At 33.6% G+C, this 72089-nt stretch overlaps 4 protein-coding genes and 2 non-coding genes across 6 annotated transcripts; 4 read left to right on the top strand and 2 right to left on the bottom strand.

Annotated features, from left to right (window-relative positions):
* Positions 1–28546: 28546 nt before the first annotated feature.
* LOC115708862 (uncharacterized) lies at positions 28547–30859 on the top strand. The gene is made up of 6 exons (XM_030636878.2): positions 28547–29135; positions 29228–29325; positions 29412–29483; positions 29594–29718; positions 30329–30401; positions 30510–30859. The coding sequence occupies exons 1-6, from the start codon at positions 28814–28816 to the stop codon at positions 30612–30614; spliced, it is 795 nt and encodes a 264-aa protein (XP_030492738.2). The 5' UTR covers positions 28547–28813; the 3' UTR covers positions 30615–30859.
* Positions 30860–33718: 2859 nt separating this feature from the next.
* Positions 33719–35211, top strand: LOC115711343 (S-adenosylmethionine synthase 3). Its single transcript, XM_030639680.2, has one exon. The coding sequence runs from the start codon at positions 33719–33721 to the stop codon at positions 34889–34891; it is 1173 nt and encodes a 390-aa protein (XP_030495540.1). The 3' UTR covers positions 34892–35211.
* On the bottom strand, positions 33852–36294 carry LOC115711345 (thioredoxin-like 3-3). The gene is made up of 3 exons (XM_030639681.2): positions 35983–36294; positions 35861–35886; positions 33852–35699 (listed from the first exon to the last, which is right to left on the bottom strand). Exons 1-3 carry the CDS (start codon positions 36121–36123, stop codon positions 35480–35482), a joined length of 387 nt encoding a protein of 128 aa, XP_030495541.1. The 5' UTR covers positions 36124–36294; the 3' UTR covers positions 33852–35479.
* A 921-nt stretch (positions 36295–37215) lies between these two features.
* Positions 37216–39332, bottom strand: LOC133035956 (uncharacterized). The gene is made up of 2 exons (XM_061112409.1): positions 37907–39332; positions 37216–37812 (listed from the first exon to the last, which is right to left on the bottom strand). Exons 1-2 carry the CDS (start codon positions 38255–38257, stop codon positions 37216–37218), a joined length of 948 nt encoding a protein of 315 aa, XP_060968392.1. The 5' UTR covers positions 38258–39332.
* Positions 39333–61878: 22546 nt separating this feature from the next.
* LOC133036356 (small nucleolar RNA R71) lies at positions 61879–61985 on the top strand. The gene has a single exon (XR_009687013.1). It is a non-coding gene; the product is annotated as a small nucleolar RNA R71 (small nucleolar RNA).
* Positions 61986–66874: 4889 nt separating this feature from the next.
* LOC115711862 (small nucleolar RNA R71) lies at positions 66875–66981 on the top strand. The gene has a single exon (XR_004010728.2). It is a non-coding gene; the product is annotated as a small nucleolar RNA R71 (small nucleolar RNA).
* The last annotated feature ends 5108 nt before the right edge of the window (positions 66982–72089 follow it).

Genomic DNA, 72089 nt, shown 5'->3' with positions numbered 1-72089 from the left:
GACCATGGGTCTATATAACCGAGCTTCCAATAAGTAGATCAAGAATTTATTACTAAAATTCACTAACTTATTAATTCTTCGTTGAATCCACGCATAGAACTTAGAATTGCACTCTCAGTATATGGAATGCTCTATATGTTCCACCATATAGACACATCATTAGTTATCCATTGTTATAATCATAATTTGATCAATGATCCTCTATATGAATGATCTACACTGTAAAGGGATTAGATTACCGTTACACCCTACAATGTATTTTATCCTTAAAACACTTAACCCCGTATAAATCTAAGTCAAAGTTCAATATTGGTCCCTTCCGATGCATACTCCATGCATCCAACCTGAGCTTTACTTTAACCAATGCTCTGGAAAGAACATAGCATTTCTCCAAATGCAAGTAAACTCTGTTGTAGATTATCATATCAGTAAAACCCTGTGTCTGATAAATCTAGGAAACTTTATTCACATAGTCATGTTTACTTTCCAATATGTTGACAACACAATAAACAGGATCAAGTATGTGAAAAGGATTTCAGATGAATTCATACATTATGTACATATAATCATGAAATAAATCATGTGAACCATGCAACATTAAATATTATTTCTGATCTATATTAATCACTAAATCTGATTATATTGAAATGAGTTTTATTTAGGGCATAAAACCCAACATTGAGAAGGATTTCCTTTCTCCCTTTCGAGAAGAATGTGGAGTTCTTTTTGGTCAGATGAGCCCAAACATGATCAAAAAGGTAATTGAAGGCTTCCTTTTTAGATCTTCCAAAAGATTGAGGAAGCCCCAGGTACTTCTCTATCTCAGCACAAATGGGGACATTAAGAATATTGGTATTGGACGTCTTGATAGTCTCGTCAGTGTTAGGAGAGAAGTAAAGTAAGGATTTGGAAAAGTTGTCCAGATGTCAGACTATAATCATGAAGTAGATCCTTTATGGTTTTGGTCGCAATAGGAGATGCAACACTGAAAAGAAGACTGTCGTCAGAAAAGAAGAGATGAGAGATATGAGGAGCATTACGAGTGATCTTGAAGCCAAGTGCATGCTTTTGGGGAATTTGTCTATTGGTTGCTTCAATAATGAGTGAGGATAAGCCCTCAGAGTAGAGAAGAAATAGATATGGTGATATAGGGTTGCCCTAACGAATATCATGGGTGGGGAGTAGATGCCCGTGGACTTGGTTGTTGGCAGAGAAAGAGAATGAGGTTGAGGATACACAAGACATGATAGGCTTAATGAAATGCTCAGAAAAAGCAAACTTTTCCATCACTTTGCAGAGAAAAGGCCATTCAATGCGATCAAAAGATTTTTCCATATCAAGTTTAAGAGCCATCCAGCCAACCTTACCAAATGATTGACTAACTAGTGAGTGAGTTACCTCCTGACCAATAATGATGTTATTAGAAATTAGTCGGTCAAGTAAGAAAACACTCTGGGAGGGAGAAATGATCTTGGAAAAGATAGGGTTGAGCTGATTCACAAGAGTTCAAGAAATGATTTTATACAAGGTGGTACAGAGGCTTATTGGATCATAATCTAGGAGAGTTTCAGGATGAGACTTCTTCGGAATGAGCACAATAATGGTGTTGTTGATCAAAGCAATGTTTGTTGTGTCGTTCAGGAAACTAAGAGTAGTGCTAGTTATGTCTTCCCCAACAATGTGTCAATTAGATTTATAAAAAGAACCATTAAAGCCATCAATACCCGGAGCCTTATCATTGGCAAATTGAAATGTAGCTTGCTTAACTTTGTCAACCGTGTAGGGGCATTCAAAAGATTATAATCATCCTGGGTGATGGTCAGAGTGATTCTGAAGACAACTTTGTCCATAAGAGAGGGATCTGGAAGTTGGCTAGTAAAAAGCTGAGAGAAGTACTCTTCAACAATGTCCACAGTGGCTTGATTAGTGGAGGCAATAAAGCCGTCAGGATGGACAAGTGAGAAAATCTTATTCATCGAGCATTGAGAAGAAGCCACATGATGAAAGTAGAGCCACATGTGGGATTGCTGTTGCTAGTAGAGATCTTCCTTGTATATAAGGCGGTCAAGAGAACTTTGCAATTGACGACAAGAGCTGAGGCATTGATCATTGGGCTTGGAGTTGCTTTGAGTTAGACGCAGTTGAGTTTGGGTCTCACGGATTTGTCAAGTAATTGGCGGGCCTAAGGTTTTCTTCAGAAATTGAAGATTGAGTTCACACTTAGAGAGCTTGTGAGAGATATTGGCAATCACATTAGTGTACTATTCAGTGGGAACAGAGCACCAGGCAGTACAAATACAATCTTCAAAGCTAGCTTCACTAATCCAAGTTTTGTCAAACTAGAATCGAGAGGGCCGACAACTGTTATTAGCTCGGTGCCCGCCAGGAGAAAGGATTAGTGCACGATGATTAGAACCAAAGGAATCTCCATGTTGGAGATGAGCCTAAGCGAACAATGTGTCCCAAGCGAAGTTTGAGATGCTCTAATCTAAATGCTACTGAGTGTGAGTACGATGGGAATGCTTGATGGTCCAAGTGTAGGGACTTCCATGTCCAAAAATAGGATGAAGAATGAAAGAGTCCAAGAAAGTGTTGGGTTTTATGCTCTAAATAAAACTCTTTATAATTTGATTAGTTATCAATATAAGAAATTTGAAGTGATTGATGTTTGCATGAATTTTACATGCTAATGGTTTAAATATGTTTATTACATTTACACATAGAATCAGTTAAATCCAGATCATATGTTTATTCAAAATTACAGTATCGTCAACACAGTGGAATGGGATTGTGATCATATGAATCAAAAGGCTTGGTCCCTGTTTCATCAGTGTTATTGGATTTACACTAATGTGATAATCAGCAATGATGTGTACTTACACTTGGAGTAAGTGTTATGTTCTTTCCAGGACATTAGTAAAGTATACTAGTTTCGAATGTATGGAGTATACATTGGACTGGACCGATATTGCAACTAAGTTAAGATATTACAAACTTACCGTTATATATATCTTTCCAAGTCAATATCAGTAGTTGATCTTAAGATTAAAAGAATCTAAATCCTTATATGCTTAGGCTCAACTCAGGAGTGTTATTCATGTTCTTTGATTTATTAGTTAAGCCTACTTTTAGGTCAGGGTGATACGTATATTTTGGGAACATATATAAGGAATCTATAGCTTCTACTGGTGTATAGAAATCAAGTGATGATTCCCTTCGAGCTTAACAAATAGAAGTAAATGGATGAGCTCTTGTTTAACTGACTAATTATTAGATCACTAAACACCATTTACAGGTAGCTAAGTGTTTTAAGGGGCAAAATACATTGAGGGGTGAGAACGGTAAAGAAATCCCATCTCGATGTATATCATCTATATAGAGGATCTTTAAATCACAATAAGATTATAACAATGGTTAAATGAGATAGCATATTGATATCGTGGAACATATAATATGCTCTATATAAGTCTAAGAGTGCAATTCGAAGTTCTAAGAGTGGATTCAACGAAGAATTAATAAGTAGGAATTCACTTGGTAAATTTGGTTCACTTATTGGAAGCTCAGCATATAGATCCATGGTCCCCATTCTAGTTGAGAACATTCTGCTTGTAAGACTCATTAATTGATTCGTGATTGATCAATTATAATTCTAAAGTTAGACTATGTCTAATTTGTGAATTTTCACTAAGCAGGGGTGAAATTGTAAAGAAAAGAGATTCTAGGTTTATTTATTTATTAATGGACTTTATATGTCTAGTTAATAATTAAATTAAATGAAAATATTATTTAATAATCTATTTTAGTTATTAAATAATTAGTTTTGGCATTTAAAAGGTTAGAATTAGAAAATTGGCGTTTTTGAGAAAATAGAAATAAAATTTGATAAAACTCCAAAATCAAGTGGGGCCCATAACTACACCTTGGCCGACCACTAATTGTGGAGTTTCAAATTGATTTTTTCATTATTTTAATGTCAAATAATTCCTAACCTAAACCTAGTAGTTGCCTATAAATAAAAAGTGATGGCTCAGTCAAACATACATCTTAACACATGCTTTCATAAGTTTTCTGACAGAAATTTCTCTCTTCAGAAAAACTGAGCCTTCCCTAGTTTCTATACCTGGCCGAAACCCTCTCCTCTTTTCTCTCTTCATAAATTTCGACCCTAATGAAAGAGTAAGTGCCCACACACAGCAAGCAGTAACTCAATCATAGATTGGAAGACTGTGAAGGATCAAACTTGAAGAAGAAGGACATTCGGGCTCAGATTTTGATTATACTCTGCTACAAAAAGGATAAAAGGGTTAGAGATCTGAGTGAAAAGAGACATTAATTTCGGTGCATCAATGTAAGTTTTTCTTAACTTTATATGTGTTTAATTTATCGTTTTAGAAAGTTCATATTTAGGGTGTTTAAACAACATACTGTTGGGTTTTATGCCCTAAATAAAACTCATTTCAATATAATCAGATTTACTTATTAATATAGATCAGAAATAACATTTAATGTTGCACGGTTCACATGATTTATTTCATGATTATATGTACATAATGTATGAATTCATCTGAAACATTTTTCACATACTTGATCCTGTTTATTGTGCTGTCAACACATTGGAAAGTAAACATGACTATGTGAATAAAGTTTCCTAGATTTATCAGACATAGGGTTTTACTGATATGATAATCTACAACAGAGTTTACTTGCATTTGGAGAAGTGCTATGTTCTTTCCAGAGCATTGGTGAAAGTAAAGCTCAGGTTGGATGCATGGAGTATTCATCGGAAGGGACCGGTATTGAACTTTGACTTAGATTTATTAAAGTTACCGTAATATCTATTCAAGTCAATATCGCCTAGTTGATCCTAGATCAAATGTTCTTAATCCTGTTATGATTAGGCTCAATCTTGAAAGGCTATTCGTGTTCTTTGATTTGTTAGTTAAGCCTACTTTTGGGTCAGGGTGATACGTACATTTTGGGAACACGGTAGTGCAATTGAGTGGGAGCGCTAGCATAAACATGGAATCTATAGCTTCTATCTGGCGAATAGTAAGCAAAGGATGATCTCATTTGAGCTTGACCAAACGAACATAAATGGTGGAGTACTCATTTCACATAAGCTGAAATATCATTTATACGGGGTTAAGTGTTTTAAGGATAAAATACATTGTAGGGTGTAACGGTAATCTAATCCCTTTACAGTGTAGATCATTCATATAGAGGATCATTGATCACATTAGGATTATAAAAATGGATAACTAATGATGCGTCTATATGGTGGTACATATAGAGCATTCTATATACTGAGAGTGCAATTCTAAGTTCTATGCGTGGATTCAACGAAGAATTAATAAGTTAGTGAATTTTAGTGCTAAATTCTTGATCTACTTATTGGAAGCTCAGTTATATAGACCCATGGTCCCTGCACTAGTTGAGATAATATTGCTTGTAAGACTCATGTAATTGGTTTTGATTAATCAATTATAATTCTCAAATTAGACTATGTCTATTTGTGAATTTTTCACTAAGTAAGGGCGAAATTGTAAAGAAAGAGTTTTAGGGGCATATTTGTTAATTATGATACTTTGTATGGTTCAATTAATAAATATGATAAATGACAATATTATTTAATAATTATTTATAGTTATTAAATAGTTAGAATTGGCATTTAAATGGTTGAATTAGAAAATTGGCGTTTTTGAGAAAATCAGATGCAGAAAAGATAAAACTGTAAAATTACAAAAAGTGAGGCCCAAATCCACTAAGTAGGGCCGGCCACTTTTATAGGAATTTACCTCTAATATTTTCATTATTTTAATGCCAAATAATTCAAACCTAACCCTAGTGGAATGCTATAAATAGATAGTGAAGGCTTCAGGAAAATTACACTTTTCTTCTGACACTTCTAATTCAGAAAAACTGAGCCTCTCTCTCTCCCTATCTTTAGCTGCCACTTCTTCTCTCTCTTGTTCATTGAAATTTCGAAATTCTTAGTGTGAGAGTAGTGCCCACACACAGCAAGTGATACCTCAATCATAGTGAGGAAGATCGTGAAGAAATACTTTTAGCAAGAAGGCGTTTCAACACTAAAGAATCAGAGAAAGAGATCCAGGGCCGGCCACTTTTATAGGAATTTACCTCTGATATTTTCATTATTTTAATGCTAAATAATTCAAACCTAACCCTAGTGGAATGCTATAAATAGATAGTGAAGGCTTCAGGAAAATTACACTTTTCTTCTGACACTTCTAATTCAGAAAAACTGAGCCTCTCTCTCTCCCTATCTTTAGCTGCTACTTCTTCTCTCTCTTGTTCATTGAAATTTCGAAATTCTTAGTGTGAGAGTAGTGCCCACACACAGCAAGTGATACCTCAATCATAGTGAGGAAGATCGTGAAGAAAGACTTTTAGCAAGAAGGAGTTTCAGCACTAAAGAATCAGAGAAAGAGATCCAGGTTCAGATATTGATAATGCTCTGCTACAGAAAGGAATCAAGGGCTAGATATCTGAACGGAAGGAGTCATTATATTCCGCTGCACCCAATGTAAGGTTTCTCAAACTTTATATGTGTTTATTTCATCATTTTGGAAAGTTCATATTTAGTGTGTTAATCAACATACTTGTGAGTAGATCTAAGATCCTAGTAAAATAAATTCCAACACATACTTGTGAGTAGATCTAAGATCCTGGTAAAATAAATTCCAACAACTGGCCTCAGAGCCATGGTAATTGATTTACTTACATGAAATTTGGACTTTAAAACGATTGTTTGTTATTTGGATGGTTTCATGTTGTATTGAGTGTTATATGATGATTGATTGATGTTTGTGAATTTTCGTGAAAAATAATTGAAATTTTGTTTCTAGAATTATTTTTGTTGGATATTATGGAAAAAATTAAGCAAGTTACTTTTTTACAGAACTCAATTTCGATTTAATTTGAATTAGTTATGATTTTTTGAAGATTCGAAAAAAGATAGGGATCCTGAGCATCACCCAGGCGCGCGCGGATTCAGACAAGCACGACCGTGCATTGCTGTCTGAATTTCCCCTTGCGCGTGCGGATCACTGTCTGATGCCCCATTCCGCGCGCGGGAATCCTGCCAGCTCCCCTGTCCGTCGAGATTTCTCGGCCCTAGCACCCACCTGCGCGCGCGGACAGTATGCGTACAGCTCCCAAAATTTTCGTTTTTTCATGCTTTTTCATGGATTTAAGTTACGATTTTTTGTGTAGTTTTGTATTTATAGTTTTACTATTCCTAATTCAACTCTAATTATCATGATGAATTAATTTAATATTTTTTAAATTTAATTCATGATATTAGTGTAATTTGAATTTGAAATTAGTAAATATCTATCTTTTTACTTAATTATTTATCTTATTTTTAAATTTGGTTATATCTTATCTTATTTTTAAATTTAAGGTCAGATATTAAACTTTTTTAAATTAATTTTTTTTTAAATATTTTGACCTTATTTAAATTTAAAATAAGATAACTATAATCATGTAATTTTAAATAGATGTAAGATATTTTGCTAACTTTTAAATTTTGTTATTTTATTTATTTAAATTAAATTTAAAATCTGAAAAAGATATTTAATTTATCTTTTCTAATTTTTATTTATAAAATAACATTTAATTTTTAAAAGTAGTTAGCAAATTTTGAAATGATATTTAGGTTAGTTGAAACCTAATTTTTCAAAATTGTAGGTTTAATTTTAAATATTTTTTTTTAATTTCGAAATTTAAAATTAATTTTATTTCTTTAATTCTCGAAAAATAAATTAATATTATTATTTATTTTTTTTTCAAAATTAATTATTTATTTTATTTATTTATTTATTTATTTTATTTTTCAAAATTTATTTATTTAAAATTAAATAAATCCTACTTCCAACTATCCAACTAACCTTGTTGCAGGAGTATATGGTTTTAGCTTGTGTGTAAGTTTTCAAAACCTATTATTACTTGATTGCAAATAGCCATGGTTAACTTGTTGACAGATCCAATGATCTGATTTTAACTCATGGCTCCCTTGGTCAAGTTAATACTTTGTAACAGGTAAATTTTGCAATCTTCTTTCATTTGTGTATGACCTAGCAACATGATAGGATCCATCCAAGCGTGTACCTGTGTGAGCCTATATGTTTATTTTATTATAAAGATGCATATAGGTTGTTGCTAAATAAAATGTCACACCATGATAGATTTTATTTAGGTCCATTTAGTTATTGGACCTATTCAATTAATAACAGTTATTTATTTTAAGGTTAAATTCCTCTCTTTTGGGCCTTGTGTGAGAGTTGGGAGCCATAGAAGTGGGTACGACATACTGAACCCAGCACCCCCTCACATGAACTACCCCAATTGTGAAGGCCCATTTGCCTGATTTGAATAACTGTACTAGGTTAATTATATTAGTTTGACCTAATAAAATTGAATTAGCAACATAATTAACTTTTAAAATATATGAAATTTATTTTCATTTTAATATTTTAAAGTTAATTTTAAGAAAAACACTTTTAGTTTTAGATATTATTTCTAGACAAACTATTTGTATTTTTCTTGTATTTAATTAAATATAGAATTTTAACTAACTAGATTCTTTCTGGAACTTATTTAATTCAATATTCCTATTTAAGTTATAAATTAGTTGAATCAACTGATTTATCTTATCTAACTTAAATTTGAATATTTTATTTAAATTTTAAATCAAGTTGAGGAATCCTAGGCATTAGTTATTAAAGATTCTTAAGATATTTTTTTTTAAGTTAATATCTTTTCGAATATTAACTTAAAATGGAATATTTTAGATATTTTTTAGGTTAATATCTTTTCGAATATTAACTTAAAAAGATATCTTCAAATTAAGTGGTTATAACTTAATTTTTGATATTTAATTAAATCTAAATTTGAAATTATTTAAGTTTTAGATTTTTTCTATATAACTTAAATTAGATAGTTTTCAATTTTTTGTTGAAAAGATACTTAGTCAAATAAGATATTTTCTAGATAGTAATTTCTAGACTACTTATTATTTCTAATATTTAAATAGGAAAATATTATACATTGTGAAATTAATTATTTACATAATTAATTTTGGTACAATTTTATTTAAGTATATTTTTCCTAGTATTAAACTAGAAATTAATGATTAAGCCTTCTCTACACTTAATTATTTATTTCTTGAATTTAATAAATTTAATTAACTTGAAAAATTTTAAATATCTAAGTTGATTTTCATCATGATTCTTAAATATTTATTTTTCATGACACTTAATTAAATAGAAAATTATTTTTGGGTTGAAATTTAATTTTTCAACTTAAATTCAAATAATTTTCAAAATATATAGTTTTCTTTATTTTATTAATCAATTTCGAAATTTGCATTTTAATTATGCAATATTTTTGAATTTATCTTGAAAAATATATTGAGTTGTAAATTAATTATTTATTTTAATTAATTCTTGGGCCAACTTAATCAATGATTTTTTCATTTAATTGATTAATTTTAAATAAAGAAATTTAAAATATAGATATTATTAGAAATTGAATTAACTAGTCAAAAGAAAATCTAGAAAGGTGATATTTTTGCTTGAAATATTTCTTTTCCAATTTTTTATTATTTTCGAAAATTGTATAGTTATTATACTTTAATTTTTCGAATACAATAAATATATTCACAAGGAAATTTTTAAGTTGCTAATTAATTTAATTTAATTCAACTTAAATTAATTTCCTTAATATTTATATTTAAGATTATTACTAAGATAGAAATAATTAATTTTATTTCAATCACCATCTAAGTATAATTTTATAAATATTATATTAAATTCTTCTTTTTGAATTTTTAATTCTAAATTTCGAATTTAATGAGTATATTTATTAGAATAATAAAGAAAATACATTTTAAAGAATGAGCTTTATTATTAAGATATTCGATCTCCATTGTTGGTTTTACATCGCGTTTGTTTTACTGAGTAATCCTTCCTAATGGAGGAACGTTCATTAGCAATTTCGCACCGTTTAATCTCGAAAGATAAGTAGTTTGTAAGTGTTTTATATGGTATATATCACCCTAATGGTGGCGACCATATTTGACTTGCAAATTGCGAAACAATGGTAGTAGCTCATAAGATAGAATAGCCTTGACTCTCGCCTAAACGGGACAACGCTGAATTCCAATCTTGATCGAATAAAAGATTGCTAGAATGTTTAACATTTTAGATGAGCTGACAACTCTATTCAATGGATGGTAGCTTTGACTCTCGCCTAAACGGGACACTGATATCAGTTTATTGAAAAACCTTGGAAATTATTTAGGATTGAATTTTTTTTTAAGTATTTTCTCATATCATTCCTACTTGCTATGTGCTTATAATTTCTGAATTGATTTTGTGTTAAACCATTATTAATTTCTATTTGTTGATTTCTATTATTTTGTAGTATCCTGTATTATCAAAATGAATCCCATGTTATCACTGTTGACTGGAAATAAGCTGAATGGATCTAACTTTACTAAGTGCAATGAGAACATTAATATTGCTCTCATAGGAGAAAGTGCCTTGTTTGTTTTAACTGAGCCGTCACCTGAAGTGCCTGGGGACAATGCTTCCAAAGCTGTGAAAGATAAGTATGAGCGTTGGCAGAAAGCAAACGACAAAGCTCTATACTTTATGCTTTCTAGCATGGTTGACACCCTCAAAACTCAGTTTTCTAAAACCGAGAAGGCTGCTAAAGTTATGAAGAAGTTAAATGAGCTATTCGGTAAGGCATCACTTCAGTCACGCTTTGACGCGACTAAGAAGTACATTAATGCACGGATGGAACCTCATCAAAACGTGCGTGACCATGTTCTCCTCATGTCAAGTTATTTCCAAGAAGCCTAGGATCATGGTGCTGAAATGGACAGTGCTACTCAAGTAAGTCTTATCTTGAATAGCCTGACTCCAGCATTTCTACCATACACATCAAATTATGTCATGAATAAGAAGGAAATTAACTTTCATGAATTAGTCAATGACCTTCAAACTTATGAAAATTTGATTGGAGGACCCAAGAAGAAAGGGAGTAAACCTCACAATCCTGGGAATGGTAATGGGACGAACAAACCTGAAGCAAATGTTGTCTCTGCTTCAAAGCCCAAATCGAAGAAGAAGTGGAAGAACACCAAGAAGCGAACAAAAGCCATGAAGCATGAAAAGGCTGTTCCTTTTGGTGATGCTACACTTAAAGGAAAGTGTTTCTACTGCAATGAGAAAGGTCATTGGAAACCCCAATGTCCTAAACTTCTTGCAAAGAAAGGTATTTCTATTTATAAACTTTAAGAGTTTTAGTGAATTATTATCCAATTGGATTTATGATTCTGGACTAACTTTGTTTATTTGTTTTCTTCTTCTTATAGGCCAAGCTACTTGAACTCAATTGAGTTGGATCGAAAAGCTAGACCAAAGGGTGAAATCGTCCAGATGAAGATGAAGCTCTTCAATTTATTTTTGAATTAATTGTTTTAGTTTAAAGACAATTTGGGTTTCAAATTTTAGTTAGGGATATTTATCCCTTTTTTTCTCATATTGTTGCAATACATTTTTTTTTTATTATTAATAAAGTGTTTATTTTTCGAAATTAACCATTGCAATTTATGAGATTGAGCTTCATTTACTTTATCTTCATCAACTATTACCACATTATATTTATATGTTTGTATGTGTGAGTGTTTTTATTAATGATGCAAATTCTATAATATTTACAACTCTTCATAGAGTTATATTAAATAAACACTAGAAACTAATTCTATGTTTATTAATAATTGTTCATTCTAATACAATTATTAAGAATTTGTTTAATAAAAGGATCTTTTGATCTGATAGGGGTGGAGAAAAGTTAAGAAAACTATGCAGTTCAACGATCTTTTATATCTAATGAACTCTGGATAGTCTTCAACTCCACATAAACTCTATCACACTTAGAGAATAATGATCTTTACAACCTTTAAGGGTGGATCATAATCTCTATATACTTAGGGGTGGAGGTTATCCACAAGTACCCTATATGTATATTCTTAGGGGTGGAGTCTATTCCACAATTCCCTATGTGACACACATTTTCTTTAAACATGGAAGTAATATAATGAGTTAGCTATTATCAATATAAATCCTTGATCTTGATTGTATGTTTCATTACGATTTTACTGTTGTAAGTAAAAGTTTGATACCTATGAAAGTTCTTTGATAAAGTTTCACACTACCTTAATTGAGTGGGAGAATTTTAAAGTTCTATACCCATCTTCATCGGGTTGATACTTGTGATAGATACTTAAGAACACTACTGAAAAGCAAATCTTACCATTCACATGGATAGGTATAACTTATCAGAATTATGAGAATAAGATAGAGAACTATAGTTCAGTCTATTCGAATGACTTGTACCTAGAATTCCTAATCCTCATAAAATTTTATGGTATCTTAATTTTGATTACTTTATCTCTGGCATGTATTTTTCACTTCAAATACTAGTCTGCTATGTTGATGACTTAGTCTTAACTTAAAGTTTCAGACTAATTCAAAAGTCACAACTAGGTAACTCCCCAAACAATCAGAGGTTAAAAGTATTATTTAACCAGACATCTGCTATTGAGTGGGAGCTATCTGAGATGTAATCAAATAAGGAACATTAGAAGATATTCAAGAAAGATTTATGAAAGTGATATATATGTTATAGATCAAGGAACTGTGTATCAGTTGTCCTGGTATCTCACCAACTCATTTCGAGATCTTTGAAATGGTGCTTACTTTGGGGGTGGAGGAATTATTCAATAATAATTCAAGCTCTACCACAGAAGAATTATAACTTTGTGTATTCAAAAATCCAAGAAAGTTATATCACTGAAGAAAAGTCTACACTGTATTATCTCAATTACATATTTTAAAATATGAGAGATATGTCTTCTGTTTATTCAGATGTACTTTTAAAACAGTAAAGATTTCAGTATCCCTTGATGAGTAAAGCATATAGTAAAGGATGTTTCATAAGTGAATTTATGAACTAGTTTCCAGAAGTTTGGGTGGATTCAAACATACTACACTTGATCTGAAGATCAAGACATCAGATTGACCTATTTGCACAGTTTGTTTTATATTAATGCAAGTGGGAGTTTGTTGGGTTTTATGCCCTAAATAAAACTCTTTACAATCTGATTAGTTATCAATATAAGAAATTTGAAGTGATTGATGTTTGCATGAATTTTACATGCTAATGGTTTAAATATGTTTATTACATTTACACATAGAATCAGGTAAATCCAGATCATATGTTTATTCACAATTACAGTATCGTTAACACAGTGGAATGTGATTGTGATCGTATGAATCAAAAGGCTTGGTCCCTGTTTCATCAGTGTTATTGGATTTACACTAATGTGATAATCAGCGATGATGTGTACTTACACTTGGAGTAAGTGTTATGTTCTTTCCAGGACATTAGTAAAGTATACTAGTTTCGAATGTATGGAGTATACATTGGACTGGACCGATATTGCAACTAAGTTAAGATATTACAAACTTACCGTTATATATATCTTTCCAAGTCAATATCAGTAGTTGATCTTAAGATTAAAAGAATCTAAATCCTGATATGCTTAGGCTCAACTCAGGAGTGCTATTTATGTTCTTTGATTTATTAGTTAAGCCTACTTTTAGGTCAGGGTGATACGTATATTTTGGGAACATGATAGTATGATTGAGTGGGAGTGCTGAACATAAATAAGGAATCTATAGCTTCTACTGGTGTATAGAAGTCAAGTGATGATTCCCTTCGAGCTTAGCAAATAGAATTAAATGGATGAGCTCTTGTTTAACTGACTAATTATTAGATCACTAAACACCATTTACAGGTAGCTAAGTGTTTTAAGGGGCAAAATACATTGAGGGGTGAGAACGGTACAGAAATCCCATCTCAATGTAGATCATCTATATAGAGGATCTTTAAATCACAATAAGATTATAACAATGGTTAAATGAGATAGCATATTGATATCGTGGAACATATAATATTCTCTATATAAGTCTGAGAGTGCAATTCTAAGTTTTAAGAGTGGATTCAACGAAGAACTAATAAGTAGGAATTTACTTGGTAAATTTGGTTCACTTATTGGAAGCTCAGCCTATAGATCCATGGTCCCCATTCTAGTTGAGAACATTCTGCTTGTAAGACTCATTAATTGATTCGTGATTGATCAATTATAATTCTAAAGTTAGACTATGTCTAATTTGTGAATTTTCACTAAGCAGGGGTGAAATTGTAAAGAAAAGAGATTCTAGATTTATTTATTTATTAATGGACTTTATATGTCTAGTTAATAATTAAATTAAATGACAATATTATTTCATAATCTATTTTAGTTATTAAATAATTAGTTTTGGCATTTAAAAGGTTAGAATTGGAAAATTGGCGTTTTTGAGAAAATAGAAATAAAATTTGATAAAACTGCAAAATCAAGTGGGGCCCTTAACTACACCTTGGCCGGCCACTAATTGTGGAGTTTCAAATTGATTTTTTTCATTATTTTAATGCCAAATAATTCCTAACCTAAACCTAGTAGTTGCCTATAAATAGAAAGTGATGGCTCAGTCAAACATACATCTTAACACATGCTTTCATAAGTTTTCTCACAGAAATTTCTCTCTTCAGAAAAACTGAGCCTTCCCTAGTTTCTATACCTGGCCGAAACCCTCTCCTCTTTTCTCTCTTCATAAATTTCGACCCTAGTGAAAGAGTAAGTGCCCACACACAGCAAGCAGTAACTCAATCATAGATTGGAAGACTGTGAAGGATCAAACTTGAAGAAGAAGGACATTCGGGCTCAGATCTTGACTATACTCTGCTACAGAAAGGATACAAGGGTTAGAGATCTGAGTGGAAGGAGACATTAATTTCGCTGCATCAATGTAAGTTTTTCTTAACTTTATATGTGTTTAATTTATCGTTTTAGAAAGTTCATATTTAGGGTGTTTAAACAACATACTTGTGAGTAGATCTAAGATCCTGGTAAAATAAATTCTAACAGAAAGATTTAAAGTGAGGCGAAGGACCATGATTAGAAGTGCCCCCAATTTTATCAGAGGTTTTGAGGAAGTCATTAAAGTCTCCCATCAATAGCCACGGGGTGGTGCCAACAGTATTACCGATGCGTTGCACCATAAAAACCAGTAAAAGAAAAAGAATGATTATTTTAAATCTTGATGTAACAGTAAAAATGACTTATATTAAAAGAAAGCAAGGTTACATCAATATCATTAGTCTAAAGAAAAAGTAAGCCACCACTAAGGCTGACTCTAGAGACTTCAAGACCACTAGGGAACTTAAGCTTATCCATAAACCTATTTACAACACCAATGAGGAGTTTAGTCTCCATAATAAACAAAAGTGTTGGTTTATATTGCTTCACCAACAAGGAGAGATTTCAAAATGATCGAGTGCTCCCCAGATCTCGAGCATTCCAACTAATGAACCTTATGGGTCTGGGCGGGTGCGCTAGGCGTCACCCACCTCAATAGTGCTAGCTTCGTAAAGAGAATGAGCAATGCTGCGATTGCGCTTCAACATCTTCCTAAATTCAACTTCATTAATGCCGGATGGATGATTGGAAGTAAACTTCCTATTTGTTCGAGCTTGAGGAACACTACGCGCAGGCTGTAGAGATGCTCCTACTGTGAACTGAAGTGGCTGTGAACCAGCTAAATCACTGAGTGTGGTGGAGAAGACTTGAGAAATGGGAACACTATGCCAATCGGGAACAGTAACAGTAGGAATAGGAGGCTCGGTCGAAGGTCAAAGTTTGATGAGTGGAAATGAAAGCAGAGAGTTTCTCTGTAGTGGTGACCATGGGAAGTGAGGCTTGAATGGGAATGACAGCTTCGTTAACAGGAGGTTGACCATGAGCAAGAACCATGGAATCGGGCCAAGCATTTGGGGGATTGGAGAGAGGCTGCTGAGCAGGAGCAAGTGTAGTTGGAGGAGCAGTATAAGAGGGACCCATAGGAAAGAGACCCGCAGTATGCGTGGTTGACCCGGGTATTGAACCTTATAGGCGGACGTAGGAGCATTGAAATTTTCCAAGGAATTGAAGAGTGAATTATCAGCTCAAGCTAGAGGCATATTAGACAAAGGGACATGATAAGCAATGTAAGGGTGGTACAGAAGAGGCATCACATTTGGCTAAAAACTCACTGCAATGGTTCACTATATGATGAGACAACTACAATGGTTCACTATATGACTGAGACAACTGCAATAGTGGCAAAAATTAGGTAGATTTTTGAAGCGAAACTCAAGCCAGACAGGAGATGTGAGACCATGGAATTGAAAGCGAAGGCCTTTTGGAAGTGGTTGAGTACATCAATTTCAATTCTGACCCAAAGGTAGGGACCCCAAGATTCCTTCAAAGAAGTAGTGTCAACTTCTATGAACTGACCCAAAATGACCCAAAGTTTGTGGGCTAGCGCCTTAGAACGGTGAAGAAATGGAATCCCATGGACTTGGATGCAAAAGGGGGTAGAGGTTAAAATGTCAGCGAGTGACAATAGAACCTGCTTCGAGAGGGGTCATGACTATAAGTTTGTAGTCAAAGTGCCACGGTTGGCCAATCAAGACACGCCTTCGATCACCAAAGCAACCGAATTAAACAGTTTAAAAGTTTGGAGTTTTTTCCACAATGTTAATGGAAAAATGTTCAAGCCACATTTGGCGAAGGCGTCTTTTGAAAGCATCAACATTGAAATGGCGAGTAGTGAGATGTTTGACAGTAAGAAAGGCAGAAGGCTCCTCCTGAGATTCCTCAGAGGCTTCCTTAGGCTGTTCAGATAAGGAATGATGTAACACCCTAACTAGCATAGGCGTATTACGTGATTTTTAAACATACTGTGCAGCTCGTTGCTAATCAACGAGGTTTATGGAAATCGTGATTAATTAAAATTTTTGCTTTTTAATTAAACTTATAAAATATTTATACAAAAATACTCGGGATCCCGATTACAAAAAATTTACAAAAGTTCACTGACTGTACAAAATACTTGTCGCCTAGCGACTAATTACAAAAATAGCCTTGCTGTCCCGAGGATCGTACGCTCCAGGCCTAACTGCCCCGACATGTACAATCTTCACCGGCTCGCTCTCACGGTCCTTCGGCCTTAGCCTTGCCCTTACCTACACATAAACATAGCACTGTGAGTCGACAGACTCAGTAAGAAAAGCATAAACAAATATCATACATAAATCCCGAGTTATGATCACACGCCCATACCCCTGACCATAACCCTAACTGTCGTGTCCCACACGATACTGAGTCCTGAACGTTCATAAGACGGTACTATTGACAAGTAACAGCCTATACTCGGTACACTGGTCATACTCCAGCCGCTAGTCATACTCTAGCCTGTACCGATGTGTTACAGTATCAGCCTATACTTAGTACACTGGTCATACTCCAGCTGCTAGTTATACTCTAGCCTGTACTGATGTGATACGTCAAATAGTACAGAACCACCAACCCTAGTACCAGCCTATACTCGGTACACTAGTCATCCTCCAGCTGCTAGTCATACTCTAGCCTGTGTCGATGTGATACAGTGTCAGCCTATACTCGGTACACTGGTCGTACTCCAGTTGCTAGTCATACTCTAGCCTGTACCGATGTGACACAGTCGGATGGTTCGAACCCAACATACATATCTAATGTAATCTAACATGCTTCCTACATGCACGCTAAACATGTAATATATATGCATACTGTTTATACTAATCTTACCTCAATTCTGAATTCAGGTCTGCCGGTCAACCTGACTGGAACGAACTACGCGGCGGTTTACAGGCTCCTAAACCATAACAATCACAACACTATAAGTGATACGCTAAATCACTTCCCGGGGACTTAAACAAGGAACTAAAAGTTTCCCTATCGATAAAAAGCATGGCAATACCCCAAATAACATAAAAACGAGAAAATCTAGGGTTCCTGAAGATCACCCAACCGGCAGACCGGTTGCCCAACCGGAATTCCGGTTCTGGGAATTTCAGAACCCCATCCGGAATTCCGGATGCACAACCGGAATTCCAGTTCCTCGCAGACCACTTTCAAAAATTCATAACTCATTCAATTCAAACCCAATTTAACCCAAACCTTCCAAACCTGTTCTAAACATCCCATAGAACATTTCTAAAGCAACAAAACCGAGCTTCAACCACAGAAACTCATTTCACCATTGGAGGTTCAAGATTGAGTTCAAAACTCAAAACTTGACTAAACCCTCGAAACAGCCACTAAATCAAGCATATCTAAACCTATTTCAACATAATAAAACTCCAGAACATACATTTAACCAGCAGCAACAACTACAGCAACAAACCTCAAAATTTCTCTTTGAAAACTCAAGCTTTTGAACTAAAACTTCTCAAACTAGCACAAGAGCAACTAACATGCATTTCAGCCTATCTAATCCAATCAATTCCAGCATTTTAATCATAGAAACAACAACAACAACAACAATTAATAGCAGCAACAACATCAAAAACCATGCATGCAATACTCATCTTTTAATAATTTTCAACAAATTCAAGAGGGAAGGATAAGGAACCTTACCAACACTTAAAGATCACAAAAACCTTGAAGAATTTAGCTTGAAATACACAAAGAATCCCCCCCAAACCCAGCTGCTCCAAACCGAAATAGAGAGAAAGAAAGAGAGAAAGAGAGGTTTTGTTTTTCTTTTAAATTTTCTAACTTTTTAACTTTTAATGAAAAATGAGAGAACATGCAACATTAAATCATTTATTTCAGTCAACAATAAATCAAATAACATACATATTTTCCAATTACTAAGTCTACTAAAGGACAAAATAACAATGGGGCAAAATGACCTTTTTGCCCCTTCACACTAAAAGAACATAAAAGGCACTAAAGGGGTATTTTGGGAAATTCTAAATTCCCGGCCAATCCTGACATTCCCAATGTCTAATAAACCGTCCCACAATTCTAACATACTAAGTTGTGATTTTACTGAGCCAAACACCGAGTTCCATATTACCGGGCACCGGAAATGCAAACTTATGAAAATCATTATATGACATAAAATGCATTTCAGAATTCAACCATAACAGTATAAATAATTATTTAAATAGCTATAAATAATTTTCATAATTAAACATGATTAACTGCTAATTTCCAAATTAAACGAAGCGGTCTTTACAACTATTCCCCTCTTAAAAGGATTTCGTCCCCGAAATCTAACCTGAACAACTCTGGATATTGAGCTGTCATATCTAACTATAGCTCCCTGGTTGCTTCCTCCACCTTGCTATTCCTCCACAGTACTTTGACCAATGCTATGGTCTTATTCCGAAGGACTTTATATTTTCTATCCAGGATCTTCACTGGCTGTTCTTCGTAAGACATATCTGGCTGCAGTTCAAGGCTCTCATAACTGAGTATATGAGAGCGATCTGAAATGTACTTTCTCAACATAGAGACATGGAATACGTTGTGAACTGCTGATAAAGCTGGAGGCAATGCTAACCGGTATGCCACTTGACCTATCTTCTCGAGAATCTCGAAAGGTCCTGTAAATCTAGGGCATAACTTGCCTCTTTTCTCGAAACGTTTGATCCCTTTCATTGGAGATACTCGTAAAAACACATGGTCCCCTACTCGGAACTCAACATCTCTGCGTTTCGGATCTGCGTAACTTTTCTGTCTACTCTGTGAGGCGAGCATTCTAGCTTTTATTTTCTCAATTGCCTCATTGGTCCGCTGCACTGACTCTGGACCTAAGTATTTCCTCTCCCCTGACTCATCCCAATGGATGGGGGATCTACACTTCCTACCGTATAACAGTTCATAGGGAGCCATCCCTATCGTACTCTGATAACTGTTGTTGTAAGAAAATTCTATCAACGGTAGATATTTATTCCAAGAGCCTTCAAAATCCATAACACAGGCTCGTAACATGTCCTCCAATATCTGAATTGTCCTTTCGGACTGACCATCTGTCTGAGGATGGAATGTTGTACTGAATTTTAGTTTTGTACCCATTGCTTGTTGCAAACTCTGCCAAAACTTGGAGGTGAACTTCGGATCTCTATCCGAAACTATAGACTTCGGTACCCCATGAAGTCTTACAATCTCTCTAACATACAATTCTGCCAACTGATCCACTGAAAAGGTTGTTCTAACAGGCAGAAAATGAGCAGATTTCGTGAATCGATCCACCACAACCCAGATGGAATCAAATAAGCATGTGGTTTTAGGTAACCCAACCACGAAATCCATCGTGATATCTTCCCACTTCCATTGAGGTAGGGTTAAAGGCTGCAACAACCCTGCTGGTCTCTGATGTTCAGCCTTAATCTGCTGACAAGTGAGGCATCTCGATACGAATTCTACCAAATTCTTCTTCATACCACTCCACCAAAAGTACGGTTTAAGATCTTGGTACATCTTAGTGGTGTCGGGATGCAGAGAATAAGGGGTAGAATGAGCCTCCTCAAAGATTTCGTTCCTAAGTTTCACACTACTCGGAACACAAACCCTAGCTTTATACAGAAGCATCCTGTTGTCTGACACTGAGAAATCCCTGGCTTGACCAGCCAAAACCTCATCTCTGATTTTCACTAACTCTGGATCAGTCATCTGAGCGGTTTTAATTCTTTCCAACAAATCAGATTGCAGCGTTAAGTTATGAAGCTGACCTACCACAAACTCAATGCTGGATCTAACCATGTCCTCGGCTAACTGAGGTGAGATTTGAATCATGCTAGCTACCTGCCCGGGACCCTTCCTGCTCAGGGCATCGGCCACTACATTGGCCTTCCCAGGGTGATAGAGAATCTCACAGTTGTAATCTTTCACTAATTCCAACCAACGTCTCTGTCTCATATTCAAATCTTTCTGAGTAAAGAAGTATTTGAGACTTTTATGGTCGGTATAGATTTCACACCTTTCTTCGTAAAGGTAATGCCGCCAGATCTTCAATGCAAAAACCACCTCGGCCAACTCTAGATCATGAGTCGGGTATCGTTGTTCATAATCCTTTAACTGACGGGAGGCATAAGCGATAACCCGACCGACTTGCATCAGTACACACCCTAGACCCTGTCTAGATGCATCGCAATAAACCACAAATTTCTCGTTGTCTGAAGGCAAAGTTAGCACTGGAGCGGTAATCAATCTCTGTTTCAGCTCCTGAAAACTAGCTTCGCACTTGTCTGACCAGACAAACTGCTGATTCTTCTTTGTAAGTTCAGTTAAGGGTGTTGAAATTTTAGAAAACCCTTCCACGAACCTACGATAATACCCAGCTAAACCCAAGAAGCTTCTAATTTCTGTCACTGTCTTCGGTCTCGGCCAATCTCTAACGGATTCTATCTTCCCGGGATCCACCTTGATCCCATCCTTGCTAACAATGTGCCCTAAGAAGGACACCTGAGATAGCCAGAACTCACATTTCTTGAACTTGGCATAAAGCTTGTGTTCCCGAAGCCTTTGCAATACCATCTGAAGATGTAACTCATGCTCCTCTTCTGATTGAGAGTACACAAGGATGTCGTCAATAAACACAATCACACAGATATCGAGGGAATCCTTGAATACTCTATTCATCAATTCCATAAACGCTGCAGGAGCATTGGTTAGTCCAAACGACATAACCAAGAATTCGTAATGTCCATACCTAGTACGGAAAGCCGTCTTCGAAATGTCCTCCTCTCGGATTTTCAACTGATGATAACCCGATCGGAGATCAATCTTGGAAAAGACTGTCTTCCCCTGAAGTTGATCAAACAGATCATCGATTCTAGGTAGTGGATATTTATTCTTCACTATTAGCTTGTTTAACTCCCGATAATCAATGCACATCCTCATAGTTCCATCCTTCTTTTTAACAAATAAAACCGGAGCTCCCCAGGGTGACACACTAGGCTGAATAAACCCTATGTCAAGCAACCCCTGAAGTTGAATCTTTAATTCCTTAAGTTCAGCTGGAGCCATTCTATACAGAGCCTTGGAAACCGGTTCCACCCCTGGTGCCAGATCTATAACGAAATCAATCTCCCGCTGAGGTGGTAACCCTGGAAGTTCTTCGGGAAAAACATCTAAAAATTCCCGAACCACTCTGATGTCTTCTGGCCGAATAGTATCTGGGCGAGTGGTGTCCATCACCACGGCCAGAAACCCTAAACAACCTCCATGCAGTAATTCCTTAGCTGACATGGCCGAAATCACTGGGATCCGAGATCCCCAAACCGAACCAACAAACACAAAAGGTTCTTCACTTTCCGGTTGGAAGATCACCATCTTCCTCTTCCAATCAATACTGGCAGAGTATTTAGATAGGAAATCCATCCCTAAAATAATATCGAACTCTACTAGGCTCATCTCTATCAAGTCAGCACTTAACTCTCTACCATCTATTCTGATCGGCATAGACCTAATCCACCTTTTGGAGATAACTAACTCTCCGCCAGGTAATAGGGTTCCAAACCCTGATTCATAACTATCATACGGTCTATCCAATTTACTAAAGATTCTGGCTGCCACATAAGAATGTGTGGCCCCAGAATCAAACAGCACTGAGTAATACGAGTTATTAACTGAAAGCTGACCTGTTACAACTGCGGGGCTGGCATCTGCATCAGCTTGAGTGATGGCGAACACCCTAGCTAGAGTGGCTCTCGCCGGAGCCCTTGGTGCCTCTGATCAGAGCTGGGGACAATCCCTCTTGTAGTGTCCGGGCATGCCACACTGAAATCATCCCTGACCTTTGCACTCACCCTGATGGTGCCTTTTGCAATTGGGGAACTCAGGATAAGAAAACTGGGTCTCAGCACCACCCTGACGGCTACCTCTACTCTGGTTCCCCCGAAACCTCTTGTTCTGACTCGAGCCACCGGATGCAGTGGATGTTCTCCTCTTCTGGTCCATGGCCGAACCACTACCTCCCCTGCTAAAGCCTGATGCAGGAGGGGTAGGAGCCCCGCCACTCGCTGGAGTACTAGCCGACTCCGACATACATCCAACTGCGCCCTCAGCTCGCAGTGCCTTCTCCACCATCTCAGCATAGGTGGTCTTGTCGTCAGTGGTGATCATCAGGTCGTGTTTCATCTTCACATTTAACCCGTCCAGATACTTCTCCTTCTTACTGAAATCGGTTGGCACTATTCCTGAGGCTAACCTCGCCAACCGGTCGAACTGGGTAGTATACTCAGTTACGCTCATATTTTCCTGCTGGGTTAGGTGGGTGAACTCTTTCCTCTTGGCACTTCTAACTGCCTCGTTATAATATTTTGCGTTGAAGAGTTCCTAGAACCTTTCCCAGGTCATGGTGGTGACGTCATGAATCTGAGACACCATGTCCCACCAAACTAGAGCGTCTTCTTGGAACTGGAAAGTGGCACACACCACCCTGTCATTACCGCTGACGCCCATAAAATTCAGAATCTTGGTTATCACCGTTAGCCATTGCTCGACTTTCATGACATATGGACCTCCCAGAAAAACCGGAGGTGCTTGCTTCTGGAACCTTTCATACAAGGGTTCCATTCTGTTTGCCGCTACCAGCAGGGGCAGGTGCCACTGGAACTTCTGGCACAGGCACTGCAGGAGCCCCCTGCTGCCTCAATCTCTGAATCTCTAGATCTTGCTCCTCTATTCTGGCTTGCATTTCAGCAAACCTAATTTCCCAATTCCGGGCTTCCTGATCGGCTTGGGCAGCCTGGGCAGCCTGTGGCGGTTCTCATCACCCCGACCACGAGCCCTGCCCCTGGGACCTCTACCACGGCACCTAGCTTGCGGGGGAAACTGGGCTCGCTCTCACGGTCCTTCAGCCTTAGCCTTGCCCTTACCTACACATAAACATAGCACTGTGAGTCGACAGACTCAGTAAGAAAAGCATAAACAAATATCATACATAAATCCCGAGTTATGATCAGACGCCCATACCCCTGACCATAACCCTAACTGCCGTGTCCCACACGATACTGAGTCCTGAACGTTCATAAGACGGTACTATTGACAAGTAACAACCTATACTCGGTACACTGGTCATACTCCAGCTGCTAGTCATACTCTAGCCTGTACCGATGTGTTACAGTATCTGCCTATACTCAGTACACTGGTCATACTCCAGCTGCTAGTCATACTCTAGCCTGTACTGATGTGATACGTCAAATAGTACAGAACCACCAACACTAGTATCAGCCTATACTCGGCACACTGGTCATACTCCAGCTGCTAGTCATACTCTAGCATGTGTCGATGTGATACAGTGTCAGCCTATACTCAGTACACTGGTCATACTCTAGTTGCTAGTCATACTCTAGCCTGTACCGATGTGACACAGTCGGATGGTTCGAAGCCAACATACATATCTAACGTAATCTAACATGCTTCCTACATGCACGCTAAACATGTAATATATATGCATACTGTTATACTAATCTTACCTCAATTCTGAATTCAGGTGTGCGCCAACCCGACCGGAACGAATCGCGGCGGTTTACAGGCTCCTAAACCATAACAATCACAACACTATAAGTGATACGCTAAATCACTTCCCGGGGACTTAAACTAGGAACTAAAAGTTTCCCTATCGATAAAAAGCATGGCAATACCCCAAATAACATAAAAACGAGAAAATCTAGGGTTCCTGAAGATCACCCAACCGGCAGACTGGTTGCCCAACCGGAATTCGGCTCGGGAATTTCGTAACCCCATCCGAATTCCGGATGCACAACCGAATTAGGTTCCTCAGAACCACTTTCAAAATTCATAACTCATTCAATTCAAACCCAATTTAACCCAAACCTTCCAGACCTGTTCTAAACATCCCATAGAACATTTCTAAAGCAACAAAATCGAGCTTCAACCACAGAAACTCATTTCACCATTAGAGGTTCAAGATTGAGTTCAAAACTCAAAACTTGACTAAACCCTCCAAACAGCCACTAAATCAAGCACATCTCAACCTATTTCAACATAATAAAACTCCAGAACATACATTTAACCAGCAGCAACAACTACAGCAACAAACTTCAAAATTTCTCTTTGAAAACTCAAGCTTTTGAACTAAAACTTCTCAAACTAGCACAAGAGCAACTAACATGCATTTCAGCCTATGTAATCCAATCAATTCCAGCATTTTAATCATAGAAACAACAACAACATCAATTAACAGCAGCAACAACATCAAAAACCATGCATGCAATACTCATCTTTTCATAATTTTCAACAAATTCAAGAGGGAAGGATAAGGAACCTTACCAACACTTAAAGATCACAAAAACCTTGAAGAATTTAGCTTGAAATACACAAAGAATCCCCCCCAAACCCAGCTGCTCCAAACCGAAATAGAGAGAAAGAAAGAGAGAAAGAGAGGTTTTGTTTTTCTTTTAAATTTTCTAACTTTTTAACTTTTAATGAAAAATGAGAGAACATGCAACATTAAATCATTTATTTCAGCCAACAATAAATCAAATAACATACATATTTTCCAATTACTAAGTCTACTAAAGGACAAAATAACAACATTCCCAATGTCTAATAAACCGTCCCACAATACTAACAGACTAGCTTGTGATTTTACTGAGCCAAGCACCGAGTTCCATGTTACCGGGCACCGGAAATGCAAACTTATGAAAATCACTATATGACATAAAATGCATTTCAGAATTCAACCATAACAGTATAAATAATTATTTAAATAGCTATAAATAATTTTCATAATTAAACATGATTAACTGCTAATTTCTAAATTAAACGAAGCGGTCTTTACAAATGAATTCGAGTTTTTATTTCCGTAAGGTTTAGGGCTCTTGTTAGGGTATTAGAGAGGTCGTCCATGGGATGAGAATAGGGGAAGAAATTGATAGATGAAACATGGAAGAGAATCGAAGAAGAGACAAAGAGAAAACACAGTGTGATAGGGAATGGTCGAAGCAAGAAGAGGACATAAGTGGATGAAACCTGAATGGAGAAAGAGACATATAAGTTGGTTAAATAAGAAGGAATAAGCTCGAGTAACATTGAAGAAGAAGCTCCTCATGTCAGATTAAGCAATCATATACACTAAATAGTCTACGGTATATCCTATTTTAGTTTCAATAAAACCTTGAGAGGGGAGAGGGTAGGCTACATCAGTAGGTTCGATGATGACCCAAGGAGGTTCAGGGGATAAGAAGAAATAATTGCTAAAATTGGAATGATTTGAATTAGAGAAAAGGGGGAGAAAGATTTGGAAGGATGATTAATTATATATAGAAAGCATTTGTAGAAATTAAACTCTGAATAGACATATTGCCGGAAGTTAATGGTGATTTGAGGCTTATCTGCTTGGCAACGAGACTTAATGGCAATAGGGGAATCTCACCGTGATCTACAATTGACCCCGTTGAAGCAGCCGTTAGAACTTGCCAGAAGCTATTGCCACTAGGGGAAATGCATAGGATGAACATAAACGCTGAAAAACGGTGAAAACAACGAAAAATGATGGCAAGGCACAATCGAGGAAAATCTAGCATAGTGATGGTTGCTGAACTGTTTAGAAGGAAGTTGACCCATTTATTTTTCAAAATGAATTATTAATTGTTTTAAGTTTTAATAATTATTTTTTATAAGAATATATGTATATATTAATATTATATATTTGAAATTAATAAAATATTTAAAAAAAATAAAATTTTGATAATATATTTTAAAAATAAATAAGTTTTGGTATATATTTTAGAAAATGAAGTAGAAAAACTAAGTCATCTTATATTAATATATGCAACTTCAATATCTTTAAATTTGAAAGAAAGAGATGATTTCTTTTCCGTAATGACATGTACAAAATTACAAGAAAAGTCCAGTCATAACTGAGCTCTTTTCTTTTTGGTTAATTAGTAATTTTTCCCCCTGAACTTTGACATGTACTAAATTGTGCCCCCTGAACTATTGAGATTGTTAAATTTAAGGACTTTTGTCTAATTTTAGTAAGAAATTCTAACATTGATGAAAGTTCAAGGGGCATGATTTAGTACATATCAAAGTTTGAGGGGCATGATTTGGTAGATATCAAAGTCTGGGGAGCATGGTTTAGTACATAAACAATTACTGAAACAGTAAAATTGAATGAAATTAAACAAAATTCCTTAAATTTAACAATCTCAATAGTTCGAGGGGAATTTTTAACGGCCAAAAAAGTTCAGGGGGCACGATTTACTACATGTCAAAATTCAAGGGAAAAAATTACTAATTAGCCTTTCTTTCTTATTTATTTATATTTGAGAGTGAGGTCTTACCTTCTATGCTTGAGAATTATGGGTGTTTACTAAGGGTGTTCGCGGTACGGGTGGTGCGGTTTTGACCATTTTTTCAAACCAAACCGTACATGCGTTTTTTCTAATTTTCCAAACCGCACCCGCACCGCGAAACTAAAAAACCACACTGCAAAAAATGGTGCGGTACGGTGCGGTTTTTGCGGTTTGGGCTATTACCAAATAATTAAACTATCACAAATACAACAAAGCTTAAGCAACACTTGTCAAAAATACCATAAGACTTGACAATAAATATGAAAAAAAAAAAATTTAAGTTTCACCAATACAATAATTAGTGAGTTTTAGGTTGGACATTTACGTATTGGACTAAATAAATATAAAAGTTGGTATTTTTATAATGTGCCGTGCAGTGCAGTTTGAACCGCATATTAACAATTTAAAACCGCAAATCGCACCGCACCGCGCGGTTTAGAAAAAATTCAAATCGCGACCGCACCGTAAAGAATTTCAAACCGCATTTTTTTACGGTGCGGTGTGGTGCGGGCAGTTTGAGCGGTTTGATGAACACCCCTAGTATTTACTAACAACTGTGGCAACTTAATTTTTTTTTTATTTTTTGTGTTTTACAATTTTTTTTGATTGACTGAAAGATTGCAGTGACTAGTGAGGCAACTTAAGCAAACATTTTTTGTTAGAGCATCTCCAATGGTAATATTTTGGAGAATGTTTGATGAGGTGGAAGACTTATGTGACAAAATATAGAGATGCTATACCATTGGAGATAAAAGAATGCTATTCTTGAAATTTGAATTGATGCCACACGATGACATTCATGCTATGTCTTTTTTATACAATAAAAAATTAAAAGTACAATATATATATAATAGTTTAATAAAGAAAAAAAACTTATATATATAATAATATGTAATATCATAATTATAGTATTTTTAAAAGGTATTATACTATTAGAGTGTTTTTTAAAGTAAAAGTGCCAAAAATGATGTGGAAGAAAAATAAAATAAAATATTATATTTTGGATGATGTGGAGATCTATAATATCTTCAAAGAATGCTATCATTGGAGATGCTATTATCAGCGTTGGAGGTGGCCTACTGAAAAATGTAATCTAATAGCGATTATCGTGGCCTAATGATTGTCAAATATCTTTCATTAGAAATTAGAATGGGCGTGACAAATACGACAAATTTCTTTTTAAAAAAGTGACCAATTGACAATCATAGTGAACTTTTCAGCAAAAGCTACTACAACAATAGCTAGTGGCTGTCTTTGGGTTCGTGTTGAGAACACGTGGACAACAATCCTTAGCAGAACATACCACATCAAACACATTTCTTCCTTAGTTTTCGAGTAATTCAACCCTGAAAAATATTGTCGTGTCTCTTTCTTTGCCATTCCCACTCCTTTAAGCCTAGCCTACTCTATCTTCAATTCAATCAACTCTCTTTCACTTCTCTTATTATCTATCTACTTTTTGTGAGCTCAATCAAAAATGGCTATGGTTGTGACTGCTTCTACTACTGCTCTTCTTCATCAGCATTCTCTCCATCTTCCCAAGCTCTCACTTTTCTCCAGAAACCATGCCAACCCCTCCTCCGCCACCTGTCTTAAATTGGACTCTCATGTAATTGAAACGACAAGGAGAAGTCCTCTTCTTTCCCCTCTATTAGTCAAAAACGACACACTTTGTGAGGTTGTACTTGATTCTAATAAGGATAATGAAGAAGAAATGGAAGAGCTCAATGACACCCACGAGACCCTTTTGTATTCTTTTAGTCCTTTGCCTCTCTTGTTTGTGGCTGCTTTACCTGGAGGTATTCTTTCTTTTTAGTCTCTCAATTCATGTATGATTTTTTAATGTATAAATATTTAGTATTTACATTTATAATGTGAATTTGGATAACAGCTGGGGCTATAAGGTCTGTATTTGGACCTTTTGTTGAGCTAGTAAAGTCATGGAATCTTCCAGACTGGCTTGTTCACTGGGGTCATCCTGGAAATATGGTAATTTGCAATGCTCTTTTTCACCATTAATATCATGGTTTCACTGTAATGTAATGTAATTAGGAACCATTTGCTTCATTAAACAGGCAGTTGTGCTGTTTGCCATGGGTGGCTATGGAACCTATTTGGGCTTCAGAATACGTTTCTCTGATGATTTGGTAAGAGAAATAAAGAACACTAATGTAATCTACTTTAACATCGAACTATATGGGTAACAATGGCCTTGTACTTATTAATAAATGATTTGTTATGATAATTTAATTTTTAGGAAGAAAAAGCAAAGGCCAAAGATTTGCATCCAAAGCTTTTGGCTGGGATGTTTTTCTTCTTTGCTCTTGGAGCAACTGGTGGAGTAACATCTCTTCTCACTTCAGACAAACCCATCTTGGAGAGGTAATTGCTGTTATAGCATAACACCCCCACTTAGCCAAAATCACATTTTTGTGTGGTTGAATTTAGATTTAACTTGTACACATATCATATATCTAGTGAAAGTTATTAGTTACATAGAAAGAGTGTCCTAATTTTTATTCAGTTCAGAATCACCAAGTAAAAGACCTAGAATCATCATTTACAAAAGGGTAAATAGATGTGTTTTGTAAAAGTTAATGAATGGACCATCTGACGATTTGGATTCTGTATTTTTTAAAATGGTATAAAATAGTACTTTGAACTGATTTTTTGTTGAAATAAAATTTACTAATAATTCGATATAGAGTTACAAAATCAGATACATTTTCAACATCTGTTCGTATTAAAATTGTCTTAAAGTTAATTATATTAAAAAAAAATTATCCAAAACTAAACACAAAACACTATTTTGTACGATTTTAAGAAATAGAAGATCCCATTTATCAAAGGTTTAATTAATAACTTTTACAAAATAATATTAACCCTTTATAGAAGAACCAAGAGAATGATCAGATTAAACTATAAAACTAAATCCCTTTTCATTCATATATTTATAATCCTAACACATCATAGCTCATCTTATTGTTTGCAGTCCACATGCTGTTACTGGTTTAATTGGCCTGTCTCTCCTTGCTATTCAAACCATATTACCTACATTATTTGAGGTACTTTCTACTGTGTGATAGTTTTACCCTTGTCAAATATGAGTACGACCACCAATATTTTTCATTTTTTCTTCACACTTCTTTGTTTTTTACTCTAATTTTGTGCAGGGAAATCCTGGATTACGAAATGTTCATGGAATTTTAGGGAGTGGGATCATGACTCTGTTTCTTGTTCATGCTGCCCTTGGACTTCAACTTGGCCTAAGTTACTAACCATAGTTTTGAGCTTTGTTACAATATTTTTCAATGTTCTTTTTTTCTATTAGATTTAAATTGACAGCAACTACATTGAAATAAACTTGTCACCGCCTGGTTCATTAAAGCCAAAATATAAAGAAGAAAAAGAGTGTGAAAGTATAAAGAGCAACATAGCAGCACATTCCCTGTATTTACTATATAGCAGGCTGTCAAGTATTGAGGGAAACCCCATCAAAGTGTTCATCTAAAGGTTTCTCAATGTTCTTGGATCTGCCCTTTTGGTCCCCACTCGTATATGAGATTTAATTGTGTGTTCCAATGTATTAATATGTTATATAATCCAAAAAATCTCGACTGTCGGTGGGAAGTTTGACCCATAAATTGCAGTAAAAAGCAAAACAGATCTTTTTTAAAAAAAACAAAAAAAGCAAAAAGAAAAAAAGAAATGCTGTTTTTGTTAAGGGAAATTGATTGCCCTCATTAACCTCACAAAACTAGCAAAATTTGATCACTTATGGCTAACAAAAAAGTCATTGAAAGCTCTCTTGTACTCCGTCCAATCTGTAAATTCAATTGAATTTAATCTACAGACTACAAATGCAATTAATTAAGATATAAAGGTAACCGATGCAATCTAATTTATACGTATTTTTATAAAATTTTAAAAAATTATGTATACAATTACTATTTTTATGTAAAAAAATTAATAATTTAAAATTTTAATATATATAATATAAATATATTTAAAAATTTAATAAATCAAATATATATTCTATTTTTATATTTTTTTTGTTACATACAAATTAAGTAAAATTAAACATTTTTTTTTATTGAAAAAAAATATTTTTTAATAAATATTAAATTATTTAATAATGAAAAGTAACCAATTTAAAATAACCAATTCAAATTAGATCAAATCTAAAATATGAAATTTACTATTTAAATTGAATGTATTATAAAGTAAAATAGTACAAATTAGATTAGATTACATGAACATTCCTAACTTCTACTTGTATATATTATTCAGTTTTCGTTATTACTATAATTATTTTTTAGCTAATTAGGATTTTTGCTACATTGACATATACCAAATCATGCCCTCTGAATTTTTAAGGCCGTTAAAAATACTCCCTGAACTATTGAGATTGTTGGATTTAAAGACTTTTTTTTTTTTTTTTTCTAATTTTAATAAAAAAGTCTAAAATAGATGAAAGTTCAGGGGCCATAATTTAGTACATGTCAAAGTTCGAGGGGTATGATTTGGTAGATATCAAAGTCTTGGGATCATGGTTTAGTACATAAACAATTACTGAAATAGTAAAATTGAATGAAATTAGACAAAAGTCCTTAAATCCAATAATATCAATAGTTCAGGGGCATTTTTAACGACCTTAAAAGTTCAAGAGATATGATTTGATACATGTCAAAGTCCAAGGACAAAAATACTAATTAGCCTTATTTTTTTTTTTAACTATTATACTATTTGGGAGTAAAATTGAACTTGAAGACCTCATAAGAAAACAACAAAAGAAATAGCTATGATGTCATTTACAATTGCCATGTTACCATAAAGAATCTGTCGGCCAAAATTTGAAATCTGAATTGGAAAACGAAAATTTATAGTAATAGGCGTTTTTATGGTGCATTCCCAAAAAGAAGTGTTTGGAAACTGCACTGGAAGTAGAAGTGCTCTTTTTGTGTTTTTAATATTTAGATAGTTGTAATCTTTTTTATTATATTGTGGTTGTTTTTGAGAAAATTAAATTAATTAACAATTTAGATAGCACAACATTTTATTTGATACATATATATAAAATTATTTGAATATTATTTTTTTTTGGTGTGTTTGTAAATTTTTTTAAAATACCTATCTTGTTAAAATTAAAACTATTTAAATGTCAAAAATATAGAGATCCACTTTGAATTTCCCTATAGTATTTATGGTTGGTGATTTTTGTATATTATATAATATTTAAAAAAAAGTTTGAGAAAAAAAATATTTTATATACATATATGAATAAGTTATGGGTTTCACCTAAAAAAATAAGTTGTTACACTCCATGGATTATAGGAGAAGAAAAAATCCATTCTTTAACAAATAAAAATGGATTTTTTTTTTTAAAAAAAAAACAAATAAAAATGATTAGTTGATTTTTTTTCTTCACTTTTTCTAGATATATTCCCAAATTTATGTAAGAAAAAAAAATGCAATAACTATCAGTGTTACACACACAACTGTGTCACATGCATAAACTCAATTACAATAAATGAGTATGCTGTAGAGATCTGAATAAATAACATTATTTTATTTTATTTGATGAAAAATAACATTATTCTATTGAAACAAAAAATCCGAAAAGAAAAATAGCAAATGTTTTTGCCTTAATTTAAAGGCAAGTTGGGTCATGAGGGGTCAATTACTTAAAAACAGATCTACATAAAAGGACTTTATTTACCTACATTTTGATTTGGACCACACCACCCACCCCCAAATCCTAGTTGGCAAGATCTGAAATATGTATTGAGACATTTCACCACAGGTCAAATGAAGCTCTACCACCGCTCCATTTTGTGGGCCATAGTTAAATTGTATTCAAAGAATGTTACCCAATAAAAAATAGACAAGTCAGCATTTTCCATCTACCTAAAAAAGACATTGAAAACACTTAGAGCGAGTCAGACGTAACCATGGTTTTCTCCACCCCTCGTCCTCTTACTATATATATCTCATAAAAATTGTATCTTTCAATTCCTCTCTCACATCTTTCTGTCGTTGAAGAAGGTCTCCCACTCACATTCACACAGGTTTCTACTCTTTTCTTAGATCTGAGTTCTGATTATTGTCTTTTCGTTTATTCTTTAATGTTGTGTTCTTACATGAATGGATATTTTTGTCTCTTGAATCTTAAAATTGTAGATCTTTATATAATTTTCAGTTACAACTCAAAAGCGAGTAAACCCAGATTTTACATTATATGATACAATCAAATTTCGTGTTTTTTTGGATCTGGTTTTAATATGACGATGCAACCCAGATCTTGAAATTTATTTTGGGCTTCTGGGCAAATTTGAGATCTGAAAGTTTTGGTCAATTTTGATGTAATGTGCAGATTATAGATATGGATACCTTTTTGTTTACTTCCGAATCTGTTAACGAGGGACATCCAGACAAGCTCTGTGACCAGGTCTCAGATGCCATCCTCGATGCTTGCTTGGAGCAAGACCCAGAGAGCAAGGTGGCTTGTGAAACCTGTACCAAAACGAACATGGTTATGGTGTTTGGTGAGATCACCACCAAGGCTACTGTTGACTACGAAAAGATAGTTCGTGACACCTGCAGAGAAATTGGTTTCACCTCCCCAGATGTTGGACTTGATGCTGATAACTGCAAGGTCCTTGTTAACATCGAGCAACAGAGCCCAGACATTGCTCAGGGAGTCCATGGTCACCTCACCAAGAAGCCTGAGGAGATTGGAGCTGGTGACCAAGGCCACATGTTCGGTTATGCAACTGACGAGACCCCAGAGCTCATGCCACTCACTCATGTCCTGGCAACAAAGCTTGGTGCTAAGCTCACTGAGGTGAGGAAGAACAAGACTTGTGCCTGGTTGAGGCCAGATGGTAAGACCCAAGTGACCGTTGAGTACAAGAACGACAATGGTGCCATGGTCCCTCTCAGAGTCCACACCGTCCTCATCTCAACTCAGCACGATGAGACTGTGACAAATGAACAGATCGCCATTGATCTGAAAGAACATGTCATTAAGCCTGTTATCCCAGCTCAGTATATGGATGAGAACACCATCTTTCACCTCAATCCTTCAGGCCGATTTGTCATTGGTGGACCACATGGAGATGCAGGCCTTACTGGCCGTAAGATCATTATTGACACCTATGGTGGTTGGGGTGCTCATGGCGGAGGTGCTTTCTCAGGGAAGGACCCAACCAAGGTGGACAGAAGTGGTGCTTACATTGTAAGGCAGGCGGCAAAGAGTGTCGTGGCTTCAGGGCTTGCCCGCCGTTGCATCGTGCAGGTTTCTTATGCAATTGGTGTGCCAGAGCCACTGTCAGTCTTTGTTGATACCTACAAGACAGGAACGATTCCAGACAGAGATATATTGGCTCTCATCAAGGAGAGTTTCGACTTCAGGCCTGGGATGATGTCCATTAACCTTGACTTGAAGAGAGGAGGCAACTACAGGTTCCAGAAGACTGCTGCTTATGGTCATTTTGGCCGTGATGATCCCGATTTCACTTGGGAGACAGTGAAGATCCTCAAGCCAAAGGCTTAAATTAGAGGGTTGTCAAGGTCGAAGTGGTTATTATCGTAGCCATGGTTTGGCTTGAGAGTGAAGAATAAAGAAAACTTCAATGCATACTTCTATTGCTAAAGCTCAACAAGTAAATGAGTGAGAATGGCAATACGAGATGTGTGCATTTGAGTTTAGCTGATTAGAAGGTGGTAGCAAATTGTTCGAGTCTTGTCTCATTTTGTAATTCTTTTTGAAGATTTTTTTTTACCCCAATTTTTCCATTCTGCAAGTGATTGTTCGAGAAAACTATGCTGATTCATTAATGCGAATTCTATATAATATCAATTGATTTACAACTATTAATTGTTTTCTCATTTAACAGTGCAAGTGTACTTATGTTACAAGTGCAAATAGTTCATTAATATCAAGAGGGCATGTTAGTTTTGCGGCTTTTGTTCACCCAAAAGGGTCAAAATGAAAATAAGGAAGTAAACGAATTCAAAGCTTACTATTTCTCATTGACAGAATTTAATTAAAAAAGACAAAGAAAGTCATGAACTGAGGATGCCATTTATAGGTGAATATGAATACAATTTTGATTACATAAGTTTGATACAAATAATGTAATCAAGAATGGAGCCATAACCGATCATGAAGGCGTTCTTCTCCAGCACCAAACATCTCATCTACTCTTTCACCGTCTCTATAAAAATGAAAGGTAGGTGTATACCTAATATGCAGAGTAGTTTCTGGGCATTCATCAATGTCTGCGTAGATAAATGAAAGCTTTGGAAAATTGTTACTCAGCTTACAAAATGATGGGAGAATCTGGCTGCAAACACCACACCTGAAAACCCATTAAATATAAGATATGTAAATTAAAATCTTCTGGAAGTCACTGAAATTACAACACTATTTAGTTCAAATAAATTTTTCATCGAACACTTTGCGTGCATAACAATAAAATACAATTACCAAAAAAAAAAAAAACTAGAATGGGGGACTTACCAAGATGCACCATAATTGATGACCGCCTGTAAATAGGAAAAACAATTATAAAAAAAAACAAGAAAAAGAAAAAACTTACACAAAAATGAGAATCAAAAGAAAGAAGTGAAGGAAGATCTCACAGGAGTTTTTGATGTCTTGATATCTGTAAGAATATGCTTCAAGTTTTGATCAGTTGAAGCACTCTTCAAGTTGCCGTAACGATTTTTCGGCAAATCCAAACCAGTTCCTTCAAGTCCCTTCTTTTGTTTCCCTTCCGCCATAGCTTTTCTCAGAGGTGGAGAAGGAAAGGAAGGAATGGATACTAATAACTCTTTCCTATCTAGGCACCTCTCTCAAACTTGGGAAAAGACAAATTGCACCATTACAATATTTTATTGTTTTTATCATTAATTCTCCTTTCTTCTTATTTGCTACTATTTCTTTATTTTGTAAGAGTAATTTGCAGTGTGAACACTTATGTCACGTTTACTAAAGCGTAATCGTTATCGGAATAAACTCATGTTTACTAATAAGTAATGGGAATCAGGTAATCATTCCCTTATATTTGTTTACTTGCATTATTAAAATTAGGAAAGGGAGAAGTTGATTAAATAAGGGAGAAAAGAAAGGGAGAACTTCTCCCACCAATTTTATAAGGAATGCCATTAAGGGTAATGGATTTTTATTATTTTTATTTTATTTTTTAATATTAAATATATAATGATAATTTTATCCTTTAAAATATGTCTTGCAAAATAACTACCATATAATATAGTTTAACTCAAAAGGGCAATTTAGTCAATTTAAGCATTCCGATTACGTTTCCTAATAAAGTAAACAAGATAAATCACAACTATTTCATTTCTAAAAAATTTTAGTAAACAACATATTACAAATATTGATTCCGATTATTTTTCATTTATTCCGTTACATTTTTCCATTAATTTATTCAGATTCTGATTACTGTATAGTAAACGTAATGGGAGAAATGAAAGGGAATAAAATGTTATGAAATCAAAATAATTATTTTAACATGTTGTTTACTAAACTGTCCGAAAACGGAATCGGAATCATTTTATTTTGTTTACATCAACAAGGAAAGGTAATCGAAATACTTTAAGTTGACCATATTACCCTTAATATAAAATTTATATATTTTTTTTTCTATTTATTAAATAAATTAATTTATATAATAATAAATAAATTCATAAATGATTACATAAAAAAATTAACATAATATTGCTAAAAAAAGTATCCTCATATTATTCAATTAAACAATATCTGACCAAACCATAAACAAAATCTCCACATGAAAATATTCTAATGTGAAACATAAAGATAAACAAAATCCCAAATATCTAGCAATTATAAAATTATGCATCATTTTGCAACATATTCAGGATATATAGCAGTTTCATCTCATCTGATATTGCGTAAAACACTCGCATCAATGGAGGTTCTTTAGCCAATATGTTGGTTGCTTGAATACACTGCATTGGAGTTAGGCCATTAATCTTGCTTATTTCTGTGAATAAATTGGTTTGCATCTCAGCTACATCCTTATCAGATATTGCATCAATTAATCCTTGAAACTTCGGGACAATATTAGATATAGAATCTGCTAATGCACCAACATTTGTAGAAATTTCATCCATAACCTTAGTTTTTTTATTCTTACCACGTTGTTGGTTACTAGTAGTACTCTCAGTAGATCTACGACGTATATTAGTTGGTTGTTGAGTATGTGAGACACCATCAAATTCATTTATTTCTTCATCATCCTCACCGCCATCTATATTATCATCAACTCCAAATTCTACACCAGTTGCATCATTTTGGCATATTTCTTCTTCATCATCATCAGCATTATCAGCATTTGTCCCAGTAGCTCGATCTCGTCCATATATTTCTGATAGCTTGTTGTAATAAGGAAATGGTTTCCCATATAATTCACTTGCATCTTTTCGTTTCTGTACATTCACAAAAACACATATAATAAGTCCATATTGTTGTAAATATAAATATATATAAATACTTGTATTATAAAAATTACTTTATATTTACCTTCACATACTCATCAAATGCACTTTTCTCACACAATAATAAAGAATGTTCATTGTCCCAACTAAAACCACATAAAGATAATAATTCTGCCAAGCAAGAATACTTCCCCTTCAAATTTTTAATACGAGATTCAATATGAGGTGAGGCCTTCAACTTCGAGTCTGGTAATTTTTCCTCTAACATAATCTCCATTTGTTGCAAATATCCATTCTTAAATCCAGAATCAGCTCGCCATGTTGAATTTTGACTCAACTCTAGAAGACATTCAATCAATACATTGTCTTGTGTTGGTGTCCAATAATGTTTATTTTTACCTCTCCCTCTTTGATATGCATTAGAGCTTGAACTCATCCTATATATTCATATAATTTTTTTTAATATTAATAAAAAGTATAAATTTTGAAACTTGAAAGAACACATAAATTAATACTTTGAAAATTAAACACAAAAAATTTGAACAAAAATAAACATATATATCAAATAAATATAGACATCTGTCCTTATTACATCAAATCATATTTGAAAAATGCTCAAAAAAAAAAAAATACTAAAGTAGTAAAGGTTAACAACATATATAGTTTAATCATCTAGTTCCCTCCCATGTATTCCACATTTCTTCTGTCAAATTTTGTCTCCAAGTAGTCCATAAATCTGAAGACTCGATACTATTAATATAATTATTATCTGTTGTGGGGTGATTTCTTTGTACACTATTCATCTCATTTTCTACTGGATCTATACTCATTTCTCTTCTAATAAAATTATGTAGCATGCAACAAACAGATATTATACGCCGTTGTGTATTCATGTCATAAAAAGATGGACTTCTGAGAATAGCCCATCGCATTTTCAACAATCCAAAACAACGCTCAATAACATTCCTAGCACTTGAGTGCTTCATATTAAAGAACTCTTCTGCTGTGTTTGGAAGGAGTCCATCATTCCAATCATTAAGATGATATCGTGTTCCTCTAAAAGGTGCAAGAAAACCTTGACCATTGGTATATCCAGCATCAACTAAATAATAATAACCTATCAAACATAATAAATAAATGATGTTATAATTGAATGGAAAACTATATATATTGGTAGTCTAATCTCAAACACTGATAAGTTTTTTATAATTAACTTTACCATTAGGGACTCTCAAACCATTTCTCCTAGCTAAAGCATCTTTTAATACATGCCCATCGTGTGCTGAACCTTCCCAGCCTGGTAGAACATATATAAATTGCATGTCTTGTGAACAAACTCCTAAAACGTTAGTTGCAATCTCTCCTTTTCTTGTTCTATACCTTGGTTTGTCAGCTTTAGGTACACGCACTCTTATATATGTTCCATCTAATGCTCCCAAACAATTCTACACCAAATTAATTATACTTATTAAAAATTATTTAAAGTTAACAATTACTAACTATAATTTTAAATCCTCAATTCATACCTTAAACCACTTCCACCTTGGATTAATTGAGGTCGCTAATATTGGCTCAGGTGTTCTCCAAAATTCTTTTTGGCAGCGAATCATTGCTTTTAAACACTCATGAAAGTATTTGCTTATGGTTTTTCCTGATCTTTTGAAACTAAAACCAACAACTCGGTTCTTATGGTGGTGTGCTAAAATATATAGGAACATTGCTACCATCTCTTCGATAGAGACATTTCGTGTCTTTCTTAAATTTCTCCTAGTACTGAGTATGTGACATAACCTTTGAAATGTTTGTCTATCCATTCTTAATTGTGAAACACAATTGACATCACTTGCATACACTAAATCATGTAAGTTTTCTAACTGTTTGTAGACTCTCATTATAGATAATGGCCGATTGAGACGTCTTTTAGAATTTATCAATGCATAAGCACTCACAATAGCACACACTGGTAAAATAATATCTAAGATTACAATTAAATTCTGCACTACAATAATTATTTTTTGCTTTCTTGCTAAACTTAAACGAGCCATTGATCTACAAAAAAAAAAAAAAACCAAAGTAAAAAAAAAAGAATTAAGAAACTAAATTATATGACAATATTGACATGACGAATAATATTTTTTCAATTATATATACATATGATCCCTAAACATATATATACATATAGCATATTTTTAATTTAGTGACTAATTATAACTATGTATATATATGATTCTTAAATTATACATATATTATATTATAAAGAAAAGGCTTTCCTTTTAAAAATAATAATATATATACTCTAATAATTATAAGAGAGTGGCATCTAAAGAATGTCAAAAGTAAATTATATTTTATTTTTGTTATTGAAAATAAATATTGATATGTTTTGAGTTTGTTGAATTTATTTGTGTATGTTTTAATATGGTAATTTAGATTGTATAATTATTTTATTAAAGGTACACTATATATGTTGTATATGTTTCTAAAGAAAATAAGAACAGATTATTTGTGTTGGTTTTTTGTTTATTGAAGCTTTTCATTGGATTTAAGTTTTATTATGTTTTTTTTTTTTTTGGTAGCAAAGTTTTATTATGTTATTGTATTTTTGACTAGACTTTGTTTGGTAATTTACGCAGTGTAACTGTGTTTTTTGAGAATTTGTTATGCTACACCTTCTACCAGTTTTCAAAGGCATATATGTATCTTTAAAAAAAAAAGAAGAACGACATATATGTATATATATGGGTAGATAGCGAAGACCTATATATATAGGTTATGAAATATATATATTATGAAATATATGAGAAGCGTGAGAAGATGTGAGAATAATAGATTATGACCATTCAATTGTACATAAATAATATAAAATATAATAAATAATATAAAAATTAAAATTAAATATGATGATGGTGATTGAGTTGGACTATTCAATTGTACCAAAATATATATGTCAATGTCAGATTTATATTATAGAAGACGTTTTTCAATTAAAATAATAATACAACATGATAATAAACATAAACTATCAATATATGCATCATACATGCATCATCAAAAATTATATATATAATGAATGATAAAGAATTAAAACTCACCTTGATGTTGATATGTGGCTGTTCCTTTCTCAAAAAAAAAAAAAAAAAGTAGAAGAAGAAAAGTGGCTGCTGCAAAAAAAGAAACGAAAGAGAATAGAAAAGTGGTTTGTTTAGGGTTTAGGGTATATAATATATATTGTTGACCGAGGTTTTCGGCAACCGATAAAATATTATAAGATTAAAGAGCTGTAAGAAATTTAGAGAAGGATTTTTACGTGGTTGGGGCGTTAATGAGCCTTAGTCCACGAGTCTTTGTTATTTATGAATGTATTTAATACAGAGAATGTATTTGGTGAGTGTTTCACTCTTATAAATACAGAGAATGTTCTTGGTGAGTATTTACTCTTCTTGCTCTTATGCAACCCAAGATTCTCGACCCCATTTAATGAGCTTTGAGGGGGTATTTATAGTGTTTTTAATGGGGTGATCCCCAGAATTATTGTACAAGTGTATCTGTAAGTATCCATAAAGTTGGGCATTCCCAATGAATATACCATGAGTAATGCATGGTCAAATCCCTAGGTGCTGTAGGGCTTTTATGTGGAATGTCCTTTATTGTCTTTTGACTGATGTGACTCTTCACAGTGTAGCCGTCGATAGACTTAAATGATCATTACTTTGTAGCTGCAGATTGGGGGTTGTGCCGTCAGACTTTATTGCGTGTAGCAGTTGTTGGGTTTTATGCCCTAAATAAAACTCATTTCAATATAATCAGATTTGTTTATTAATATAGATCAGAAATAACATTTAATGTTGCATGGTTCACATGATTTATTTCATGATTATATGTACATAATGTATAAATTCATCTGAAACCCTTTTCACATACTTGATCCTGTTTATTGTGCTGTCAACACATTGGAAAGTAAACATGACTATGTGAATAAAGTTTCCTAGATTTATCAGACACAGGGTTTTACTGATATGATAATCTACAACAAGAGTTTACTTGTATTTGGAGAAATACTATGTTCTTTCCAGAACATTGGTTAAAGTAAAGCTCAGGTTGGATGCATGGAGTATGCATCGGAAGGGACCGATATTGAACTTTGACTTAGATTTAATTAAACTTACCGTAAAATCTATTCAAGTCAATATCGCCTAGTTGATCCTAGATCAAATGATCTTAATCCAGATATGATTAGGCTCAATCTTGAAAGGCTATTCGTGTTCTTTGATTTGTTAGTTAAGCCTACTTTTAGGTCAGGGTGATACGTACATTTTGGGAACACGGTAGTGCAATTGAGTGGGAGCGCTATCATAAACATGGAATCTATAGCTTCTATCTGGCGAATAGTAAGCAAAGGATGATCTCCTTCGAGCTTGACCAAACGAACATAAATGGTGGAGTACTCATTTCACATAAGCTGAAATATCATTTATACGGGGTCAAGTGTTTTAAGGAATAAATACATTGTAGGGTGTAACGGTAATTTAATCCCTTTACAGTGTAGATCATTCATATAGAGGATCATTGATCAAATTAGGATTATAACAATGGATAACTAATGATGTGTCTATATGGTGGAACATATAGAGCATTCTATATACTGAGAGTGCAATTCTAAGTTCTATGCGTGGATTCAACGAAGAATTAATAAGTTAGTGAATCTTAGTGTTAAATTCTTGATCTACTTATTGGAAGCTCGGTTATATAGACCCATGGTCCCCCCACTAGTTGAGATAATATTGCTTGTAAGACTCATGTAATTGGTTTTGATTAATCAATTATAATTCTCAAATTAGACTATGTCTATTTGTGAATTTTTCACTAAGTAAGGGCGAAATTGTAAAGAAAGAGTTTATAGGGGCATATTTGTTAATTATGATACTTTGTATGGTTCAATTAATAAATATGATAAATGACAATATTATTTAATAATTATTTATAGTTATTAAATAGTTAGAATTGGCATTTAAATGGTTGAATTAGGAAATTGGCATTTTTGAGAAAATCAGATACAAAAGGTGTTAAAATTGCAAAATTGCAAAAAGCAAGGCCCAATCCACTAAGTTTAGGGCCAGCCACTTTTGTAGGAAATTTAAACTGATTTTTTCATTATTTTAATGCCATATAATTCAAATCTAACCCTAGTAGGAATGCTATAAATAGATAGTGAAGGCTTCAGGAAAATTACACTTTTCTTCTGACTTTTTCTATTCAGAAAAACTGAGCCTTCTCTCTCCCTATCTTTAGCTGACCACTCTCTCTCTTCTTCCTTGATAATTTCGAAATCCTTAGTGTATGAGTAGTGCCCACACACATCAAGTGATACCTCAATCATAGTGAGGAAGATCGTGAAGAAAGATCATCAGCAAAGGAGTTTCAGCATCAAAGATTCAGAGAAAGAGATCCAGGTTCAGATATTGATAATGCTCTGCTACAGAAAGGAATCAAGGGCTAGATATCTGAACGGAAGGAGTCATTATATTCCGCTGCACCCAATGTAAGGTTTCTTTAACTTTATATGTGTTTATTTTATCGTTTTAGAAAGTTCATATTTAGGGTGTTAATAAACATACTTGTGAGTAGATCTAAGATCCTGGTAAAATAAATTCCAACAACTGGTATCAGAGCCATGGTAATTGATTTACTTACATGTAATTTGGACTTTAAAACGATTGTTTGTATGTTCTTTGGATGGTATCATGTTGTATTGAGTGTTATTTGATGATTGATTGATGATTGTGAAATTTTCGTGAAAAATAATTGTTATTTCGGTTCTGGCATTATTTTTATTGGATAGTATGGAAAAAATTAAGCAAGTTAGCCTTTTACAGAACTCAATTTGGATTTTATTTGAATTAGTTATGATTTTTTGAAGATTTGACAAAATCGGAAATTTGTCTTGATAATTTCACACGATCGCAGAACTGTCCGTACAGTTTCGAATTTTTTCAATTTTCTTCAATTTTTCATACTTTTTCATGGAATTAACTTCCAATTTTTTGTATGGTTTTGTATATATACTATTACTATTCCTAATTCAATTCTAATTATCATTTTGAATTAATTTAAATTTTTTTTTAATTTAATTCAAGATATTAGTGTAATTTGAATTTGAATAGAATTAGTATTTATCTTTTTCTTAAAAATCTATCTTATTTTTAAATTTGATTATATTTTTTTTAAATTTAAGGTCAGATTTTTTAAGATATTTATAATATCTTTTAAGATATTTTTTTTAAAAAAAATATCTTTTTTTTTAAAATATTTATAAAATCTTTTAAGATATTTTAAAATATCTTATCTTTTAAGATATTTAAAAAATATCTTATCTTTTAAGATTTTTTTTTAAATCTTTTTAAGATATTTTGACCTTATTTAAATTTAAAATAGATATTTATAATCATGTAATTTTAAATAGATATAAGATAAAAAGTAGGTTTAATTTTAAATTTTTTTTATTTTCGAAATTTAATTTTAAATTCCGAAATTAATTCTTTTTTTAAATTATTTTTCGAATATTAATTTTTTTTTTTTTAATTTAATTATTTATTTATTCGAAATTATTTATTTAAAATTAAATAAATCCTACTTCCAACTATCCAGCTAACCCTGTTGCAGGAGTATGTGTTTTAGCTTGTTTGTAAGTTTTCAAAACCTATTATTACTTGATTGCAAATAGCCATGGTTACTTTTTGCCAGATCTAATGATCTGATGGCTCCCTTGGTCAAGTTAATAATTTGTAACAGGTAAATTTTACAATCTTCTTTCATCTGTGTATGACCTAGCAACATGATAGGACCCATCCAAAGTGTGCCTGTGTGAGCCTATGTGTTTAATTTGATTATAGATACATATAGGTTGTTGTTGCTAAAATAAATTATCATAGTTCTTGATAGAATTTATTTAGGCCCATTTAGTTATTGGGCTTATTCAATGAATAACAGTTGTTCTTATTAAGGTTAAATTCCTCTCTTTTGGGCCTTGTGTGAGAGTTGGGAGCCATAGAAGTGGGTACGACATACTGAACCCGACACCCCTCACACAAACCACCCCAATTGTGAAGGCCCATTTGCCTGATTTGAATGACTGTACTAGGTTAATTAAACTAGTTTAACCTAATAAAATTGATTAGCAACATAATTAATTTCATTTATTTTGAAATTAATTTAAGAAAAATATAGTTTAAGGAATTTTATATTCTAAGCTAAACTATATGTATTTTCTTGTATTTAATTAAATATAGAATTATAACCATCTAGATTCTTTCTGGAACTTAATTTAAATTTTTCATTAAATATTCCTATTTAAGTTGATATTTAGTTATCTTCAACTAACCAACTTAAATCTGAATATCTTTTGAATTTCAAATTTCAAAATTAAGTTGAGGAATTTTAGGCATTGGTTATTAAGATTCTTTAGATATTTTTTAAGTTAATATCTTTTCGAATATTAACTTAAAATGGAATATTTTTGAATTAAGTGGTTACAACTTAATTTTTGATATTTAATTAAATTTAAATTTGAAAATATTTAAGTTCTAGATTTTTTCTAGTATAACTTAAATTAGATATTTTTTTCAAATTTTGTGGAAAAGATACTTAGTCAAATAAGATATTTTCTAGATAGTTATTTCTAGACTACTTATTATTTCTAATATTAAATAGGAAAATATTATACATTGTGAAATTAATTATTTAAATAATTAATTTTGGTACAATTTATTTTAAGTGTATTTTTCCTAGTATTAAACTAGAGATTAATAATTAAGCCTTCTCTACACTTAATTATTTATTTCTTGAATTTAATACATTTAATTAATTTGAAAAATTAAATATCTAAGTTGATTTTCATCATGATACTTAAATATTTCTTTTTCATGACATTTAATTAAATAGAAAATTATTTTTAGTTGAAATTTATTTTTTCAACTAAATTTAAATAATTTTCAAAATATATTTTTTCTTTATTTTATTAATCAATTTTCGAAATTGCATTTCTTAAATGCTAGAATTTCGAATTTTATCTTGAAAAATAGATTAAGTTGTAAATTAATTATTTATTTTAATTAATTCTTGGATCAACTTAAATCAATGATTTTTTCATTTATTGATTAATTTAAAATAAATTGAATTAAAGTATATTATTAGAAATTGAATTAATTAGTCAAAGAAAAATCTAGATAGATTATATTTTTGCTTGAAGTATTTTTCTAGTGTATTTAATTAAATAGAAAAATTAATATTTAAGTTGATTTTCATCATCATACTTAAATATTTGAAATTTTTCTTATATATTTAATTAAATAGGAAAATTATATTTTTTGTTGTAAATTAATTTTATTAATTAATTTTGGGCCAACATTAAATTAGAATAATTTTTCCAGGATTTCTTTTTTTTATTTTAATATGCATTTTTCGAAAATTGTATTCTTATATACTTTAATTTTTCGAAATGCAATATATATTTATAGAAAATTAAATTTGAGTTGTAAATTAATTTAAATTAATTTTGTAACAACTTAAATTGAATATTTTTCTAAATATTTATTGGAAATTATTACTAAGATGGAAATAATTCATATTATTTCATATCCATCTAAGTAAAATTTATAAATATTAAATTAAAATTTATATTTAGAATTTTTCATTCTAAATTGGAAATTTTAATTTAATAAATATATATTTAAAATAAATAGAATAAATAAAGAGAATCAAAGAAAATACAACTCACTTTAAATAATGAGCTTGATTATTATTAAGATATTCGATCTCCATTGTTGGTCTTACAAAAGTTAAATGTTTTCAATATAACCTCGAGACGCTAGACTTCGTCCCCCTATGGATGGTTATTCGTTGAACGCATTTAACACCGTAAGATTTCATTTGATAAGTGTTTTGTAAGTTTTCGTCTCTATTAGACTCTCCCCTACGGTGACTACTTAGAGATAAACTTATGAAACATGAAACAATGGTAGAAGCTCATAAAATGAGAATAACCTTGACTCTCGCCTACCGGGACAACGTTGGATTCTTATTTTGATCGAATAAAAGGTTGCTAGAATGGTTTTTATTTTAGATGAGCTGACAACTCTATTCAATAAATGATGCTTTGACTCTCGCCTACCGGGACACTGTATCAGTTTATTGAAAACCTTGGAAATTATTTAGGATTGTATGTTTTAGTATTTTCACTAGTCATTCCTACTTGCTATATGTTTATAATTTCTGAATTGTGTATGAATTTATATTGAACCATGTTAATTTCTGTTATTAAGTTGTAGTTTAATTTCGAATCTTCATTGTTGGTCTAACATGTTTGTTTTTCTAATGAGATAAATCCCTAGTGGATTTTCACCATTAGACATACATAATAGTGTAAGATCTCGAAAGATAAATATTGTATATGCGACATCTAATTTGTTCATCAATTGATGACACCTTAGACTAGTATTTTACGATATGAAACAAGAAGATTGTATAAATAAGATTACTTTGAATTTCGCTAATCGAAGCATCGTTGGATTCTTATTTATAAACGAAATTATCCTAATTCCTCTTAGCTTATTCATTTCGAATTAGCTTCAAAACATATCATTGGATGAATGGTTTATAAATCATTTCATGTCATTGTATTTTCTCTTAAGAAATTAAATGATGTATATGATTATAATCCCGAAATTCTATTCCCAATTGATATAAATCCTCAATCCTAGAAATCTCCTACTTGTATGGGCAAATCTGACTTAAAGTTTGTATTAGTAGTGGTGGTCCAAGAAAGAATTACTCATTATATTTGGTTGAATTTAAGTCTTTGACTTTAATTTTAGAATCCAAACAGAAATTTTCTTATATTTCTAATTCCAGATACAATACAGTTACACTTTCTCAAGTGTTTAATATCCATCTTTTATTAATGGATTCAAACTGTATGGAATATGAGTTAGGTATTCTGTGACCAGGATCCACTTGCACTATTCTAAGAACTCTTTGATGTAACTAAACCTATGTCATCATAGACACTACCACATTTTCATAATCTATGGCATTTGTATCTTGTTCATAGTGGATTTGACAAGATCAATCTCTGCAAAGAGTTAATATGCCTATATCCACTGAAAGTAGTTCATCTCATTCGCAGATGAATGTACATTCAGGGGTGGATATGAGTTTTTCGTTGTATTCTTAAAACGATAACTCTAGATTATACCTTATGCAAAGAAATTTGAAATGTTTGAAAAATTTCATTAATTTCTAGCAATGGTTAAACACCATTAAGGTAAGTGGTTAAAGATCTTGCGAACTGATAGGGGTGGAGAAATAGTTAGTAGATATGCAGTTCAAAGATCATTAAATTGATTTTTGAATTATATCCAAACTTACCTCCCCAGAAATATCGAGTTGCATATTGATGATTAGTTACTAGTCGTTGCCTAAATCCTTCTATGGTAATACAATTTCAGAATGATGTAATGGTTGGGTACTTAATGTAAATCATTACTAGATTCATGGATGACCTAATCAAAATCTTAAGAAAAGCTAGAACTGTTAACCATGGTTTGTTAGCTATTCTAAGTGATTAGGGGTGGACCATCCCATTGTCAATAGATAAGAAAGTGTTTGTTCAAACAAATACTACTTTTCTAAGAAAATGACTAAGTCTGAAAACAAGTAGCAAATAAAGGAGATATTTAATTCTTGATTCCAAAAGTGTTCTATCATCTTATTTGACATATGATGATCTCACTCTCTGTTGTCTTGTCACAACCGAAGAGATCAATACCATTTAGTTTTCTTAGACATAATTCACGGTACCTTGTCGTAGTGGGAGAGTTTCTAGGAACTCACCTTCTTATGACTTGGGAGACACTAGTGATTAAAATCCATTGTGAGTTTAAACAAGTAATGGATTGTCAAGATAAGAAACTAAGAAGAAAGCCAATAGAACTATGGTTTAATCCATTCACATGGAATAACCTAAAGTTTTCTATTACAAGGACATAAAAGGAAATTTTTGTTTATAAGTCCATTCAATAGACTTAACAAACTTCCTGTTCCTAGTATTATATGTTTGAGTTTATCTAAATCTATGGCTTGTGGTATACCTGGTAATTACTTACTCTAATGCAAGCAACTTACTTTAGTAAGATGCTGAAGCATTTTCTTTCTAATGACAATCTATAGAAGCTTCACAACTTCTTAGGTATAGATTTTATTTATCTAAGGAAAAGTCTTAACTATTCCAGAAAAGATAAAGCCATGAAAGAATTTCTTACATCAACAGTGAGAGGTCTTAGATATGCTTTTGTATGCCTTGGACCAGACACCTGCTGTTGAGTGGGAGTAATGAGTAGGTATCAGATTAATCCAGGAGAAGAACATTGGAAGACAATCAAGTAAATCCTAAGATAAAGAAGAGGAACTATATGTTAGTCTATAAGGGTGTGTTTAAAACTCTTAGACTACACCATATCAGATTTTGTAATTTGCCTATGTGCTAGTAAATATTTCTGATAAGATGGTGATTACTCTGGGGGTGGAATAGTGATTTTGGAGAAGTGTAAAAACCTATCTGAAGTCTCTAGGTCTACCAGAGAGAGACTGAATGTTAAAGCTGCAGGAAAGGTACTTATTCAGTCTAAGGAAAGTTCTATACATTTTTGGCACCATTCCAAATTGCCTTAAACTACTAGTGTTAATTTCCTGATTAACCAAAAGTAGTTGCCAAAGGTATAGAATCCAGTATCCCAAGAGAGTAGACATATAGAGAGGAATTTCACATTATCAATGATTTTGTGATTAAAGGAAGAGTAATGGTGGAGAAAAGGTTGTGGTTAATTCAACCTTTCAGATCCTATTACGAGGAGTTTACTACTACTACACTTGATTTGTATATCAAGGTGTTGAGATTATTTGAAACGCACTTTTTGTTTTATATTAGTGCAAGTGGGAGTTTGTTGGGTTTTATGCCCTAAATAAAACTCATTTCAATATAATCAGATTTGTTTATTAATATAGATCAGAAATAACATTTAATGTTGCATGGTTCACATGATTTATTTCATGATTATATGTACATAATGTATAAATTCATCTGAAACCCTTTTCACATACTTGATCCTGTTTATTGTGTTGTCAACACATTGGAAAGTAAACATGACTATGTGAATAAAGTTTCCTAGATTTATCAGACACAGGGTTTTACTGATATGATAATCTACAACAAGAGTTTACTTGTATTTGGAGAAATACTATGTTCTTTCCAGAACATTGGTTAAAGTAAAGCTCAGGTTGGATGCATGGAGTATGCATCGGAAGGGACCGATATTGAACTTTGACTTAGATTTAATTAAACTTACCGTAAAATCTATTCAAGTCAATATCGCCTAGTTGATCCTAGATCAAATGATCTTAATCCAGATATGATTAGGCTCAATCTTGAAAGGCTATTCGTGTTCTTTGATTTGTTAGTTAAGCCTACTTTTAGGTCAGGGTGATACGTACATTTTGGGAACACGGTAGTGCAATTGAGTGGGAGCGCTATCATAAACATGGAATCTATAGCTTCTATCTGGCGAATAGTAAGCAAAGGATGATCTCCTTCGAGCTTGACCAAACGAACATAAATGGTGGAGTACTCATTTCACATAAGCTGAAATATCATTTATACGGGGTCAAGTGTTTTAAGGAATAAATACATTGTAGGGTGTAACGGTAATTTAATCCCTTTACAGTGTAGATCATTCATATAGAGGATCATTGATCAAATTAGGATTATAACAATGGATAACTAATGATGTGTCTATATGGTGGAACATATAGAGCATTCTATATACTGAGAGTGCAATTCTAAGTTCTATGCGTGGATTCAACGAAGAATTAATAAGTTAGTGAATCTTAGTGTTAAATTCTTGATCTACTTATTGGAAGCTCGGTTATATAGACCCATGGTCCCCCCACTAGTTGAGATAATATTGCTTGTAAGACTCATGTAATTGGTTTTGATTAATCAATTATAATTCTCAAATTAGACTATGTCTATTTGTGAATTTTTCACTAAGTAAGGGCGAAATTGTAAAGAAAGAGTTTATAGGGGCATATTTGTTAATTATGATACTTTGTATGGTTCAATTAATAAATATGATAAATGACAATATTATTTAATAATTATTTATAGTTATTAAATAGTTAGAATTGGCATTTAAATGGTTGAATTAGGAAATTGGCATTTTTGAGAAAATCAGATACAAAAGGTGTTAAAATTGCAAAATTGCAAAAAGCAAGGCCCAATCCACTAAGTTTAGGGCCAGCCACTTTTGTAGGAAATTTAAACTGATTTTTTCATTATTTTAATGCCATATAATTCAAATCTAACCCTAGTAGGAATGCTATAAATAGATAGTGAAGGCTTCAGGAAAATTACACTTTTCTTCTGACTTTTTCTATTCAGAAAAACTGAGCCTTCTCTCTCCCTATCTTTAGCTGACCACTCTCTCTCTTCTTCCTTGATAATTTCGAAATCCTTAGTGTATGAGTAGTGCCCACACACATCAAGTGATACCTCAATCATAGTGAGGAAGATCGTGAAGAAAGATCATCAGCAAAGGAGTTTCAGCATCAAAGATTCAGAGAAAGAGATCCAGGTTCAGATATTGATAATGCTCTGCTACAGAAAGGAATCAAGGGCTAGATATCTGAACGGAAGGAGTCATTATATTCCGCTGCACCCAATGTAAGGTTTCTTTAACTTTATATGTGTTTATTTTATCGTTTTAGAAAGTTCATATTTAGGGTGTTAATAAACATACTTGTGAGTAGATCTAAGATCCTGGTAAAATAAATTCCAACAGCAGTCCCAACACGTTTCCTCCCATGCAGCATTAAATGCGACTTGACTGCTCAGGGGAAGCCTGACACCTCGCGGAGACGTCTTGATATTACTTGGGCTTCCGGGAGCGTATGGGGCTCCCTATGTCTTCTCCGGGAGGCATGTCCCGGATGCTGCCTTATTACATAAAGACTTAGCAAATAATTCGAATGCTAAGTTGTTTGATCCACGTGTCCTTGTCTGGTAGGTCCACGTATATTGGGCAAAATCAGGGGCAACATATATATAATAGGGTATATAATATTTTGTGGCAAAAGTGTCTTTTTGTTTTTAATAATAAAAAATAAATAAAAAACTAAAAAGTAGCATTACCCGTAATGGTTTATACCTGAAGAAATTTGGAGGAGAACTTCTCCCATTCTTTTCTCCTAATTTTATGTCTTTCCCTTAGAGTATTCCAACCATTAAATAAAGTAAACAAATGAAAAGAGTGATTACCATACCTATCACTCCCAATCCTGATTAGTAAACATGCCCTTAAGTTATACTTGAGTTGCGATAAAAATACTTTTTGTGAGTTTGAAATATTTGTAGGTATGTTAAGGCAATACTCATGTGACATTTTATGATTGTTTTTTTTTTATTTTTAATTTTAAAAATCATTTAAAAATATAAATAAAAATTAAAAAAATGTTTTTTTACTATAATAATTTTTCTAAAATAGAATATATTAAAAAACAATAAAAAAAAAAAAGGAAATAAAGAAATATTAATAATAAAAGTCTAATTTGGTGAAGAAAAAAAAAACTAAAAATAAAACAAAAATTTGATTATGTGCCTTGTTTTGAAGAAATCCAACCTTGTTCAATTGTTCCCAACAAACTTTTCAAATTTGAAATTTGCTACCTCAGGTCAAGTCAAAGAACAAACTCTTAAGTCGGAGAAATATTTTTTTCTTCTTCAAACAATTTAACTTTTTTTTTTAATAAAAATCTCCATAAACCTAGAAATAAGGATACCTCCCTCAAATTTTAATCTAAAACAACTCCATCCATTTTTGTCTTACATTTTGGCCATAAGAACAACCTTTCAGATTTAAGAAAAAGAACCCCGACAAATTATTTGTTTTTTGTTTTTTTTTTTAAATTTCAGTTCATTGTCCAAACAACTTGTTTCACAAATTTTTCAAAAAGCTAATTAGGATTTTTTTCTCTCTGAACTTTGACATGTACCAAATCATGCCCCCTGAACTTTTAAGGTTGTTAAAAATGCTCCATGAACTATTGAGATTGTTGGATTTAAAGACTTTTGTCTAATTTCATTCAATTTTACTATTTCAGTGATTGTTTAGGTACTAAACCATGCTCCTTAGACTTTGATAACTACCAAATCATGTCCCTCAAACTTTGACATGTACTAAATCATGCCCCCTGAACTTTCATCCATGTTAGACTTTTTTACTAAAATTAAACAAAAATCCTTAAATCCAACAGTTTACTTATTGAAAGCTCGATTATATATGCTCATTGTCCCCTCACTAGTTGAGATAATACTGCTTGCAGACTCAGTTAATTGATTTTAATTAATCAATTATAATTCTAAAATTAGACTATGTCTTATTTAAAAATTTTCACTAAACAAGGGCTTAATTGTGAAGAAAAGAGGTTTTGAGGTCAATCTGTTAAATAAGAGACTTTGTATAGTCTAATTAATAAATTATATAAATGGCAATTTTATTTGATAATAGGATTGAGTTAGAAAATATGGTATTATTGAATGAAGAATAAGTGATTGAAATAAAGTGGCAAAATTATAACTAGAAAGTAGTTCACTTTAAGTGTACGACCATATGTTATTTTTGCCCAATATTTTATTCTTTTTTAATCCATATAATTCAACCCTCAGCCCTAGTTGAAACACTATAAAAGGAACATGATGCTTTCACTCATCCATTTGATGCCTTCAACCAAATCAAATCTAGTTTTCTATGTCAGACAGCTAATAGATGAGAGAGTTCCTTCCTTAGTGATTTCAGCCTCCTTCATTGTTCTTCACATTCAAAACATATAGTGAATGACTGCCATGCCCACACATAGCAAGTCAAGTACTCAATCATAGTGAGTATGACGATGGTAACCAAACCCGAAGGAGAGAAAGAGATCCAGGTTCAGATCTTGATAATGCTTTGCTACAAAAAGGAATCAACGGCTAGAGATCTTGAACGGAAGGAGTCATCATATTTCGCTGCAACCAATGTAAGGTTTTCTTAAACCCTTATGTGTTTATTTCATTGTTTTAGAGAATTCATATTTAAAATGTTAATTCAACATACTTGAATCTAGATACTGGTAAAATATTCCTAACACTTTTACCAATTTTATCAACTACAAGCTTACCATAAAAACCCTAGCAAACATGAATCATGTACTTGAGTAGTAATTAATTCCAAAAGAAAAATAAAGCCTGCCTTAAGGGACTGAAATTGCCCGCAAGCGCTTGGAACGTCTAATATTGGCCCAATCAACAAACTTTTTAGCATAAGCAATTCATAATGATTGATCACCTAGCTCTATCACTAGGTTTGTTGATAAGTAGTAGGAGTTAGTGAGGGTAAAGTATCCGAAGTAAAAGTAGCAACAACATAATTAACAACACAATTTTTGTCTTCAGTAGAAGGATCCATAGGGTGAGAGTACGAGTGGTCCTTGGTTTTCCTTTTTGTTGGAAATATTTTACTAAGATCTAGATTTACTACCATGTATGTTTTATTAACAACCTAATATGAATTCTAAAACAATGAAATAAACACATATAAAGTTTAGTAAACCTTACATTGGGTGCAGCGGAATATAATGACTCCTTCCATTCAGATCTCTAGCCCTTGATTCCTTTCTGTAGCAGAGCATTATCAAGATCTGAATCTAGATCTCTTTCTCTCCTTCCTTTGATGCTGATTCTCCTTCTTGTTGTTTGGATTCTTCACAGTCTTACACACTATGATTGAGATACCACTTGATGTGTGTGGGCACTACTCTATCACTCAAGGTATTTCGAAATTCAAGAGAAGAAGAAGAAGAGAGGGGCGGCTATGGCTTTTCTCTGAAAGGAACAATATGCAAGTCATAGTTTCCTGAAGCCAACACTTTCTATTTATAGAATGCCATCTAGGTTTAGCTTAGAATTGTATGGCATTAAAATAATGAAAAATATAAATTGTAAATCCTTTGCATAGTGGCCAGCCCTATAAGGGAAATGGGCCTCACTTTGCAACTTTCCCATTTTGTCATTTTTCATTCCCATTTTCTCAAAAATACCAATTTTCTAATTTAACCATTTAAATGCCAATTCTAATTATTTAATAACTAAAAATTAATTATTAAATAATATTGTCATTTAATATATTTATTAATTTAGACATGTAAAGTCTCTTAATTAATAAATAAACCTAGAATCTATTTTCTTTACAATTTTGCCCTTGCTAAGTGAAAATTCATAAACTAGACATAGTCTAACTTTAGAATTATAATTGATTAATTGAAATCAATTAACTGAGTCTTACAAGCAGTATGGTCTCAACTAGTATGGGGACCATGGGCCTATATTAACCGAGCTTCCAATAAGTCGAACCGAATTTACCAAGTAAATTCCCTAACTTATTAATTCCTTATTGAATCCACACTTAGAACTTGGAATTGCACTCTCAGTCATATAGAACGCTCTATATGTTTCACGATATAGATACGCTATTAGTTATCCATTGTTATAATCCTAATTTGATCAATGACCCTCTAATAGATGATCTACATTGAATAGGAACTAAATTACCGTTACACCTTCAATGTATTTTATTCTTAAAATACTTAGCTCCGTATAAATGATATTTCAGTGAAGTGAAATGAGATCTCCACCATTTATCTCTGTTTAGCCAAGCTCGAAGGATATCATCGTTTCATTTCTAAATTCCTATAGAAGTTATAGACTCCATATTTATGTTAGAACTCCCACTCAATTATACTATCATGTTCCCAAAATGTACGTATCACCGTGACCCAAAAGTAGGCTTAACTAACAAATCAAAGAACATGTATAATACTCTTGAGATCGAACCTAACCATATCAGGATTAAGATCATTTGATCTAGGATCAACAAGTGATATTGAATTGAATAGATATTACGGTAAATTTTAATATATCTAATCAAAGTTCAATATCGGTCCCTTCCGATGTATACTCCATACATCCGATACTGGTAAACTTTGCCAATGCTCTGGAAAGGACATAACACTTATCCAAGGTGTAAGAATACCTATCGCTGATTATCATGTCAGTCTAAATCCAGTGAACTGACAAATTAGGGAATAAACTTTCGAACATATAATTAAGATTATATTCCACTGTGCTAACAACACTATAATCATTAACAAATTCATATGTTCTGGACTGAAATAGAATTCATACATTATATATATATATAATCATGAAGTAAATCATGTGAACCATGCAACATAAAATGTTATTTCTGATCTTTATTAATAACTAAATCTGATTATATTGAAATGGGTTTCATTTAGGGCACAAAACCCAACAAACTCCCACTTGCACTAATATAAAGCAAAATGTGCATTTCAAATAATCTCAACACCTTGATATACAAATCAAGTGTAGTAGCAGTATACTCCTCGTAATAGGATCTGATAGGTTGAATTAAACACAACCTTCTCTCTACCATTACTCTTCCTTAATCATAAAATCCTTGATATTGTGAAATTCCTCTCTATATGTCTACTCTCTTGGGATACTGGATTCTATACTTTTGGCAACTACTTTTTGGTTAATCAGGAAATAACACTAGTAGTTAATGCTGGGTTTTATGCCCTAAATAAAACTCCATTTCAATGTAATCCATTATTATTCAATATCAATAAAGAAACAGAAGTATTTTTCATTCATTTATATATTTTGGTTCATGTTATCAATTGCTTGTCTATTTGATTTATAAATTCAACTGAAACCCTTTTCACATACTTGATCCTGTTTATTGTGTTGTCAACACAGTGGAAAGTAAACATGACTATGTGAATAAAGATTCCTAGATTTATCAGACACAGGGTTTTACTGATATGATAATCTACAACAGAGTTTACTTGCATTTGGTAAAATGCTATGTTCTTTCCAGAGCATTGGTTAAAGTAAAGCTTGGGTTGGGTGCATGGAGTATGCATCAGAAGGGACTGATATTGAACTTTGACATAGATTTAATTAAACTTACCGTAATATCTATTCAAGTCAATATCGCCTAGTTGATCCTAGATCAAATGATCTCAATCCTGTTATGATTAGGCTCAATCTCAAGAGTGTTATTCGTGTTCTTTGATTTGTTAGTTAAGCCTACTTTTGGGTCAGGGTGATACGTACATTTTGGGAACACGGTAGTGCAATTGAGTGGGAGCGCTAACATAAATATAGAATCTATAGCTTCTATCTGGCGAATAGAAAGTAAAGGATGATTTCCTTCGAGCTTGACCAAATGAAAATAAATGGTAGAGTACTCATTTCACATAGCTGAAATATCATTTATACGGGGTTAAGTGTTTTAAGGATAAAATACATTGTAGGGTGCCACAGTAATCTAATCCCTTTACAGTGTAGATCATCCATATAGAGGATCATTGATCAAATTAGGATTATAACAATGGATAACTAATGACGTGTCTATATGGTGGAACATATAGAGCGTTCTATATACTGAGAGTGCAATTCTAAGTTCTATGCGTGAATTCAACGAAGAATTAATAAGTCAGTGAATTTAGATTATAAATTCTTGATCTGCTTATTGGAAGCTCAATTATATAGACCCATGGTCCCCCCACTAGTTGAGACAATATTACTTGTAAGACTCATTTGATTGGTTATGATTAATCAATTATAATTCTCAAATTAGACTGTCTATTTGTGAATTTTTCACTAAGTAAGGGCGAAATTGTAAAGAAAGAGTTTTTAGGGCATATTTGTTAATTAAGATACTTTGTATGGTCCAATTAATAAATGTGATAAATGACAATAGTATTTAATAATTATTTATAGTTATTAAATAGTTAGAATTGGCATTTAAATGGTTGAATTTGAAAATTGGCGTTTTTGAGAAAATGAGTTGTAGAAATGATAAAACAGCAAAATTGCAAAAGTGAGGCCCAAGTCCAATATGCCATGGCTGGCCACTTTTATAGGGTTTATCATCTGATTTTTTCATTATTTTAATGCCAAATAATTCAAACCTAACCCTATGTGGCATGCTATAAATAGATAGTGATGGCTTCAAGAAAAATAGACTTTCACATCTTGTTTCCTTCAGAGAAAAACCTGAGCCTTCTCTCTCTATACCTAACCGCCACCTTCATCCTCTTGTTCTTCCTTGAATAATTTCGAACCTCTTAGTGATAGAGTAGTGCCCACAGACAGCAAGTAGTACCTCAATCATAGTGAGGAAGATCGTGAAGAAAGACATTCAACAAGAAGGAGAGAAAGAAATCTAGGTTCAGATCTTGATAATACTCTGCGACAGAAAGGATACAAGGGTTAGAGATCTGAACGGCAGGAGATATTTTATTCCGCTGCACCCAATGTAAGGTTTCTCATACTTTATATGTGTTTAATTTTAATAATCGTTTTAAAAGTTCATATTTAGGGTGTTAATCAACATACTTGTGAGTAGATCTAAGATCCTGGTAAAATAATTTCCAACAACTGGCCTCAGAGCCATAGTAATTGATTTGCTTGCAAGAAATTTGGACTTAAAACGATTTGTTTGTGTTTTGGATGGTATCATGTTGTTTTGTGTGCTGTATGCTGATTTGTTGATGTTTGTAAATTTTCGTGAAAATTATTTGTTTCTAGAATTATTTTTATTGGATAGTTTTGAAAAAATTAAGCAATTTACTTTTTTACAGAACTCAATTTCGATTTTATTTGAATTAGTTATGAATTTTTGAAAATTGGAAAAATATCGGGATGGTGCAACTACCCTACGCGCGCGGAAGAGGGGCTTCCCTCGGACATCACGCGAACAGACACGATTTGTGTCTGAAAACCTCACTTGCGCGCGCGGAGAGGCTGCTAGCAGCCTCCTGCGCCGAGGTTTCTCGGCCAGCCCAACCCTGCACGCGCGCGGACAAGTATGCAATGCATACTGTCCGTACCACATGCAATTTTTTCCAATTTTTCAATTTTTTCATGCTTTTTCATGGAATTAACTTTTGATTTTTTGTGTAGTTTTATATTTTGATTTTTACTTTTCAATTTTCAAATCTAATATCAGAAATAAATTAATTTGAATTTTTGAAATTTAATTTGAGATATTTTTGCTTGATTTTATATCTTATTTTTAGATTTGATTATTTTGTCTTATTTTTTAAATTTAAAGGTCAGACATTAAATATTTTTAAATTAATTTTTTTTAATTATTTGACCTTATTTAAATTTAAAATAAGATTACTATAATCATGTAATTTTAAATAGAAGTAAGATATTTTGCTAACTTTTTAAATTTTGTTATTTTTATTTAAATTAAATTATAAAATCTGAAAAATATTTTTTTTATTTTATATTTAATTTATAAAATAACTTTAAAAATTTAAAAGGTGGTTATCAATTATTTTTGAAATGATATTTAGGTTAGTTGAAACCTATTTTTCAAAAATAGTAGGTTTAATTTAAATTTTTTTTATTATTTTATTTTATATTTAATACTGAAAATATTTTTTTTTAATTATTTAATTATTTTCGAATTTTTTTATTTAAAATTAAATAATTCCTACATCCAACTATCCAATTCATCTTGTTGCAGGAGTATGTGTTTTAGCTTGTGTGTAAGTTTTATAAAACCTATTATTGCTTGATCTAAATTACCATGGTTAACTTGTTGACAGATCCAATAATCTGATTTTAACCCATGGTTCAATTGTCAATAGATCAAGTAAATAATTTGTAACAGGTAAATTTTACAATCTTCTGTCATGTGTGTATGACCTAGCAACATGATAGGATCCATCCAAATGTGTGCCTGTGTGAGCCTAAATGTTTAATTTTGTTATAGATGCATATAGGTTGTTGTTGCTAAATAAAATATCATAGTTTTTGATAGATTTTATTTAGGCCCATTTAGTTTTTGGGCCTATTCAATTAATAACAGTTGTTCATTTTAAGGTTAAATTCCTCTCTTTTGGGCCTTGTGTGAGAGTTGAGGGCCAATAGAAGTGGGTACGACATACTAAACCCAACTCCCCCTCACATGAACTACCCCAATTGTGAAGGCCCATTTGCCTGATTTGAATAACTGTACTAGGTTAATTAAATTAGTTTAACCTAATAAAGATTGATTAGCAACATAATTAATTTCATTTATCTTGGAATTTATTTAAGAAAAAAATAGTTTAATGAATTATATTCGAAGCTAAACTATATGTATTTTCTTGTTTTAATTAAATATAGAATTATAACCAACTAGATTCTTTCTGAAGCTTAATTTAAATTATTTCTTTAAATATTCCTATTTAAGTTGAAAATCAGTTATTTCTAACTAATCAACTTAAATATGAATATCTTTTGAATTTCAAATTTCAAAATTAAGTTGAGGAATTTTAGGAATTGGTTATTAAGATTCTTTAGGCTTTGCTTTCTTCTTATCAGCTTTAACAAAAGAACCCTTCACCATCTCAATCTTGCAACAGGTAGGAATGTCGGTTGGGGCAAAAACATTAAAATTGACCTCTTCATCTTGCACTCTCAACTTTAACTCTCCCTTTTGAACATCTATTAATGCTCGGCCCGTGGCTAAGAATGGTCTTCCCAAAATAATGGGAATAGTTGAATCTTCCTCCATATCAAGAATTAGGAAATCACCAGGGAAGATAAACTTACCAACCTTCACCAGTACATCTTCAATTATCCCACGAGGATGAGTCAAAGAACGATCTGCCAGTTGTAAAGTCACTGTTGTGGGCTTTGCTTTTCCCAATCCCAGCCTTTTGAAGACAGACAAGGGCATTAGATTAATGCTTGCTCCCAGATCACAAAGAGCTTTAGTTTCCACCGAACCCCCTATAGAGCATGGAATATTGAAACTACCCGGATCTTTAAGCTTGGGCGGTAGTTTCTTTTGCAAAATGGCGCTACACTCCTCAGTTAATGCCACTGTTTCATAGTCTTCCAATTTTCTCTTCTTAGACAATATCTCCTTCATGAACTTCACATAACGGGGCATTTGTTCCAAGGCTTCAGCAAAAGGAATGTTGATGTGTATTCTTTTAAAGACCTGTAGAAATTTTGTGAACTGCTTGTCTAGATTGGTCTTTCGGAGTCTCTGAGGATAGGGTATTTTCACATGATGATCAATACTGATTGGTGGAGACTGCTGTGGTGGTGCTGGACTATGAGTAATCTTCTTATCTGATGATGCTTGAGTTGGTGTTGTTTGATCTTTAATCTCTTCATCCACTAGTTGTATCATCTCAGGCCCATCATATTTCTTTCCACTCCTTAAGGAAATTTCTTTACATTGCTCTTTTCCTTTTGCATCATTAGTGCTAGGCGAATTTCCTTGAGCTTGTTTTTCCACTTAAGTAGCCAATTGTTCCATTTGAGTTTCTAGAGTTTTAATAGAGGCTCTAGTTTCCGTCATGAATTGGAGCAATAAATCAGCTTGGATAGTGGAGCTTCCACTAGAACTTTGTTGTTGCAGCTGTTGTTGGTTTTGTTGGGGCTCGTTTCTCTGCTGGTAGAACCCCTGTTGGTTGTGCCCATAATTATTGTTTTGGGAATAGTTTCCAATGGATTTTGCTTGATCCATTGGCAAATCATCCACATCTGCCTGACACTCAGAAAAGTGATGGGGACCTCCACATATCTCACAAACCACTTGAGCTTGTTTGGCTTGCACTGCGATCACCTTTGTTAGGGCCTCAACCTGAGCTGTCAGCTTTGTAATGACATCCACCTCTAGCACACCAGCTACCTTCTTAGTTTGACTCCTTTCAGTTGGCCACTGCTGATTGTTTAGAGCCATCTCCTCCAATAGATCATAAGCCTCATTAGCACTCCTTCTCATAAAGGCTCCGCCAGCTGCTGCATCTATTAGAGTTCTCGTGTTACCAACCAACCCATTGTAGAAGTTGTGGACCAGCATCCACTTCTCTATACCATGATGAGGGCACTTTCTGATCAGATCTTTAAACCTCTCCCAAGCCTCATGGAGAGATTCATTATCTTGTTGGCAGAAGTTGTTGATTTCTCCTCTCAGCTTTGCAAACTTTGCTGGAGGAAAGAACTTTGACAAGAATTTCGTTGCCACATCATTCTAGGTGGCAATAGAGTTGGGTGGCAAGGAGTTTAACGAACTCTTGGCTCGTTCTCTGAGCGAGAATTGGAACAGTCTCAGTCTAATGACATCATCACTAACTCCATTAACTTTAAAAGTTTCACAAAGTTCCATGAAGTTAGAGAGATGCAGATTAGGATCTTCAGAAGGGAGGCCACCAAACTGAACTGAAGACTGAACCATTTGAAGTATGGCAGGTTTGATCTCAAAGTTATTCGCATCCACTGCCGGTGGCCTGATACATGACTGCACTCCCGTCAGAGTAGGGAGAATGTAATCTCTCAAGCTACGGCCATTAGCTTGATCTTCCATGGCACCACCATTATTGCCGTTATTTGCAGCATTCGCATTCACATTAGCAGCCATGATTTCTGTTGTTTCAGCAGTTGCTAAAACTCTTTCTTGCCTCTTGTTCTTTCTGTTTCTCCTACAAGTTTTCTCGATTTCAAGATCAACTGGTAATATGACTGCTTGTCGTTGACGGCGCATACACTAGGATTCCTGAAATAGATAAAGAAAATATTACAAGAAAAAAAGATTAGTAATTAGCAAGAAAAATAAACCAAAGTAGAAGTTAGTATAATTTTGGGTAATATTAATCTTTATACAATTCCCCGGCAACGGCGCCAAAAACTTGTTGCGAAAATTATTAAGTACTACGCAAGTGCACACAATCAAGTAGTATACTCACGCAAGTGAGGTCGAACCACAGGCAATTGGATTAATTACTACTAAACTATACTTATAATTCTATTTGGCGAATCAAAAGTATTTATGATTGAAAAAGGAAGAAAGAAATTCAAGAAACTTAAAGAAACAAGTGAATATTAATCAAGATGAGAGAATAAGGAGACGAATCCTGTTGTTAAGTTACCAATGTTAATGTCTAATTGCTATCCTTCTCTTGAAGTGAATGACAGATTATAAATTAACCTAGCTCTTTTCAGATCTTCTAGGTTCTAAATCTCATGCTCTCTAATTAATCTCTTAATTAAACTAACATGAAATCAGCATTAAGCAATAATCTAAATGTCACAAAGGCTATGTAAATACTTTCGTTTCACATCAAAACCTAGACTATCCAATTTTAACATTCTCAATTCTCACTTTTCAGATTTCGAATTGAGATCATAAAACATGTAAAAGGTGATCAATCTTGCACATGGAAATTAAACACAAATATGAATAGTGTTCACAATCAAGATGGAGGAATGGCAATTATTCATTAACTAGAAAAAAAACTTAAACAACATTCATCATTCTCCCTAAATAGGAGTTTAGTTCAAAACATCCATAATCAAATCCATAATTAACATTGAAACAGAAAATAGCATAGAAAAATTAAAGAGAAGAGAAAGAACTAGTTGAAGCAATTGATCCGGGTCGCCACAAGTCGCTCTTCTAGCCTCCTTCTTTGTTTCTAGGGCTCCAATTCTGAATAATCCCTAATTTTCACGAACTCTCACTATTTAAACCAAGTCTCAACTTAAAAATTCGTGAAATTACGAAACTGCCCAAAAATCCCGTCACTGGGGTCCCCGTCGCGACTGGCAATGCCCCCGTCGCGACGGGGTTAAGCTGCAATTTCTTGAAACTCTTTCTGCCAGTTCCCGTCGCGACTGGCATGTTCCCCGTCGCGACTGGAACAGGCAGCGACACAATTTTTGGTTTTTCTTCTCGATTCTTTCACCACTTGTCCTTGATTCTTATACATACTTTCTTTAAACACCCGGGGACCTGAAACAAAAGAATCAAGCGTAAAATAGCCCTAAAACTAGAAACAAAGCGTGAAAACTAACCGAAAATATAACCCGAAACTTAGACTAATTTTAGCCTAACAAATTCCCCCAAACTAGATTCTTACTCGCCCTCGAGTAAGATAAAACAAAAACTAATTACGCTGTCAGATAATCACTACGCTGCTGACTCATGCTCTGTTTTCTTCCTTGCATAAACTAGAATTTCGATCCTACTAACTCTAACAATTAACTCAGATGCTCAATTTATAACACTATGTACAACTGCAAGAATTTATTCAAATGTGAAACATTGTTATAAAAGTTTTACTCTTTCCAACAGTTCCACAGCCTGATAACTCATAAGCTTGCATGCTTACCTTTCTCCACTAATGTTGACAGTATTCTTTGGAATTGTTAGGTCTTTTCAAGGCTTTAGGTAATATGGCTCAGATATTCAGGAATAGGCAAAAGACAATTTTGGCTAAAGATATCATAAGCACACAAACAGAACCCACAAGCTTCTTACTTTTCTTTTTCTAAGATCTCATAATATTCCCTGAATTTACCAAGATTGATAGAAGACATCTCTATTATTTTTCAACATCACTGAAATTTTTTTCTTTTTTTTTTCACACATATTTTTACTTTTTATTGTGTTTTTTTTTTTCATCATATTCCATTTTTTCAGTGACATTGAATTACACAATTTTTTTTTTTTTTGCTCTTCTCAATCTTACAAGTTTTTCTCCCTCTCACTATTTCCTCACACTAAATGTTTCTCCTCCCCCAAACTAATTATGTAGCTTATGATATCATGGATAACATGGTGAAGAAAAATTAATAGTGTGGTTGCAATTTTTCAAATCGATGGGTGAAAAACATAACGGGTTCAGGCTCAAAAGGTTAAATAGGGATACACATTATTACGGTAGGCTTGAAAGGCTCAAACTATCCAACAAATCCCTAAGTCATATTCTAGTTGAACACTATCAAGGATTTCGTCTCAAAAGAATAATCATGCAAGTTCTAAGCTATCCTGTCAATCTTACCACAAACCATAGTAAAACAATTATAACAATTTTCACAAATTGAGTATTTGCAGATAAACACGGGTTTCTAAGCATCCAAACTAATCCAAAGAGTTAGCAGAATCAAGCACACAGTTATTTTACAATTTCAGATCACATCACACTAATCAACAGTATACAACTATCGTCAAGCTTATTGCCATTCCTTAACTAAAACAAAAAAAAAAACTAAAACAGAAATTAAAGTGCAGAATTTAAAAATTTTAAGTTTCTCCCCCCAAACTAAATATGACACTGTCCCCAATGTGCTATTATACTCAAGGTGAGAAGGACTTACCTGAACCCCCATCAGAAGGGGTTGGGCAGACCCTTTTCATCCAAAAGAACCCTCGTACTAAATGAAGAAAATTTACCACCAATCGTGTTGATTTCAGAGTTTCGCACAAGAGTAAGCTCACCTTCAGAACTACCACACATCAATCTTTTCCAATGACGCCGAATCGTTCGAAGTCGCTCTTTAGGCTTTGCTTTCTTCTTCTCAGCTTTAACAAAAGAACCCTTCACCATCTCAATCTTGCAACAGGTAGGAATGTCGGTTGGGGCAAAAACATTAAAATTGACCTCTTCATCTTGCACTCTCAACTTTAACTCTCCCTTTTGAACATCTATTAATGCTCGGCCCGTGGCTAAGAATGGTCTTCCCAAAATAATGGGAATATTTGAATCTTTCTCCATATCAAGAATTAGGAAATCACCAGGGAAGATAAACTTACCAACCTTCACCAGTACATCTTCAATTATCCCACGAGGATGAGTCAAAGAACGATCTGCCAGTTGTAAAGTCACTGTTGTGGGCTTTGCTTTTCCCAATCCCAGCCTTTTGAAGATAGACAAGGGCATTAGATTAATGCTTGCTCCCAGATCACAAAGAGCTTTAGTTTCTACCGAACCCCCTATAGAGCATGGAATATTGAAACTACCCGGATCTTTAAGCTTGGGCGGTAGTTTCTTTTGCAAAATGGCGCTACACTCCTCAGTTAATGCCACTGTTTCATAGTCTTCCAATTTTCTCTTCTTAGACAATATCTCCTTCATGAACTTCACATAACGGGGCATTTGTTCCAAGGCTTCAGCAAAAGGAATGTTGATGTTTATTCTTTTAAAGACCTGTAGAAATTTTGTGAACTGCTTGTCTAGATTGGTCTTTCGGAGTCTCTGAGGATAGGGTATTTTCACATGATGATCAATACTGATTGGTGGAGACTGCTGTGGTGGTGCTGGACTATGAGTAATCTTCTTATCTGATGATGCTTGAGTTGGTGTTGTTTGATCTTTAATCTCTTCATCCACTGGTTGTATCATCTCAGGCCCATCATATTTCTTTCCACTCCTTAAGGAAATTGCTTTACATTGCTCTTTTCCTTTTGCATCATTAGTGCAAGGCGAATTTCCTTGAGCTTGTTTTTCCACTTAAGTAGCCAATTGTTCCATTTGAGTTTCTAGAGTTTTAATAGAGGCTCTAGTTTCCATCATGAATTGGAGCAATAAATCAGCTTGGATAGTGGAGCCTCCACTAGAACTTAGTTGTTGCAGCTGTTGTTGGTTTTGTTGGGGCTGGTTTCTCTGCTGGTAGAACCCCTGTTGGTTGTGCCCATAATTATTGTTTTGGGAATAGTTTCCAATGGCTTTTGCTTGATCCATTGGCAAATCATCCACATCTGCCTGACACTCAGAAAAGTGATGGGGACCTCCACATATCTCACAAACCACTTGAGCTTGTTTGTCTTGCACTGCGATCAGCTTTGTTAGGGCCTCAACCTGAGCTATCAGCTTTGTAATGGCATCCACCTTAGCACACCAGCTACCTTCTTAGTTTGACTCCTTTCAGTTGGCCACTGCTGATTGTTTAGAGCCATCTCCTCCAATAGATCATAAGCCTCATTAGCACCTCTTTCTCATAAAGGCTCCGCCAGCTGCTGCATCTATTAGAGTTCTCGTGTTACCAACCAACCCATTGTAGAAGTTGTGGACCAGCATCCACTTCTCTATACCATGATGAGGGCACTTTCTGATCAGATCTTTAAACCTCTCCCAAGCCTCATGGAGAGATTCATTATCTTGTTGGCAGAAGTTGTTGATTTCTCCTCTCAGCTTTGCAGACTTTGCTGGAGGAAAGAACTTTGACAAGAATTTCATTGCCACATCATTCCAGGTGGGAATAGAGTTGGGTGGCAGGGAGTTTAACCAACTCTTGGCTCGTTCTCTGAGCGAGAATTGGAACAGTCTCAGTCTAATGACATCATCACTAACTCCATTAACTTTAAAAGTTTCACAAAGTTCCATGAAGTTAGAGAGATGCAGATTAGGATCTTTAGAAGGGAGGCCACCAAACTGAACTGAAGACTGAACCATTTGAAGTATGGCAGGTTTGATCTTAAAGTTATTCGCATCCACTGCCGGTGGCCTGATACATGACTGCACTCCCGTCAGAGTAGGGAGAATGTAATCTCTCAAGCTACGGCCATTAGCTTGATCTTCCATGGCACCACCATTATTGCCGTTATTTGCAGCATTCGCATTCACATTAGCAGCCATGATTTCTGTTGTTTCAGCAGTTGCTGAAACTCTTTCTTGCCTCTTGTTCTTTCTGTTTCTCCTACAAGTTTTCTCGATTTCAAGATCAACTGGTAATATGACTGCTTGTCGTTGACGGCGCATACACTAGGATTCCTGAAAATAGATAAAGAAAATATTGCAAGAAAAAAAGATTAGTAATTAGCAAGAAAAATAAACCAAAGTAGAAGTTAGTATAATTTTGGGTAATATTAATCTTTATACAATTCCCCGGTAACGGCGCCAAAAACTTGTTGCGAAAATTATTAAGTACTACGCAAGTGCACGTAATCAAGTAGTATACTCACGCAAGTTAGGTCGAACCACAGGGAATTGGATTAATTACTACTAAACTATACTTATAATTCTATTTGGCAAATCAAAAGTATTTATGATTGAAAAAGGAAGAAAGAAATTCAAGAAACTTAAAGAAATAAGTGAATATTAATCAAGATGAGAGAATAAGGAGACGAATCCTGTTGTTAAGTTACCAATGTTAATGTCTAATTTCTATCCTTCTCTTGAAGTGAATGACAAATTATAAATTAACCTAGCTCTTTTCAGATCTTCTAGGTTCTAAATCTCATGCTCTCTAATTAATCTCTTAATTAAACTAACATGAAATCAGCATTAAGCAATAATCTAAATGTCACAAAGGCTATGTAAATACTTTCGTTTCACATCAAAACCTAGACTATCCAATTTTAACATTCTCAATTCTCACTTTTCAGATTTCGAATTGAGATCATAAAACATGTAAAAGGTGATCAATCTTGCACATGGAAATTAAACACAAATATGAATAGTGTTCACAATCAAGATGGAGGAATGGCAATTATTCATTAACTAGAAAAAAACTTAAACAACATTCATCATTCTCCCTAAATAGGAGTTTAGTTCAAAACATCCATAATCAAATCCATAATTAACATTGAAACAGAAAATAGCATAGAAAAATTAAAGAGAAGAGAAAGAACTAGTTGAAGCAATTGATCCGGGTCGCCACAAGTCGCTCTTCTAGCCTCCTTCTTTGTTTCTAGGGCTCCAATTCTGAATAATCCCTAATTTTCACGAACTCTCACTATTTAAACCAAGTCTCAACTTAAAAATTCGTGAAATTACGAAACTGCCCAAAAATCCCGTCAATGGGGTCCCCGTCGCGACTGGCAATGCCCCCGTCGCGACGGGGTTAAGCTGCAATTTCTTGAAAATCTTTCTGCCAGTTCCCGTCGCGACTCGCATGTTCCCCGTCGCGACCAGAACAGGCAGCAACACAATTTTTGGTTTTTCTTCTCGATTCTTTCACCACTTGTCCTCGATTCTTATACATACTTTCTTTAAACACCCGGGGACCTGAAACAAAAAAATCAAGCGTAAAATAGCCCTAAAACTAGAAAAAAGGAGTGAAAACTAACCGAAAATACAACCCGAAACTGAGACTAATTTTAGCCTAATAGTGGTCAACATAGTTTCCAAGATCTTGATTGGCTGTGAAAATTACAGCCCCTAGAAACGATCAATGATCGTGGCTCTTGCAGCTAGAAACAAAATCAAGTTTGTGGATGGTAGATTGCCAGAACTTGAGAAGGATGATGAGGAATACGACATTTGTATTAGGTGCAATAGCTTGGTCATTTCTTGGATTCTTCATGCCATTTCTAGTGAAAATGCAGATAGTTTCATGAATCTGGATAATGCTGCTAGAATTTGGTCTGAACTTCAAGAAAGATATCATCAAAAGAATGCACCTAGGGTGTTTGAAGCTAAGTGATCAATGCAAGCCCTGAGTCAAGGTTCGAATTCTGTCACTACCTATTTTACTCGATTGAAATCTATGTGGGATCTTATACAAGAATTCAGACCACAACCTATTTGTAGTTGTGGTGCAATGAAGGTCATACAGGAATATCAAGATGAAGATCGAGTTCTTGAGCTCCTAATTGGATTAAATGAATCATACAGTAATGTACGATCCCATATTCTGATGCAAGATTCCTTCCCCAACATTAATAATGCCTTTGCTTCAGTTGTTCAAGAAGAAAGGCAAAGAGGAATTACTTCAGTTACTTAAGAAGAAAAACTTCCAGCAGCATCTTCATCCAATTCAGGGCTATTTGTTGGTAGTGTTCAACCACATAAGCCCAAAATAGTGTGTCACATTGTGGAGTTACTGGTCACGTCATGGAAAAATGCTACAGGTTACATGGATAAACTCCATGGCATAAATTGCATGGAAAAATTCCTAATAGAAATGCTCCAGGACCTACAAAATCTCCCACTACAAATTTTTCTTGTATGCAAGAAGATGGAGGAACAACAAAAGAGAACCAGAATGTGAAACAAGACATTATGGCTACCTTTGCTCAGTGCTAAAATCTCATGAACATGTTGTCTCATAGAAGTTCTGAGCCATCCAATTCTGTCCAAAACAGACAACCATCTATGTCACAATTATCTGGTAAAACACTTTCAAAATTTTCACATTCTTGGGGCTTAGATACTGGAGCTACTCACCATGTTTGTCACAACAATTTAGCCTTGTTTAAAAATACCTATGTTGATATGTCCATTTCTTCTGTGGAGTTACCTAATGGACATTCTGTGTAATATCCCGAAAAATAAATTGATATTTTAATTAGACATATTTTATTAAATATGTGATTAAGTGGGTATTAGAGTAGTTTTATAATCCTACTTAAACTAATTACGAGTTGATTAGGAAAATATGAGTAAATGAATAATAAAGCGTAATTTATTAATTACGGAGATTGTATTGAAATATGTGGGTATCGTAGATACCTTAATTCGAATAAAATATTTTATCGGGCCCGACTACTGTGGAAATTTAGCATTATGGTCAGAAATGTCACGACATTAATGGAAGAATTATTTTGAGGGTATTCCAGACTAGGTTAGAATTTTTAGAATGTCGGTTTAATGGATTAGTAAAATTACCAAAATGCCCCTAGGTTATTTTTTTTAGAATTTAAGTTTCTTTGGAGGGTAAATTAGTCATTTTGTTAAATGGGAATTTTGACTTTTAATTTTATGGGCTGATTGTATATTTTTTTTTTAAAAAAAAAAGAAGAAAGAAAAGAAAACCATTACTATATATTACTTAGACACCAACTAACCATCAAAAACACAACCTCTTCTCCTTCTCTCTCTCGTGCAAGCTTGAACCAGCCAACCCTAGGGGATTTTCTTCAACAAGCTTTCTTTTTCCAAGCAGAATTTCAATTCCAAATCAGCCTAGAAGTGAATTGAGGTAGGTTTCCTACTTTTTGGGTTGAGAACACTAGTTTTTGAGTTGGTTTCGAGGTAGGGTTTTGCTTTTCTATTGCTGTAGGAATCAAACTGAGTTTGGGATGTGTTTAGGGTAAGTTTTTGAGTATGTTGGGAGTGGTGTTAAGTGGTCTTTATGGCTGTTTGAATTGAGTTTGGTTTGATGAAGCCAAAGTTGAATGTCTTCACTTGAACATGTGATTTTGAGTTAGGGATTGAATTTTTGTGTTTTGAAGCTTGAGATATGTTATATTTATGTTATTATACTGTTCTGTAAAGTTTGGGAACAATTGGTTAGGTTTGGAGCAAGTTTTAGGACTTTGAAGAGCTGAAATTTTCGAGTTTCTGCTGTTGTGAACCGGAATTCCGGATGGAACAGGACTGCACCAATCGGAATTACGGATGGTCAATTTTCAGGAATCGCCGATTTTCGTATTTTAGCCATAACTTTTCACTCGGGTGTCCGTTTTAGACATTCTATATACCGTTTCGAAGCTTATGTCGAGCTCTACAGTATGAGACATAGATTAGAGCCAAAAGATATATTTTATTTTAGGGTGTTTTTACCATAAGATTTGGTAGAAAATCGTAGGTTATTTTATGCGGGTTTTAGACAGTGTTTTGGAATAGACCCTTATTGATTTACCTTTGTCGTGACATAGGACTCGAAAGTGTCAGGCATCGTTCCACTCAGGTCGGCCCACATACTTGACTTTGGACTTGAGGTAAGAAAAGTATTAAGCACTGTTTATGGTTAATGATATGATTATTATGCTCTCGATTATGATTGGGATCCGATATATATTTGTTGTGACTCGATTATGATCGAGGGAAATAATAGGAAACGATTATCATCGTTGTGACTCGATTATGATCGAGGGAAATAATGGGAAACGATTATTATCGTTTGACTCGATTATGATCGAGGGAAATATTATGAAACGATTATTATCGTTTGACTCGATTATGATCGAGGGAAATATTATGAAACGATTATTATCGTTTGACTTGATTATGATTGAGGGAAGTATTATGAAACGATTATTATCGTTGTGGCTCAATTATGATCGAGTAAAAAAAACGGTTATTACCGTTATGAGTAATTACTCCTGAAACCGCGGATAGGTTTCTTACTTATCGTTTGTTGTATCAGACAACGATAGTGACATATGCAGCTCGTGGTTAACGAGTGGTAGGGGTACTTTATGAAGTACCTAAATTATGTGGTTATGATGTTGTGGAACGATCAAGCGTGTTATTATGTGATGAGTTGTAACTAAATATATTGTGTTATGGTATGATTGAATGAACGTTATATTACTTATGAAATTAGTCTCTGTAACTGACGGGGGGTAAAAATACAT

The sequence above is a fragment of the Cannabis sativa genome, chromosome 3 (assembly GCF_029168945.1).
Source record: "Cannabis sativa cultivar Pink pepper isolate KNU-18-1 chromosome 3, ASM2916894v1, whole genome shotgun sequence".
Taxonomy (NCBI): Eukaryota; Viridiplantae; Streptophyta; class Magnoliopsida; order Rosales; family Cannabaceae; genus Cannabis; species Cannabis sativa.
This window is presented reverse-complemented; position numbering and strand designations above follow the sequence as displayed.

Coding starts and splice junctions, on each gene's coding strand:
- LOC115711343 (XM_030639680.2), top strand. CDS start 33,719: ATGGATACCTTTTTGTTTACTTCCGAATCTGTTAACGAGGGACATCCA.
- LOC115711345 (XM_030639681.2), bottom strand. CDS start 36,123: ATGGCGGAAGGGAAACAAAAGAAGGGACTTGAAGGAACTGGTTTGGAT. Junction 35,887..35,982: donor TCAAGACATCAAAAACTCCT/GTGAGATCTTCC, acceptor TCCTATTTACAG/GCGGTCATCAATTATGGTGC. Junction 35,700..35,860: donor ATCAATTATGGTGCATCTTG/GTAAGTCCCCCA, acceptor ATGGGTTTTCAG/GTGTGGTGTTTGCAGCCAGA.
- LOC115708862 (XM_030636878.2), top strand. CDS start 28,814: ATGGCTATGGTTGTGACTGCTTCTACTACTGCTCTTCTTCATCAGCAT. Junction 29,326..29,411: donor GGGGTCATCCTGGAAATATG/GTAATTTGCAAT, acceptor TTCATTAAACAG/GCAGTTGTGCTGTTTGCCAT. Junction 29,719..30,328: donor GACAAACCCATCTTGGAGAG/GTAATTGCTGTT, acceptor TATTGTTTGCAG/TCCACATGCTGTTACTGGTT.
- LOC133035956 (XM_061112409.1), bottom strand. CDS start 38,257: ATGAGTTCAAGCTCTAATGCATATCAAAGAGGGAGAGGTAAAAATAAA. Junction 37,813..37,906: donor CATTTGATGAGTATGTGAAG/GTAAATATAAAG, acceptor GTGAATGTACAG/AAACGAAAAGATGCAAGTGA.